Here is a 72,089-nt window from a genome sequence, read left to right as displayed (position 1 = left end):
GCACCAGGCGGAGATTCAAGCAAGGGGTTTAATGGATTTTAGAAGTCGTAATTATGCTTGGTTTATTAGACTATTAATACTCGCCTCCTGCTAATGAACACAACAATAGCTTTTAAAGAGCACCTCCCGTCATCGGGAGCTTCGTATTGTGACTTGTTAGAAACATCTCTTTCGCACTAACGCCTGTCTATTACTGCATTGTCTGATGGGCCGTGTCTACTACTGCAACATCTGATGGGCCATATATCTACTACTACACCTGATGGGCCATGTACTACTACTTCATCTGATGGTCCGTGTATCTACCACTAACAACAATATAACGAACAGCAAAAAAAAAAAAAACACCTCATCTGGGCACTTTAATGAGCACAACCACCATTAACACGGACACAGCCACTATTAATACGAGCACTGCCACCATTAACGAACAGAGCTGCCATTAGTGGGTTTAGGAGGCGATGGGTGTAATATTAGGCAGCAGGTGTGATGGGCTGCAGCACATGGTGTACCGGTGGTGTGAAGAGAGGTGCAGAGGCCTCAGTGCAACCTGTCCTCTTAAAAAGAACGTCGCTTTTGGCCGTTTGCCCGTATGGCCGAATTTGGACGTAATTTGAAATTGAAAAAAATATGAAAATAAATTTGGGATTTTTTTTTTCAACAACAGTAAGTTAAGGGTCCTCTGATAGGTTAGGTGGGCAGGAAATTCTCATAAAGTTTCAAAACGTTATGAAAAACGTTAATTTAAAGTGTCCTCTTATAACCTCTGCGCGTACTCCGGACGACTCAAATAGAAAACGGAACAGAACGTCACTTTTGTGAGTGGATTTCATTTCAAATTACGTCCAAATTTGGCCATAGTGCGCATACGAGCCAAAAGTGACGTTCTTTTTAAGAGGACGGGTTGCTCAGTGACCAGGTCATCCGGGGAGCCAGAGGTGGGCGGGTGTGGACCAATTTCCTCAGGATTCTCACTCTGCATCTGGACATTTTTATAACGTGACGGAACACATTTGATGCTTTCTACATATATATATATATGTATATATGTATATATATATATATATATATATATATATATATATATATATATATATATATATATATATATATATATATATATATATATATATATATATATATAGGGGTTACCACCTCTGGTTGCGTATGTAGAAACCCTCGGCCTCGAAGAAGACGATATGCAGCATCCGGGGGAGCCTTGTGGGGCCCCCGCGAACACTCACATGTTGTCTTCTACCACTCTCCTATATTTTAGTATTTTGTCATTTTATTTTATTTAAACTTTCGTTACACAAAAAGGGTTACAACATTGGTTACATGTAACGTACAATGCTGCTTGTCACAGGCTGTCGAGTTCCTTCAGCTCCCTATATAAATATCTATATAGAGAGAATGTCTGTTTGTCCGTCTGAGGCTGGAGGCCAGACGTTAGTAGCTTGTCTCACTCTACTTTTCAAGATGATACATCGGTGGTGTGGGAGTGCTAGTCAGGACCAGCCCAAGTGCCCCTATATAAGAAATATTGCTCCTATTTTTTCATGGTGTGAAATCTGGTATCTGTTTTTTGTAGAGTTTTTAGAAGGCTTTCACCTGTTCGCAATATATAATTTTCTGAGTGTTCGTGTGAGAGAGGAGAGGGGAGGCAGAAAGATGGAGAGGGGTGGGAGAGGATACGAGAGGAGATGGAGAAGTAGGGAAAGAGAGGAGAGGCGAAATGGGAGGGGGGAGGAGAGATTCAGAGAGAGGGAATGAGAGGGGGCGAGAGGGGGAATGTTGGAGGATAGGAAAAGATGAAAGGAGGAGAGGGGGTGATGGTGGGGAGAATGGGAGACGGGGGAAGGGGAAGGGACGGGAGATTGGGAGAGAGGGGAAGAGAGAAGGGAGAGAGGGAAGCGACCCGGGCAGAGCCGGGTACCCCACCTAGTATATAATATGTACAGGCATGTATTTGTGACGTACCCAATAACCGGTGTTGGCTAACAAGCCGAATTTTTCTTAAATATTATAATTTAAAAATCACTTTTGGAATGAGGACTTTTTTATTAAAATATTTTGGGATTTTGTTAAACTTTCAGTCAGAATAACTTAGATGCCTGACATAACTTATCTGTGCCAGTTATTTCCAATATTGCTTAACATAGATCAAACTAGGCCTATTTTTTTACTATTTGTTTATATTATTTGCGGTGAAGACAATTTCTAATATTTAAAAATTCGCAAAATCACTCTGGCTGTTAGGCAAAACAGACCTTGCTTACTAGGCCAAGTAATGCGTTTGAGCTGCGTCTTCTGTGCAGCGTTGGTAGTTGTGACATTTGCGGCACATAGGTGTAGCAGCCCACTACGCTAACACTGTTGCTCTCATTACTACCACACAATGTTATACCAATATATACCACCACTCAAATTATAAATTAAGTGTTTTTCAGTTTGTCTAAAAATATAAGTTTGATTTACACTCCTGTACACTTGTTCTGCCCAGCCAGTATGATAACGAGTTGTATATATATTGTTACTGATAACGCTTCTGTCTCTCTGCCTGTCTGTTTGCAGAGCTCTAGAAATGTAATTCAGAAGTATTATTGGTAGAACGGGCTCCAGCTACCACTGGGGGTTCTGGCTCAGGCTACCATTAACATTTATGGCAATGGTAGCTGGGCGGATCACCTCTCGCATGATGACGTCCTCCACATGTCCATCAGCATCTGTGGTGTTGACAAGCATGTGTCTCCGAGTGCCTCGTCATCCTCCTACAAGTGACCCTGTGGCAGGGAACATGGCTGACTTTGGCATCAACAAGCTTGGCTTACAGCGGTCACGGCGCTAATCACCCTGTTCACTCCCCTAATACGTCGCGTTATTTAACGGAAGCGGCCTCGATGGATTAAATGGGTTGCTTAGGTTGGCATGTTCTTGGTTTGGGAATATTGTTTTATTTTACTGGGTGTAATAGAGCGAGAGCGGCCTGCTCTGGTAACCTTTAGGGCACTTTCTTGCGTTAGTCTCCTGAATGGCGGCAGTAATGAAGGACTGGCGCCCAGCGCCCAGCACCCAGCGGAGGACTTCCTTGTGGGCGACTAATGGGGGCAATAATGAAGGACTGGGGTCCATTTTGCTAGGAGCGGCGCCGTCGTCGTGTCCGGCAGTATTGCAGATTCAATTAAGATATGGTCAGGCCGCGTGTGTGCTTCCGCTCTTTGTCAACCCGGATTTATGGCCCCCTCCCTCCCTCCCTCCCTCCCTCCCTCCAGCCCTCCTTCCCTCCCTCCCTCCCTCCCTCCTTCCCTACGTCCCTCAAGCCTTCCCTCCCTCCTTCCCTCCGTCCCTCAAGCCTTCCCTCCTTCCCTTCCCTACGTCCCTCAAGCCCTCCTTCCCTCCGTCCCTCCAGCCCTTCCTCCCTCCTTCACTCCGTCCCTCAAGCCCTCCCTCCCTCCTTCCCTCCGTCCCTCCAGCCCTCCCTCCCTCCTTACCTCCTTCCCTCCAGTATCCCAGTTCTCCTTCATCCAACCTTCCTCCCTGCAGCTTTCCCTCCCTCCCTGCCTACCTTTCGTTAAGATACGGGTTTGGGAGGGGTTAGGGAGGAGGGGGGGAGGAAAGAAGGAACAGAGGTTCACGGGAGAGTAATAGTTTGTGATCTTGAGGGAGGTGACCGATGGCACTGGGTACTGGAGGATGTGGGAGAGGGCTTAGTGGAATTTAGGAAGCGAAAGAAGATGTAAAATGGCGGGAAGCTGAGAGAGGAATGGAGGCAGCAGAAGCTTATGAAGAGAGGAGGTTATGGAGAGGGGAGGTTGGCCTGATGAAGGGATGAGATGGAGGTGAGGTTCAGGGAAAGATTAGATGTCTGAGGTTGTGAAGGTTGTTGTGGAGTGGAAGGAACCAATGTTAAGGGTTGAGGTTGACGGCCCTGGGGGGTAGAAGCCCTCAAATATAATAATCCCCAACACGTACATAAGTAGTGTGAATAACAAATTATCATTCACTGCATAACCTCTATACAGACTACATCACTACAAGTATAGGAGGCCACACAAGAGCAGCTCGTCCACATATCACTCTAAACTAATGTTATAATATGTAATTGCTGCCAGAGCTCACCAGAAGGTGAGCCGCCGCCACCACAGGATGCTGATGCCATATGTTAAGCGCTTCATAAACTATTACAACACTAACAATGACGCCATAAACACTGAAGAACCAGTAATTACGATGCAAGATTGATTATGACGCAATCTTACCTATGATGGTATGAGAGCACAACATAACAAATGTTATGTAGCTGACACTAACTAATTGATCGTCAGTTTGAGTTACTGCCTGTGATAGCTAGGTAGGTAGACAGGTGGAGAACTACAGAGACAGAGGAAGACAGTCTTACAGAAAGAGAACCAGCAGGAGAGACAGGCAGGGAGGCATCTTATACCTATCCTGATGGTTGTGGTAAGTGTAGGTGATCAACTTTTCAAGTCTGGCAGCTCCTGCTCCAGTCAAAGCCACTCCACACACAGCCACCAGCAAGTCTCAGTAATGCATTTGATATATATTGGTTGTATATCTTGTATATCTTATACTATCTTATAGTATTTTCAACTGTCGTCAGACCAGGGTGGGAAAGGAGTTAGGAGCGGACGCATTATAGTTCAGCAGCACCAGCTGAGTGAAGGTCTGTGTCACCCATGGCGTTTGATGTGCGTCAACTGGTTGGCTTCAAAAGATAACCCAGGATGAAAACAATTATAATTAGGAACTAATTTATTCGTTTTTTAATAGATTAATTTATTGATCTTAAATTTAGCACTTGATGAATTTAACCAGTTTTTATTGATGTTATATATATATATATATATATATATATATATATATATATATATATATGACAGTAAGAGGTAGGGGAGAAGAGTAAGGGAAGAGTAAGGGAAGACATGATAACCACCTACAAAACTTTCAGGGGAATTGACAGGGTGGACAAAGATAAACTCTTCAGTACGGGTGGTACACGCACAAGGGGACACAGGTGGAAACTTTGTACCCAAATGAGCCACAGAGACGTTAGAAAGATTTTTTTCAGTGTCAGAGTAGTTAACAAATGGAATGCATTAAATAATGATGTGGTGGAGGCTGACTCCATACAGTTTCAAAAGCAAATTTGATAGAGCCCAGTAGGCTCAGGAATCTGTACACCAGTTGATTGACGGTTGAGAGGCGGGACCAAAGTGCCAAAGCTCAATTTCCGTAAGTACAACTAGGTGAATACACAGTGGGGAGAGGGAGGATATGATAGGAACGTATAACATACTCGGGGAATTGACAAAGTGGAAATAGATGAAATATTCACGCGTAATATTAACAGAACGAGGGGACATGGGAGGAAGGTGGAAACTCAAATGAGTCACAGAGATGTTAGGGAGTTTTCTTTTAGCGTGAGAGTAGTGGGAAAATGGAATGCACTTAAGGAGCAGGTTGTGGCAGCAAACTCTCTTCATAATTTTAAAACTAGATATGATAGGGAAATGGGACAGGAGTCATTGCTGTAAACAACCGATGGCTAGAAAGGTGGGATCCAAGAGTCAATGCTCGATCCTGCAGCTACAAATAGGTGAGTACACAAACTCATTCAGGCTGTGCTGAATAAGCTATTAGTTTCCGGTACCCGGCCACAGACCTAACAACAATAACAATGTGGACAACTCCAAAACCTAGTAATAACAAAGCATTGCCAGTGTCATAGTGGTGGTGTGAAGCACACAGCTCTACCTGGGCACAATGGTAAGAACTTCGAGTAAACAATTCCTATAATTGGATATCTGATATCCTAAACTCCTATAATTTCTAAACATTTCATTAATATATTAGTTATTACAACAAGTATCTGAATGTTTTCCTTTCCCTGACTTGATGTTATATATTTCATATTAAACTCTGTTTTCACTGACATGATTATTAGATTGATTTACATGCAGTCATTAGTGCCTTTTTATTCTAACAGCATCTGGCTTATAATTGAAATTTTGAAAAAATGCTCCAAAAGGTTAAATTTATATACAGAAGAATATATATATATATATATATATATATATATATATATATATATATATATATATATATATATATATATATATATATATATATATATATATATTATATATTACATTTTATAATGTGTTGTGAGTATTCCTGAAATGGAGGACAGTATAAGTTTAGAATTGCCAAGAGGGAGGGTATTTTTTTTAAATAAATGACAATATGTGTCGTTTTGTCTTAATTGATGTTATAAAATTGTTATAGGAGCGGAGTGCGAGAGTGAACACAGCAAGTTCCGTCAGTATGCTTGGCACTGCTAAATGTGCACTATATTTGGCTTTTAAAGAGTAAATTACTTCATTTATCTGATTTATTTAATCACGCTCTTCAATCTGCCTTCATATTGAACGCACTTACATTTATTACGTAATTGTAACACCGTAAATTTTGTAGTGGTTTAGAGAATTCAAAACGCCGCAATATTGACGTTTCATAGAACTTATGAGTATCAGCTCTGGTACGGTAGGTGGGTTGGCTAGTGTTTGACGCCTCGGGTTAGGCTAAACCATTCCATGTTTTACAGTAGGGGGGGAGGGGGGTGATCAGTGACTGTCTACACAACGGTCAAAATGATTGTTGAGTAAACTGTTTTTTCATGTAGTGAGCAGCATATCACAGCTGTAATGTGAAGCATTTCAGCATATAATTATAATTATTACAGGTTATGCTGCTGCGATGACTTTTTGGTGCAAATGAATAATATACTTTTTTGTGTGAACCAAATCAATTATAAATTAGCAATCGTTTATGAATTAAGTTCATGATTTGAGGTGAAGCACCTTGAAGAAGACTGTGTCTGGCACTGTCACCCATCACAACACACTATTACCCTCACTCTTAACACATCACACCACTTCCCATCACACTATTGCTCTCATACTAGTGTTTAACTTATTTAACACTTTTACTAATAAGACTGTTGACAGCTTCAGTTATACTTATAAGGCTTTCTATTATGTTTGAACTTTTTTTTAATGAATTTAATACTTGTTTCTTTCTCTCTACACATAAGCACAGTCTCCAAAGGCTGAAAATGAGTCAACTTCGTTTCATCCCAATTTTCCTTTTAATACAAAAAGTCATGTAGATGTTGATCGAGTTAATAAAACTGCAAAATATATATATATATATATATATATATATATATATATATATATATATATATATATATATATATATATATATATATAACGGTAAGTATCTCGTGATTTACAATTCGGAAGCTTAAAACTGCAAAGATATAATTAAGGTGTAAATTAAATGGGCCGACATTGGCCTCCAGGCAGCCGCGCTATATTTCTATAATAGCAAAATAAACTGGAGTGAGATTACAGGGTATGAGATAGACAAGCAGTTGACGGGAAGTTGTAGTAATGAGCACCATCCCTCAAGCCGCCAGCCGAGGCCTGAGTGGCGGGCTCCGCGCCGCCCGCCTGCCTCCAGCCCTTTAAATTGTATGTAGATGTTGGCGCCTCGCTGCTCTCTCACGCCCCAACGCCCAAATTAAGAATGCAAATTGCTTCATCAAGCTAAAAACTTTTAATGGGGCGTTAGTTTATGGTAGCCAAGCCCCAATTTAAACTGAAAGTTGTTGTCCTTATATAAAATGAGTCGGGAAGCGCGCCAAGATAAATAATAATGATTTTTTTTGGAAGTTTCTCGCCCCACGCAGAGATCAGATGGGGAAATGGCGGGAAGGTGACGTCATGAGGTAAATATAAACAATTTGCCGCAAGTTTCATTCATTTAAGTTTTTTTTAGTTACATATTTCTAAATTCAATAGTTCTCAAGATAGGTTTTGGCATAAATTCTGGGAGGTGAAAAGAGAGGAGAGGAGAGGAAGGAAGAGAGGAGAGGAAGGAAGAGAAGAGAGGAAGAGGGGAGAGGAGTACCTAACAGAGCCTAGATACCAGTAACCACAATACCAATAACATTAGATTATTTTAATTCGAATAACGGTAGTAAAAATAACTTTATTAACAAGAGGAAGCAGAAGGCGCTCACTAACGTATCGATTCAAAAACAATAATGAAGATTAAGTAGATTTGAAAAATGATAAAAAAATTAATATTTTTCAATTGGTATTGTAAAATTGGTAAGTTGCAACGGGCTTATTGGTCCATAAGTGAGGTGCTTCACCATCACGTCATGCCCGGCTATACAAGCAGCAGCAAAAATCACCTTGTAACCATTCAAACTCTGCCTTTGATGATGTTAACAAGAGTTGGCGAAACGTATCTCTCAGCGTCAGGCCAAATAAAATTATAATATGAACTTTTGACAATTAATTTTCAACTTCTCAAGTGAAGAAAAACATGAGAAAAAAATATTGCAGATTCGTACTACATTCATTGATTTCATATATATGTATGTATGTATGTATAGTTATATATATATATATATATATATATATATATATATATATATATATATATATATATATATAAACATTCCCCCTTAATGCGTTATGCGTGGTTTCCTCCCAGGGTAAGGGTCCCTTCTTCCAGCCAGAGGTGGTACTCCCTTCCTTTTGTTATATTTATATATGCATATATATATATATATATATATATATATATATATATATATATACATATATATATATATATATATATATATATATATATATATATATATATATATATATATATATATATTGTTATATAAGTACATATCTGATCGGTTACAAAAAGTGGACATTCAGTGGAAATAAGGGGAAGTTTGTTTCCTAGAGGCTGTAGATTTCTTCGAACTCCTCCGACGCCAGGCAAGAACCCAGGATGCAGTGGACATTGCCCCTCTGAATCGCTACACTGAGGATCTGGAAGAGAAAAACTTGCCGCTCTTGGGTCTCTTGGAGTTTCAGTGATCCTGGCACCAAGATCCTTAAGATACCTCCTCGCACTCTCTCCCCATGGGCTAAGGGGTCTCAGAGTAGCAATTGGACTCGACGAGGAGGCCTTGTCGACGATCGGGCCGTGGGGACGCTAAGGTACGAAATCGTCGCAAGGTAACCTCAAAGTTGAAACGAAGCTGTACCGGTGATCTATTTCCCTGTACTTGGTTGACTTGTTTCTTTCTCCGTGTGTAGCCGCAGCTGCCGCTTTGCCGACAGAGAGGTTGATGTATGTGGCTGCCAGGGTGGAGGTGCAAGTATAGTCCCATGCCAATTGTCTGCCATTTTTCCAAGGGCGCTATGTGAATCCATCTGGTCGGTCAGCAAAGCTAACAGAGTTACGGGCCAATAGATTGCGAGGCACTCTCTCTGCTGGACACCTGGCAGAGGCAAGGCTCCCCTTAATGATGTCATTGACTTCGTCGTGTCATGAGTGCCAACCACGACACGACAATCTTTGTCCCTGAAAGAAGCAGTGCCACCCCCTTCACTTGTGCTGTGTTGTAGGTAGGTATTGGATAGTGTGGAAGCGCATGTGTAATCCAATACCACTTGCTTACCATCCTTCCAAGGAAGCAAGGTGACCCCGTCTGGGCGCTTCTGAGGTTCGTTGGGTCTGAATAGGTGTGGTTCTCCTTGTGCTGGGCAGCGGGCCGTGGCGAGACTCCTCTTGATGATGTCGTAGACTTCTTCATGTCTTGCAATCTTACCCTTGTTATTTACGACATACCAGACCATGAAGACCATATTGGTCTACCATCACGCTTCTGCAGCTGCACCTACATTCGGTGAGGATGGGGGCAGCAAGGTAACACCATCAGAGATAACACCATCAATGGGAGTCCCAGGAATGTGTAAGTACTTCATTCATAATGATGTATTGCCAGGAATCTTAGCGAAGTATCCAAAGTGTGCTTACTGTAGGTGCAGCCTGCACATGACTGTAAAGCTGCCGCCCAGTTGGGTGGGCGTGGAGCAAGACTAGTAACTGTGTGACTCACCATAAATGTAAAGTGCCTTGTATAGTGACTGTTGTGAGCCTCTTGTTGAATCACTTGTAATATAAACAGATTTTCGATGTGTATATGTATTTGTGTAAAAGATTGTATATATGTGTACATGTATATATATAACATTAACAATTGTGTAACTAGCTTCTAAAGATTGTCACTTGCTTAGCTAAATGTACTCTGGGGTTCAGTTCCTGAACCCATTATGTGCCTCTTAAACCCTATCCACCGCCGCCCACGGGATGGTTATAGGGTGCATAATAAAGAAAGAATCTGAAGAATCTAAACCCATCCTCAGCCCCACGGTTTTATTCCCTTCAACTTCACGTGTCTTCCGTCTCTCTCTCTCTTCAATACCCTCCTGTCCCAGTCCCCTCCCTCTCCTCTCTTCCTGTCCAACTCTCCTCCCCTCTCTTACCCCTTCCATTCCCCCCCTCCCCGCCCCCCCCCTCCTCAGCGTACCGTGGTTGGCTGGGTGTTGGGGGGGGGGGGGGGAGACGGGCCGGGTCATTGCATATTCAAATTAGTTCATTATGTTAAACTGTGAATTGCGTGCTGCTCGACTGTGTTTGTTAAGGCGCTTTGTTCCCGACACCTGCACGTGTGTGTGTGTGTGTGTGTGTGTGTGTGTGTGTGTGTAAACCTTTACATCAGCCACCCACCTTAGTCTCCATGTATATATTTGAAGGAAATTCTGATTTGTGAGATGAAAGCCTCGTGTATCGCCCGAGCCTTCTATCTGTGCTTCATCGTGTGTGTTCACGCCTAGCTGTGTCTGAGAGGTTGGACTGCAGCTCGTGGGCCCGAAATTTAACTTCGATCATCTATCGTGGTTGGGCTTAATTCATCACACCTTTAGAATCTATACACAAAGTCAGCCTCAATTCTCACTTTCCACACTTCATTTCACTTTCTTGTTTTCCTACCTTGGTCCCTCCCACGTGTCCTGGCCCCTCTTGTGTGTCCTGGTCCCTCTTGTGTGTCCTGGCCCCTCTTGTGTGTCCTGGCGCCTCTTGTGTGTCCTGGTCCCTCTTGTGTGTCCTGGTCCCTCTTGTGTGTCCTGGCGCCTCTTGTGTGTCCTGGTCCCTCTTGTGTGTCCTGGTCCCTCTTGTGTGTCCTGGTCCCTCTTGTGTGTCCTGGCCCCTCTTGTGTGTCCTGGCCCCTCTTGTGTGTCCTGGTCCCTCTTGTGTGTCCTGGTCCCTCTTGTGTGTCCTGGCCCCTCTTGTGTGTCCTGGTCCCTCTTGTGTGTTCTGGTCTCTCTTGTGTGTCCTGGCCCCTCTTGTGTGTCCTGGCCCCTCTTGTGTGTCCTGGTCCCTCTTGTGTGTCCTGGCCCCTCTTGTGTGTCCTGGTCCCTCTTGTGTGTCCTGGTCCCTCTTGTGTGTCCTGGCCCCTCGTGTGTGTCCTGGTCCCTCTTGTGTGTCCTGGCCCCTCTTGTGTGTCCTGGTCCCTCTTGTGTGTCCTGGCCCCTCTTGTGTGTCCTGGTCCCTCTTGTGTGTCCTGGTCCCACTTGTGTGTCCTGGCCCCTCTTGTGTGTCCTGGTCCCTCTTGTGTGTCCTGGTCCCTCTTGTGTGTCCTGGTCTCCTCTTGTGTGTCCTGGTCCCTCTTGTGTGTCCTGGTCCCTCTTGTGTGTCCTGGTCCCTCTTGTGTGTCCTGGTCCCTCTTGTGTGTCCTGGTCCCTCTAGTGTGTCTTGGTCTCTCTTGTGTGTCCTGGTCCCTCTTGTGTGTCCTGGTCCCTCTTGTATGTCCTGGTCCCTCTAGTGGGTCTTGGTCTCTCTTGTGTGTCCTGGTCCCTCTTGTGTGTCCTGGTCTCTCTTGTGTGTCCTGGTCCCTCTTGTGTGTCCTGGTCTCTCTTGTGTGTCCTGGTCCCTCTTGTGTGTCCTGGTCCCTCTTGTGTGTCCTGGTCTCCTCTTGTGTGTCCTGGTCCCTCTTGTGTGTCCTGGTCCCTCTTGTGTGTCCTGGTCCCTCTTGTGTGTCCTGGTCCCTCTTGTGTGTCCTGGTCCCTCTTGTGTGTCCTGGTCTCCTCTTGTGTGTCCTGGTCCCTTTTGTGTGTCCTGGTCCCTCTTGTGTGTCCTGGTCCCTCTTGTGTGTCCTGGTCCCTCTAGTGTGTCTTGGTCTCTCTTGTGTGTCCTGGTCACTCTTGTGTGTCCTGGTCCCTCTTGTATGTCCTGGTCCCTCTAGTGTGTCTTGGTCTCTCTTGTGTGTCCTGGTCCCTCTTATGTGTCCTGGTCCCTCTTGTGTGTCCTGGTCCCTCTTGTGTGTCCTGGTCTCCTCTTGTGTGTCCTGGTCCCTCTTGTGTGTCCTGGTCCCTCTTGTGTGTCCTGGTCCCTTTTGTATGTCCTGGTCCCCTCTTGTGTGTCCTGGTCCCTCTTGTGTGTCCTGGTCTCTCTTGTGTGTCCTGGTCCCTCTTGTGTGTCCTGGTCCCTCTTGTATGTCCTGGTCCCTCTAGTGTGTCTTGGTCTCTCTTGTGTGTCCTGGTCCCTCTTGTGTGTCCTGGTCCCTCTTGTGTGTCCTGGTCCCTCTTGTGTGTCCTGGTCCCTCTTGTGTGTCCTGGCCCCTCTTGTGTGTCCTGGTCCCTCTTGTGTGTCCTGGTCCCTCTTGTATGCCCTGGTCCCTCTAGTGTGTCTTGGTCTCTCTTGTGTGTCCTGGTCCCTCTTGTGTGTCCTGGTCCCTCTTGTGTGTCCTGGTCCCTCTTGTGTGTCCTGGTCCCTCTTGTGTGTCCTGGTCTCTCTTGTGTGTCCTGGTCCCTCTTGTGTGTCCTGGTCCCTCTTGTGTGTCCTGGTCCCTCTTGTGTGTCCTGGTCTCTCTTGTGTGTCCTGGTCCCTCTTGTGTGTCCTGGTCCCTCTTGTGTGTCCTGGTCCCTCTTGTGTGTCCTGGTCCCTCTTGTGTGTCCTGGTCTCTCTTGTGTGTCCTGGTCCCTCTTGTGTGTCCTGGTCCCTCTTGTGTGTCCTGGTCCCTCTAGTGTGTCTTGGTCTCTCTTGTGTGTCCTGGTCCCTCTTGTGTGTCCTGGTCCCTCTAGTGTGTCTTGGTCTCTCTTGTGTGTCCTGGTCCCTCTCGTAGCCTCTGTTGTAGTCCCTGGCGTGTCCCGTGGCCCTGGTCCTGCTCTACTGTGTGTCAGTCCTAACTGGTTCCCGTCTGGTCTCTCGGCTCCCAAGTCTTTCAGTATCACCCCAAAATTATCACCTGGTGCTCACCTAAACTAGATACGTTCAGCGGCATATACAAGACTGACAAATGTAAGAACAACCTTCGGGAATCCCATCCAAGTGTTCTTCATAGTTCTATACGCCATGAATGTGAGACGAGGTATGCAAAATGCATCACTAGCATTTAGAAGAAACTATAAGTATATAGGTTAAAAAAGCTCGATCTAGGCCTGGTGGAGGGAGGACTGGTAGTGGCCTGCAGAGGAGAAGACTGGTAGTGACAAGGGGAAACTAGAAAAGGTCCAAAAATATGCAACAGAGCTGGTTCCTGAGCTGATGGGATTGAACTATGAGGAAACATTGAAAGAACTGGGTTTTACCACACTGAAAGAAAGGAAAGATAAAGGTGACAGGTGATAAAGACAACATATAAGAGTCTAAGGAAAATTGACAAAGTAGACAAAGCATTATTGTGGAAAGTTAGTAACAGCAAAACGAGGCATTATAGATAGAAACTAGAGACACAAATGAGTCACAGAAATATCTGGGAAGAACCTTTTTCATTGTTAAGAGACGTCAATAACTGGAATAGGTTAGATGTAGAAGTTGTTGAAGCTAATTCGATTCAAAATTTAAAATGTAAATATAATACAATTTTGAGTCATTGAGAAACGAGTCATTGTATTAGTCTAAAAACGTCCGAAAAGTGGGGCTCGGAGCCTAGCTAGACCCTGCAAGCATATCCAGGTGAATACACACACACACACACGCACACACACGCGCACACACACACACACACACACACACACACACACACACACACACACACACACACACACACACACACACACACACACACATACACACACACAGACACACAACTAGGTGAGTACACAGAGGTACGCGAACAAGGGGACACAGGTGGAGACTGAGTACTCACATGAGCCACAGGGACGTTAGAAAGAACTTTTTCAGTGTCAGAGTAGTTAACAGGTGGAATGCATTAAGCAGTGATGTGGTGGAGGCTGACTCCATACACAGTTTGAAATGTAGATATGATAGAGCCCAGTAGGCTCAGGAATCTGTACACCAGTTGATTGACAGTTGAGAGGCGGGACCAAAGAGCCAGAGCTCAACCGCCGCAAGCACAACTAGATGAGTACACACACACTACACAACAATCACTGGTGTTCATAAATAAGAGAGGCACTTAAAAGAGGCTACAAACCAACCCAGAGAACAGATAATTATATACCGGTCGGTGTTCTACGAGGAACAATTTGGTACTGTGCTACAACTCTACACACCCGTTGTTCTCCGATGATGCTGTCTGTTGTGTTATAGGGCACAACATACTGGGTATGTAGCGTGGGGCTCCATGCTGTGTTATAGGGCACAACATACTGGGTATGTAGCGTGGGGCTCCATGCTGTGTTATAGGGCACAACATACTGGGTATGTAGCGTGGGGCTCCATGCTGTGTTATAGGGCACAACATACTGGGTATGTAGCGTGGGGCTCCATGCTGTGTTATAGGGCACAACATACTGGGTATGTAGCGTGGGGCTCCATGTTGTACTGTAGGACACAATATACACATCTAACAACGTTGTAATTCGTCTATACCCTCAACCTTTTAAGCTTTGGCCGCCACCTCCGTGTTGTGTGCTCTCTGTGGTCTAGGGTAGAGCGTCGGCTTGCTAACCTACAGGTTCCATTGCCTCCGTGAATCCGTGAGGATGAAGCGTTCTCACGATAAAAGGTTTACAGTCAATATGTACACGTGTAATGGTGTCGTGACGTTTTATTGCTGTGTTGTTTTATTGATATATCTGTGACGCCCCCCCCACCCCCCCTTCACTCTTACACAACCCAGGATCCCGGGTTCATTTCCCACGGCAGGACAGTAGGGTTTGGTAACGCGTCTTTTCACCTGATGCCTCTATACACCTAGTAGTTGGCTGTGTGAGTTGCATCTTGGGGACAATCAATAGGTTTCCTGTTTGATATGATGGAGAAGATTGGTCGGGAGTCTTTACACTAGGTAACGGAGGGTCAGGAAGGCCAGGTACAAGAGCTAGCAGCTTGATCCTGCAGGCACAAACAGGCTGGTGTATCAGGAGGAGTATTAAAGTGGGTGAAAGAGTAACTTTCAGAAAGAAGGCAAAGAGTCATAGTAAGTGGAAAACTAACGGAATGGAGAGAGGAACAGGACCATTGTGTTCCTCAATGGTCTTGTTCCTAATATATGTAAACGATCTATCAGCTAATTTTTATCCATGTTTGCTGATGATGCTAAGCCAATTAGGCGAATGAGAACTGAGGAGGACTACAATACATTTCAAGATGAACTAGACTATTTCCAGAGATGGTTTGAGAAATGGCTATAAGACCTTAACCCCGATAAATGCAAGATTATGAGAATAGGTGATAGAGCAAGAAGCCCTCAAATACAGTACAGGATGAAGAGAAGGCAAATTCCTACTTCTGAAAAAGGCAGACTTAGCAGTGGACATATTGACTGTAGATCTAAGACCAGAGGCACACATCAACACAATAACAAGGGCAGCATATGCCATACTGGCAAACGTCTGGTTATCCTTAAAGAACTTGGACAAAGATCCTTTCCAAGCCCTGTATATATCCTTTGTGAGACCTGTTATTGAGTATGCTGCCCCGGCATGGAACCTCCATCTAAACAAAATACGAAATAAAACCGAAAGATCCCAAAATGTGCTGCAAGGTTCGTTCCTGAACAAGCGGGACTGAGCTGTAAGAAAGACTGAGGGAATCTAACCTCTTTACACTGGGGGGGGGGGGGAGGGGAGGAACAGAGTAGACATGATAACGACTTACAAGCTTGTTCAGTCTAAGAGTCGTAAATAAATTGAGCGGACTAGATGAGGAAGTTGTCGAAGCCAATTCAATACACAGCTTTAAGTGTAAATATGATAAGGAAAACGAGTGTAAAGAGTCACTGCACTGAACTAATGATGGTCCAAAGGCGGGGCTTAAGAGCCTATGCCCGGCCGTGGAAGCACAACTAGGTGTGTGTGTGTGAGTCACTCGCAACACTCACTCTCTCATCCATACAAATTATATATTTGTTTCTGAGGCAGTAACCACACCGGGAGAGGGTTTGTGGTAATAACACGCTGGTGTGAATTATTGCCTGGTATTTACATAACATATTTTTGTGTTATTCACGGCTGTAGTTCAGCGGCGTCTTGCGGGGGTGAAGGGTGGGGTTGGGCAGAGAGCCACGGAGGTGGAACACCGAGATAATATATGGAGGGGTAAGAGGCAGAGTAGAAGGGAGGAATAAGGTAAAAGGGAAGAGGAGGAGAGGGGAAAGAATGAGGAAAGGGGAACATGGTGAAAGAAGAAAGGAGGAGGAACAGGGAGTGAAGAAGAGAGAGAATATATGTACTCATCTATATGTGGATGTACGTACAAGCTTCAGTTTCAGCTCCTGGGACCCAGAATTTAAGTCTTCGGTCCCGTGACCCTCTTCTTAGCACACCTACTCTTTACACTATGTATGGAATTAGTCTCGTATCACCTTCCCGTTCAGCTAAATTAATTTGTCTTGCCAACTTCTCGTACACAGAATCAATATTTTCTTACATCTCAGTGTTCTATCTACGTTCCTAGTTACCGCCCATGTCTCCTCTTGCTACATATTTACATTTCTTCACTTTTTCAATCAATTCAAGATTCTTAACTTTACGAATCTTATATATCGTAATCATGTCGACTTCTCCCGACATGGTTACGATATCGCATGCTCCCGAGGCATAGAACCTTACTTGGGTCCTCTTAAGTTCTCTAATTTTGTTTTGTGTATTTTCCAGATGGGAGATACAGGTGAGTACTGAGTGTAAAGTGACCATCATTTGAACACTAAGTGAGGACTGGATGAATACCATGCAAGAACCAGGTGAGTACCAGTAAGATAATACTAAGAAGTAGGTAAGCAGGGCATGTTTTATGGCGTCAGCTGGCGTCGGGACAGGCACCAACTGCGCCAGGTGAGGCATGTCTCCGGCCACCTGCAACGTATTCATTCTTCAACGCATCTTAGACGTTCCTACGCCTAAATGTTCACGCCCGTGGTCACCTCCACGCCAGGGTCCACGGCTGCACCCACGCCCATAAGTCACGTGCCTGCCGTGCCAGTGTCAACAGTAATGCCATGGAAAAGTTTTAGAGTCACGGGGGTTTGCTGGCGGGTATGGGAGCGGTCCAGCGGTGGAGAGTGGAGTCCCTCTATAAGGGCGCTAGAACTATTCTAGAAATATGTAACTAACTTGGCAATTCAATGAAGTAATCATAGAGGCATGGGAATGGGTTATAGAGGCTCGATAGTTGATCTAGAGACAGGTGAGAGGCAGTCGCAGCAGAGGTGAGGGAGTCTAGAGGCGTGCGAGTGGACTTTGCCGTTATAGATGTTGGTCTAGAAGCACGGATGTGTGGAACTAGAGGCATAGAAGTGAATGTAAGAGGCATGGGTATGGCTCTAGAGGCATAGGAATAGGTCTAAATGCATGGATATTGGTCATAGATGTAATATAGTAGATTTAGAGGTGTGGAAATAACTATGTACACCCAAGGCCCACTTTCAAACCTTAAAACATTATATTATAGTTATAAATTATAGATGGACTTAATTCTCTAGCATCTGTGTTCAGTTCAGTCGTCGTCCACGCAACACCCTCACCCTGGGAGCTACTGAGTGTTGAACCACCTAATAAATCTGAAGCCAAAAATATATAAACAGAGATTAAACAGAAAAAATGCTAAATATTATACGCAGTGTTACCAACTTGGAAAAACCATGATAGTTGCCGTCTCCCGCGCGATTAATTAATGTTTCAACATTCTTTGCTTCTTTTACGTGTAACTTTAAATTTTTTATGCAACTTCCTTAAACGTCGCTTCATATTCCCATATGAAGATCCCCATTAGCCCCTCAAGTTATCCTCCCACAACACACGAAAAAACTGGCACGGACTTAAATAAAAAAAAGTCACTGGCAACTCTTAGCTAAACACATGACATCTTGCGCCAACTTTTTCTCACTTGTGCTTATATTTATTTTCTCATGCTCCGTTTGCTCTCCTCCGTCTCTCTCTCTCTCTCTCTCTCTCTCTCTCTCTCTCTCTCTCTCTCTCTCTCTCTCTCTCTCTCTCTCTCTCTCTCTCTCTCTCTCTCTCTCTCTCTCTCTCTCTTTCTTTGAACTCTTACTTTCTATAACCTTATTACAATAATTATTTTATATCTTTGTAGCTTGACATTTAAGCTAAATTTGTGATTTTTTTTTTACATGACCATTTATATCCCACAGTAAACATTACTAATTCCGGGTCATTCAAACACTTAAGCTGCGTGAAATCGCTTTTGTGCTCAGTGTTGAGGCTTATTGATTTTCCTGCTTGTCCAAACACAAACACGGCATTAATACACGTCGGTGGTAATGACATCCAGACACGCACATACATGTGAGCACGTACACGGACGCACACAACGTACACGGACGCACACAACGTACACGGACGCACACAACGTACACGGACGCACACAACGTACACGGACGCACACAACGTACACGGACGCACACAACGTACACGGACGCACACAACACCCACACAACCGCGCGGATGTACACACTAACATATAAGTCAGTAGTAGTGTTTAGCAGCCTCTGCTGACTAGCACAAGACCCAGACATCAGTGAGAATGTAAGCAGGTCTTGTGTGGAAATAATCCAACAGGCAGATAGGATGGCCCACTGAAAAAATAAACTAATCTTATCATGGGGGATTTCAACCGAAGTGGAATAAACTGGGATGCAGGAGGACGATATGAGACCTGGTGATGTAAGCTGTTGGGAGCAATAGACAGAAACTTCTGTCTATTGTAAAAAATTATTGTATTGTATTGTATTGTAAAACAATAGACAGAGAGAATATGTCGGGATGGACACAAGGAGGGAAGGAGAGAACGAAAGATTTGGTAACAGACTAAAAGTGACAGTTATAGAATAACACAGCCGGTAGATTAGTTAGAAAAGCAGGGTGTTAGAGCTAATAGCTCGATTCTGCAGGCACAAATAGTAAATAAAAGTAGTAAATACACACACACACACACACACACACACACACACACACACACACACACACACACACACACACACACACACACACACACACACACACAAGCGTATGATAAAAGCCATTTAATCCCATGAAAACCATTACGATATGTCAACAGAAAATAAAGGGGAAGAATTTGACCATATTCCTCCCACCCCCTGACTCCTTCCTAACCCTCTACCCCATTCCTTCCCCTCACTCCCTCTCTCCCATGGTCCCTTCCTTCCTTCCTTCTCCTCACTCCATCCCTTCCCTGGCTCCTTCCTTCCCTTCTCCACCTTCCCTCACGTCACTCCCTCCATCCCATCACCCCTCCCTCTTTCCTGATTCCTTCCCCTTTCCCTTCCCATCACTCTTATCGAACACTTCCCCTTCCCTCTCTTCTTCCTCATTCTCTTTTTCCCTTTCTTCTCTCCCTACCCTCACACGCTCCCTCTCATCGGTCATTTTTTCACTCCCTCCATTCGCTTTCCTTTATTCTCTAACACTCACACATCTCTCTTCACCTCGTTTTAATTCTTACTTCTCTCTTCCCTTTACTTTTCTCTCCCTCCCTCTCTTCCCTGTCTCTCGCACCCCCTCTCTTCCGTCTCACACCCCCCACCTCTTCCGCTCTCCCCTTCCCCCTCCATTGTTTACATAAATCAGCTGATGCAGTATAAACAGATTTATTGATCATTTATGAGGTGATATCCATCTTAAGGGCGCTAAACCCGCATATTTATCTTTAACGAGCAACATTTGATGTGGGTGAGTGTTAAACAAGTTGAAATAGCTCTAAAAGGTTTATTGACTGATTTCCATCATTAAGTAATTTAGTTTTGAACGAACGTAAACAAGTATTAGGGAACCAAATTGGTTTCTGTGAATTGTATATGTGCAGTATGCGTGTATTAATTTACATTTATTTACATTGCGTATGTGTGTATATATATATATATATATATATATATATATATATATATATATATATATATATATATATATATATATATATATATATATATATATATATATATATATATATATTAGTATAGTTTGGTAGCAGTCTTTCTTGTAAACATATGTTGTTAAATATGACCGAAAAAGTATGATTAATAATTCTAACACGAATTTTCTCCATATTTCTTACGTTTCTTTTTACTGTCGATGGTAAGTGAAAAATCAATTCTCCAAAATTCATTTATATTTCTAGTCTGACGCGATGCCTCGACGCGTTTCGTAATTACCTATTACATTTTCAAAGACTTTAGTTTACACACACAACTGTAACCTGTAAACACGCCATTTGCTTCCATATTTATACTGGCAATTGGGTGAGGTAATATGGTACAACAATTTTGGATGAGGTGAACAAACTTGTGACAAACACAAGACAGAACACGGAACAGTGGGTATTAATTGGATATATGAGAGCATAAGAATAGAAGTAACTGCAAAGGGCCTATTGGCCCATACTTCCTCTTGATGCTTCTATATTGGCACGGAGTCTTGAAGTGGGTAGAATATAGTTGTGCATTAATTGGCTGTTGATTGATGGTGTTAACTTTTTGATGTGTAGTGCCTCGCAGATGTCGAGCCGCCTGCTATTGCTGTATCTATCGATGATTTCTATGTTGTTTGTTAAGACTTCTCTGTCTTAAGTCTTAAGAGAGAAGTCTTAACAAACAATATAAGTGAATATAAGTCTTTGCAACAGCATAATAAATTTGTTTTTGAAAATGTAAGTAGTGTCCTGCGAAATGCATCCCTTGGCGTCAAACCATAAAAACTTGTGGAAATGAACTTTGGAGAGGTAATTTTTCAACTTCACTCGACAGTGAAGAAAAACTAAAACGCGATTCTAAGACGAAAAAAATTCGTGTTAGAATCATTAATCTTACACTTTCGGTCATATTCAACAATATATGTTTACACGAAAGACTGCTACCAAAATATACTAATATTTAGACTGCTATGAATATATGCCAATTAATATATATATATATATATATATATATATATATATATATATATATATATATATATATATATATATATATATATATATATATAAATTATATATAATTTCCTCCGTGGTTTCCTCCGAGGCTATGGGTCCCCCTTCTTCCAGCCAGAGGTGGTACTCCCTATATATATATATATATATATATATATATATATATATATATATATATATATATATATATATATATATATATATATATATATATATTTATATAATAGATAGTGTGGGTGTGTATATTCATAACGTTAAAGAGACTGGATCACCACGTATAAATGTGATATATATGCATTTTTAAAATTCCAAGATCAACAACAAATTAAAGAAAAAATTGCAGAAAAACTTACGAAAATTGCCTTTTCCATACAAAGTGGAGACGGATGGCAAACACGAGAGGGAAGTGTTTTCCCTCTCGTGTTTTCGAAACTATCACAAGCTTCAAAACTTGGACATTCTTAAGATTATAGAGAAGACACCACGAACGTCGCTCTCAACCTATAACTTGGGTAATTATAGAGGGCTGTCTCCGCATAATTGTCTTACCCTCCCCAGTTCTTAGTCTGTCTCATATCCTTCCCGTGTTCTATACAGTGCTACTGCTGGCTTAGCCCTTACCCTACATTACCTCACCAAGATGAAGGTGGCACCAGAAAGTAAACAAGTAAAGAAGCTGGAAGTAAAGCCAGGGTCCCAGACAAGATCTGGCCAAGGTGGCGAGGAGAGGCGGCCGTAGCCAGCAACCAATCTCTTCCAAATATACGCCAACGACTGACACAGGAAATTGGCTCCTTCATATCATTGTTTCCCCGATGATGCAAAGTTAACGAGAAGAACCATAACAGAGGCTGACAGTGATACATTGGTTACTGGACATTAATACAGACATAGCAAAGTTATGATTCTCCCTGTTCGGGGCCCAGGAAGCTTGTTAGGGTTATCCAGGATCCCCTCCCCCCCCCCCCCCTGCAGCGCACAACAGCTGCCTACCTCCCGGGACGCTGATTATTGCTAGGTGAAGAGAGGTATGAGGTAAAAGGATTGTTGTGAAGTTTGAGAGGACCCGGGCAGCAGAGCAGTGAGTAGAGACCCGCCCATCACTGTAGCCACCTAGAGCAACATGTGCACTGTCAGCTGTGATGCACACACACATGTGCACTGTCAGCTGTGATGCACACACATGTGCACTGTCAGCTGTGATACACAAACACACACACAAGTGTATGTGTGTGTGTGTGTGTGTGTGTGTGTGTGTGTGTGTGTGTGTGTGTGTGTGTGTGTCGCTGGAAGACAGAATAGTTGGGGGGGAAATGATCACCACATTCAAGATTCTCAAGGGAATTGATAGGGTAGACAGAGACGCTATTTAACACAAGGGGCACACGCACAAGGGGACACAGGTGGAAACTGAGTGCCCAAATGAGCCATAGAAATATTAGAAAGAACTTTTTTCGTGTCAGAGTGGTTGACAAATGGAATACGTTAGGAAGTGATGTGGTGGAGGCTGACTCCATGCACAGTTTTAAATGTAGATATGGCAGAGCCCAGTAGGCTCAGGAATCTGTACACCAGTTGATTGGCGGTTGAGAGGCGGGACTAAAGAGTCAGAGCTCAACTCCCGCAAGCACAATTAGGTGAGTACACACACAGGGAGCCGGTGGCTGAGCGGACAGAACACTGGACTCGTGATCCTGTGGTCCCGGGTTCGATCCCGGATGCCGGCGAAAAACAATGGGTAGAGTTTCTTTCACCCTAATGCCTCTGTTACCTAGCAGTAAATAGGTACCTGGGAGTTAGCCAGTTGTCACCGGGGCTGCTTCCTGGTGTGTGTGTGGGGGGGGGGGGGGAAATAGTAGTTAATAACAGTTGATTGACAGTTGAGAGGCGGGCCGAAAGAGCAGAACTCAACCCCCACAAGCACAACTAGGTCAACACACACACACACACACACACACACACACACACACACACACACACACACACACACACACACACACACACACACACACACTCACACACACATACACTGTGTGGATACTGCACCCACACACGTGCGCGCGCGAGCCTCCACTACTCATAACGATATAATTCATGTAAATCCCTCCCGTAAATCCCTCTGTGATAAGTTGAATCCCCGCGTAAATACGTAAATACGCGGACTGGTCCGTGTGGGAGAGGAGCGCCAGCCTGCCAGGGGTACAGTGTAAACAGTTTACAGTGATTTATTCTATTTTCTTTTTTGAGATCTACTGGCTTATAACGTCCCCTGGTGGAGCTAGAGGGGTCAGCCGGAGACGACTCCAGAGAGAGGCACAGTTGTCGCCTTGTTTGGGTGCCTGGGTGTAGGTGTGTCCAGCTGGGTGTTGTTTGTGTCTTAGGATGTGGTGAGGAGAGCTATGTCTTGATGGTGTACTGGTCTGGGTGTAGTGTACTAGTGCACCATGATGGTGTAGTGGTCTGGGTGTAGTGTACCAGTGCACCATGATGGTGTAGTGGTCTGGGTGTAGTGTACCAGTGCACAAGATGGTGTACTGGTCAGCTGGTGTACCTGAAGATGTGAGTTTAAATACCTTCTGGTGACAGTATTTTAGTTTACAAATGTTTCTGTAATTAGTATATCAAACTGTTAATTACTGAGTGGTTGGGGTGGTTGGGTGGTGATGGTGGGAGTGGTTGCATAATGATGGCAGGGGTGGTGGGAGGGGACATACCACGTATGTCAGACCATTCCTGAAGTATGCGGCTCCAGCGTGGAGTCTATATCTAGTCAAGCACAAAACGAAGTTCGAGAGAGCCCAAGGTACGCCAGTATATTACTTCCAGAACTACAAAGAAAAGCTACGTGAATTAAACCTCACGACACTGGAAGATGAGTTAGCGGAGACACGATTGCCATATGAAAAATCTTAGGGAAATTGATAGTGTAGATAAAGACAGACGGTTTAACACGGGTGGAAAACACACACAAGGAGACACAGGTGGAAACTGAGGACCCAAATGAGCCATAGAGACATTAGAATGATTTTTTCAGTGTCAGAGTAGTTAAGCAAAGGAGTGCATTAGGCAGTGATGTGGTGGAGGCTGACTCCATGCACAATTTTAAATGTAGATATGATAGAGCCCAGTAGGCTCAGGAATCTGTACACCAGTTGGTTGACAGTTGAGGGGCGGGACCAAAGGGCCAGAGCTCAACCCCCGCAAGCACAATTAGGTGAGTACACACACACACACACACACACACACACACACACACACACACACACACACACACACACACACACACACACACACACACACACACACACACACGGGGAATCGACCGGGTAAACAAGGATGAACTTTTCAACACTGGTGGGACGCGAACAAGGGGACACAGGTGGAAGCTGAGTACCCAAATGAGCCACAGAGACGTTAGAAAGAACTTTTTCAGTGTCAGAGTAGTTAGCAAATGGAATGCATTAGGAAGTGATGTGGTGGAGGCTGACTCCATTCACAGTTTCAAATGTAGATATGATAGAGCCCAATAGGCTCAGGAATCTGTACACCAGTTGATTGACGGTTGAGAGGCGGGACCAAAGAGCCAGAGCTCAACCCCCGCAAGCACAATTAGGTGAGTACAATTAGGTGAGTACACACACACACAACACACGCGGCACTTTCGCACGCCGATTATGCTAGTGATCCCCAACCAGATTGTTAGCGTAATCAATTACCACCTCCCGAATCACTGCCTGTAGGGAGGCAAGGGGGGGTGGGGTGAGTCTTGGGGAGGTAGGATGGGGGAGGAGGAGGGAGCGGGGCGAGGGGGTGGATAGGGGCTGGAGGGGAGACGGGAGGTATGGTGATAGGAGTGGGGAGAAAGGATGGAACGAGAGAAATGAATGAGTTATGAGATAATAAATGAGTAAAGGGATAAAGAGGGGAGTGAAAGCGATAATATTAGTGGTCATGAATCTGCGTCCAAAGGGGAGGGTAAGGTTGAGGGGAAGGGGGTGAGGGGCGGTAGAAAAGAGGTAAGGGAGAGCGTTGGGGGAAGGAGAGGGTAGGAAGAGTAGGGGAGAGGGGAGAGGGTAGGAAGACTTAAGGAGTGGTACCAAAATACAACAAATGGGATAGGAAGGATTATCTTAAGGAAAGAGAAGTGTTCCCTAACAAGTACCTAACAGACAGGAGCTATAGGGACAGTAAGGGGGAGAGTGACAGTAAGGGGGGGAGTGACAGTAAGGGGGAGAGTAACAGTAAGGGGGAGAGTAACAGTAGTGATAGTAAGGGGGGAAGAGGGACAGTAAGGGGGCGAGAGGGACAGTAAGGGGAGAGAGCTCGGACTGGCCTGGGTATCTTAAGTATCGGTGATGGAACCAATACTATTTCTCATTTATTTTAATAAGTTCATTGCAGGAGTTGTGTCCAACATGTTGATGCATGCAGACCATGCAAAATTAATGAGAAGAGTTGTAACAGATAAAGATTAGAAGATTCTCAAAGATTCCTTCGGCAAACAACAATGTTGGTCCGAGAAATGACTATTGGATTACAACACCAGGAAGTGTAAGGTGATGAAGATGAGAACAGGTGACAGTAGACCGTAGACAGTAGACCAGTCCACGGTGAAAGGTAACTGCCTCCCTGTGTAGTACAGAGAAACAGACTTAAGAGAGGATATAACGCCAAACCCAACTCCGTAGGTATATATAAATAGGATAACATCAGCAGCATATTCTTTAATAGCAACACTCTGAATATCATTCAGGAACCTTAAAATAAGGAGGCATTCACCTCATTGTATGCCGTATGTGAGACCAGTTCCAGAGCATGCCGCCCCCATCCTCACTCCCATATCTCAAAAAACGCAGAATAATAAGTGAAAAATTGCGACCTGTCGTCGCTAGTAAAGACGAGAGAGAAAGAGAGAAAGAGAGAAAGAGAGAAAGAGAGAGAGAGAGAGAGAGAGAGAGAGAGAGAGAGAGAGAGAGAGAGAGAGAGAGAGAGAGAGAGAGAGAGAGAGAGAGAGAGAGAGAGAGAGAGAGAGAGATAATACTAAGTTGGATTGACAGAGTGAAAAAAGATATTCTTACAATGAATACCACTAAACAAGAAAGCATGGATGAAAGATTGAGACGGATGAGCCAGAGAGATAGCAGAAAGTTTTAGTATAGCGTACGAGTACATTAGCGGGTAAATGAACTATATGAGAAGATTGTAGACACAAACACCATTCGCGATTTCAAAAGATGAAGTAATAGAAAAATAGGTCGGGAGTCATTGCATTAGACAACCGGTGGCTGGAATGACGGGGTGTAAGAGCTGAAGTTCGAGCCTGCATATAGGGAGTTTGCAACATTAGTCACGGCTTGTGTAACGTTTTTCACACTCACATGATGCACGCTGCCAGATCTGTGTGATGCTACACAGCAGTGATGCTACACAGCAGTGATGCTACACAGCAGTGATGCTACACAGCAGCTCAACCGTCATGAACTTTAACCACAAGAACAGTCACAATGATTTTAGTAATAATATTAACTATAACACACTAACTCCCATGTACACAGTCATTTCCCGAATACACACACTCACCCCTCACACACACTCACCCCCACACAACACCAACTTCCTCACACACACTCACCCCTCACACACACCCACACAACACTAACTTCACACACACTCACCCCTACACAACACTAACCTCACACACACTCACCCCTCACACACTCACCACCAAACAACACCAACCTACTCACACACACTCACCCCTCACACACACACTCACACACACACTCACCCCTCACACACTCACCCCCACACAACACCAACCTCCTCACACACACTCACCCCTCACACACACACTCACACACACACTCACCCCTCACACACTCACCCCCACACTAACCTCACACAACACACACACCAACACACTCCCCCAACAGCCGCTCACCCCTCACACGCGTCTGTTCTGATCCTCTAAACGGTAAAGTCAAACAGCCATCACCTCCATCCCTAGGGAACAAGCATAATCCACTGAGGCTGTTATCTACCCTGGGGAGTGCTGAATGGTGGGGAGAACTGAGGGGAGGTGGGAGAAAGGGACGAGGGGAGAGAAGGGAGAGAGACTTGGATGGAAGAGGAACATGGGCCACGAGAGTAAGAGAGAGAGAGCGGAGAGGGAACATGAGAGAGACGGAGAGGAGTGGGAGATGAGAGAGGGGGGGGGGAGCGTAGATCACATTCCAGCTGAGTATCATTCTTATCACCAAGTGTTCCTCTGGGAATGGGAAACCCTGTTTATAACTGCCTTGTTTACCCCCGTCCCGCCCTCAGCCTCATCTCTCTCTCTCTCTCTCTCTCTCTCTCTCTCTCTCTCTCTCTCTCTCTCTCTCTCTGTCTCTCTCTCTCTCTCTCTCTCTCTCTCTCTCTCTCTCTCTCTCTCTCTCTCTCTCTCTCTCTCTCTCTCTCTCTCTCTCTCTCTCTCTCTCTCTCTCTCTCTCATCTCTCATCTCTCTCCTTATTTTTAAAACTAAGACTTACGTTCATTATAAATGTTGTTGATGTCTTAACGGATTCTTTTATATATTGTTAAGTTGTAGTCATGTTAAGTGACCCCAGTTTCATGGTGCACCTGTGGGTCAGGTCCTCCATGTGCTCAGCTGACTTTACTACACCATTATTAACATGTTGAACAAACAAATGCGAATTAGTGTGGAAAATAAATTATCGCTTATTGAACGACACACTAAGCATGAGGCTATTAATGGCTGATCGCCTTGTGTTATGGCTGCCGGCTTCTAAATGTCCAGGAAGGTGGGTCGGGTAGTGAACCTTGTCCATACACACAACATTGTCCGCAAGTGTCTCCTCCTTATCTCCCTTCTTCCCCTTTTACTGAACCCTCATAACCTTCCTACATCTCCATCTTCGTTTTCTTTCTCTTCCTTCCGCCCCCCCTCTATCCACCATTCTCTCCTCGTCTCCTTTGTTGTTATATTTATCTCCAGCACGCTGGACTTGTGATCCTGTGGTCCTGGGTTCGATCCCAGGTGCCGGCGAGAAACAATGGGCAGAGTTTCTTTCACCCTATGCTCCTGTTACCTAGCAGTAAATAGGTACCTGGGTGTTTGTCAGCTGTCACGGGCTGCTTTCTGGGGGTGGAGGCCTGGTCGAGGACCGGGCCGCGGGGACACTAAAGCCCCGAAATCATCTCAAGATAACCTCAAGATCCCTCACTGCTTCTTTCCTCCCTCTACTTTCAGTAGCCTGACCTACCTCCCTTCCCTTATCTAACCCGCACTTACCACTCTCTCTCCCGCCTCCTTCCACTCTCTCCTTCATTTACCCCTTCACACATTCCCTCCATATCTCTCCTCCACCATTTCCTCCCTTTCCCACCTCCTTTCCTCCTTCACCACTCCCTAGCACTTCGCTCCTTCCTCCACCACTTTCATCCCCCACCACTCCATATCTCTTACCTCCGTCTCTCTCCCTCACCTCTTCCCTACCTTCCCTTACCCACCACACTTTCCATCCTACCTCAATCTTCCTTACCTCCTTCCCCCCTTCTTCCTTCTTAACATCTTGTTTCATCCCTTCAGTCCCTTCCTTCCTTCCTTACACCTTTATGTCCCCTCCTTTCTCCCTCCATCCTTCACCTCTTCCCTCCGTCTCTCCCTCTCCCTCCCTCTGCCCTAGGAGTGACGGGGCAACATTTCCGACTTGAGGTTCATTTCCTCTGGTGTAGGTTTTTACAGTATTGCCCTTGTATAATATTACCCGCGATGCCATCTCGCTCACTCGCTTTTTACATTCGGATTCAAGTTAGATTTTTCCTCTTTCTCTCTTATTGAAAGCTTTCTGGCGACGCGTTCTGTCCTGCGTTGTGTGCGTGTGTGTGTGTGTGTGTGTGTGTGTGTGTGTGTGTGTGTGTGTGTGTGTGTGTGTGCGTGCGTGCGTGTGTGCGTGCGTGTGTACTCACCTAATTGTACTCACCTAATTGTGCTTGCGGGGGTTGAGCTCTGGCTCTTTGGTCCCGCCTCTCAACCGTCAATCAACTGGTGTACAGATTCCTGAGCCTATTGGGCTCTATCATATCTACATTTGAAACTGTGAATGGAGTCAGCCTCCACCACATCACTTCCTAATGCATTCCATTTGCTAACTACTCTGACACTGAAAAAGTTCTTTCTAACGTCTCTGTGGCTCATTTGGGTACTCAGCTTCCACCTGTGTCCCCTTGTTCGCGTCCCACCAGTGTTGAAAAGTTCGTCCTTGTTTACCCGGTCGATTCCCCTGAGGATTTTGTAGGTTGTGATCATGTCTCCCCTTACTCTTCTGTCTTCCAGTGTCGTGAGGTGCATTTCCCGCAGCCTTTCCTCATAACTCATGCCTCTTAGTTCTGGGACTAGTCTAGTAGCATACCTTTGGACTTTTTCCAGCTTCGTCTTGTGCTTGACAAGGTACGGGCTCCATGCTGGGGCCGCATACTCCAGGATTGGTCTTACATATGTGGTGTACAAGATTCTGAATGATTCCTTACACAGGTTCCTGAACGCCGTTCTGATGTTAGCCAGCCTCGCATATGCCGCAGACGTTATTCTCTTTATGTGGGCTTCAGGAGACAGGTTTGGTGTGATATCAACTCCTAGATCTTTCTCTCTGTCTGTTTCATTAAGTACTTCATCTCCTATTCTGTATCCTGTGCCTGGCCTCCTGTTTCCACTGCCTAGTTTCATTACTTTGCATTTACTCGGGTTGAACTTCAACAGCCATTTGTTGGACCATTCACTCAGTCTATCCAGGTCATCTTGTAGCCTCCTACTATCATCCTCTGTTTCAATCCTCCTCATAATTTTTGCATCGTCGGCAAACATTGAGAGGAACGAATCTATACCCTCTGGGAGATCATTTACATATACCAGAAACAGTATAGGTCCGAGGACTGACCCCTGCGGGACTCCACTTGTGACGTCTCGCCAATCTGAGACTTCACCCCTCACACAGACTCGTTGTCTCCTGTTGCTTAGGTATTCCTCTATCCACCGGAGTACCTTCCCTCTCACTCCAGCCTGCATCTCCAACTTTCGCACTAGCCTCTTGTGTGGCACTGTATCAAAGGCTTTCTGACAATCCAAAAATATGCAGTCTGCCCACCCTTCTCTTTCTTGCCTTATTTTTGTTGCCTGGTCGTAGAATTCAAGTAACCCTGTGAGGCAGGACCTGCCATCCCTGAACCCATGTTGATGCTGTGTTACAAAGTTCCTTCGCTCCAGATGCTCCACTAGTTTTTTTCGCACAATCTTCTCCATCAGCTTGCATGGTATGCAGGTTAGGGACACTGGCCTGTAGTTCAGTGCCTCCTGTCTATCCCCTTTCTTGTATATCGGGACTACGTTAGCTGCTTTCCAAATATCTGGCAGTTCCCCTGTTGCCAGTGATTTGTTATACACTATGGAGAGTGGTAGGCTCAGTTCTCTTGCTCCTTCCTTTAGAACCCAAGGGGAGATTCCATCTGGGCCTATAGCCTTCGTCACGTCCAACTCTAGTAAACACTTCCTTACTTCCCCACTGGTAATCTCAAACTCTTCCAGTGGTTCCTGGTTAGCTATTCCCTCACTTACCTCTGGAATTTCTCCTTGTTCTAAGGTGAAGACCTCCTGGAATTTCTTATTCAATTCCTCACACACTTCCTTGTCATTTGTAGTGAATCCTTCCGCCCCTATCCTTAATCTCATAACCTGTTCCTTTACTGTTGTTTTTCTCCTAATGTGGCTATGCAACAATTTAGGCTGAGTCTTTGCCTTGCTTGCGATGTCATTTTCGTATTGTCTTTCTGCCTCTCTTCTCATCCTGACATATTCATTCCTGGCATTCTGGTATCTTTCTCTGCTCTCCAGTGTCCTCCAGTGTGTGTGTGTGTGTGTGTGTGTGTGTGTGTGTGTGTGTGTGTGTGTGTGTCTGTGTGTGTGTGTGTGTGTTTCACCTGTTCCAAAGGCGAGTCTTGCATAGTATATATAATGTGTAACTGACTAATATGTTTTACGGGCTCACCATAGCCCGTGCTTCATGGACATTTCGTTCTGAGTAGCTAAATCTAAAACAACAACAACGACAACTAATTTGTACCTCTCACAGCCCCGCTCCTGTGCCACGTAAGTCCACAACGGGCTCACCATAGCCCGTGCTACTTGGGACTTTTTGTTCCAAGTAGCGAATCTTAAACAACAACAACAAATAAAATGTCATCTCAGATCAGTCTACTACCTCGAAGAACTTCACCTGCTTGAGCAAGCCCGTGAGCTCCTGCCTGTAGAGAGGTTACCTCCCTGGGAGGATGACTCATGCAGGATCATCAATGAAATGACAATATAAAAATCCAACATGATATCACAAGCAATGAGGCACAAGTATCTCGCGGACATTTATAAAGAAGCCGGAGATGAGCTAGATCAAATGTACACTGATGGGTCATCTAATCCTGTCAATGGCAGGGCTGGTACAGCATTCACTGTATTTAGGAATAATGCCTTTCAACGCGGAAATGAAGAGAAAGCACGTATTGAGAACTATGCCTCCTCAACGCAAGCGGAGCTAGCTGCCATTGTTATGGCGTTAAGATTCCTCGAACGAAACACTAATGGCGCAGTGATCTACACTGACTCAAAAGCAGCGCTACAAAGCCTAAGTAAAAATCTGGCCGAGAATCTTGCGATAGTCGCAGAAATTAAGAGAGCTGTGAGGGTACTAACCAACCAGGGAAGAGTCGTCAAGTTTCTGTAGATCCCCTCCCATGTTGGAATGTGTGGGAATGAACAAACGGATGTGCTGGCTGCTGAAGGAGACCATATTGAATACTTCATTCCCAAGACTTTGCTACAAATTAGAGGTATTGTCAGGCAACATCACCGTGACAAGGTAACTGAGGAAAGGAGGATAGAAGCACAAACCAGTGAATCTGTACGATGGTACAAAATGGTTGCAGCTGGCAATCCCAATCATTATGGACGATGAGGAGGTGGCCGCGGGAGAGAATCAGTAATAGCGAGAATCCGTCTTGGATACAAATATCCATGGAGATTCGGAATGGAAACAACAGCTGAGCAGCGGAGCTGCAGAATCTGTGGTGAGAGTGACAGACACCGCCTTGACCACTACCTGAAAGAATGTGAACACCTGAGAGACATTAGAAATATGTGTAGAATAATAAACCCCACATTGTTTGAGTTAGGAATGCATTATTTGCCAAATATTGATACTGTTCTTAAAAAGATTCTCCCATTTTGCACCCGCAACATAACGTACGATTTTAAAGGTTGACAGATGTTAATCTTCTTGTTTGAGGAGCTGTTCACTTGAGACAATTAAGCAAGTCCCAGCTGTGTCTGGGTACAAGTGACAGGATGAACAACCCAGCGGGTATTCTTCCTATTGGGGAGTGTTGTACATGCTGCTATGGCGGTATGTCCATTCACAGGATGAGTGGTGCTATCCAATAAACTCGCCCCTCGGGGCAAAATTTAAAAAATTTAACAACTAATTAATCACGTTTCCTCTTCTTTCTCTAAATAAATAATGTGTATACTATTGTGACATATATTAGTGAGGAGGAATCATTGCATTAGACAACCAACGGCTAGAAACCTTGTTCACCATACCATAGTAGCCCGGGCTCTCCATAGCCCGTGCTACTTGCAACTTTAGGTTCCCAGTAGCTGAATCAACAACAACATCGACTAGAAAGACGGGGTCCAAGAGCTAACAGCTGGTTCCTGCAGGCACAAATATTAATAAACCATGTGTGTATTTACTATGTGTATATAAAATGTTTGATTACAAATTTCACAAATTGTTTACCGACGGTGCTGGTGGAGGCTGTAGACCTGTGCTGGTACTGTTGTATAGTTGTGTCTTATTGTCTTCTCTACCTGTCCTCGCAACCCGTCCTCGCAACCTGTCCTCTCAACCTGTCCTCGCAACCCGTCCTCGCAACCCGTTCTCTCAACCTGTCCTCCCAACCCGTCCCCTCAACCCGTCCTCTCAACCCGTTCTCTCAACTAATACGTTTCAATTTATACGTTCTGGTCCCCAACGTACAAATTACAGGGTACTATGAAACGTAGTGGCTCACAAATATCCGTTTTCTATGTTCGTTATGTTCCGTTCTTTATTCGTGGGTTCTCGGGTAGGTTTGGTTCGGGCAATTTAGTACAACAGTTTAGTGACGTTGAGAACGCTCGGGAGGACGGCCTGGTGTGGCATGGGTTCCTGCGAGTCTGGTTAGCTTAGCACTTGTATTCACCTACTTGTTCTTGTAGGACTGAGCTCCGGCTCTTGAATCCCGCCTCTCGACCATCAGTCAACTGGTACACAGGTTCCTGAGCCTATTGGACTCTTATTATATTTATATTTGAATCTGTGTATGGAGTCTGCCTCCACCACGTCACTTTCTAATGGTTTCCATTTCTTAACTTCTCTTAACACTGACAAAATATTTCTAACATTTCTGTGGCTCATTTGTGTACTAAGTTTCCACCTGTGTTTGTGTTCCATCCGTGCTAGATTGTAGGTCTTTATCTGGCCCTGTTAATTCCTCTGAAAATTGTGTAGGTGTTCTTTGTACGATGTGCAAACTAAGAGAACGGGCTGGTGTCCTGGGGTAGGAGACCTGGGGAGGGGGGGTGTTCTTCCTCACCTCTCATTCATTCACTCATTTTTTTGTAAGGTAGAATTATCTCTAGGCATGTGAAGTTTGTTCTCACCTGTATATCGCCATTGGTAATTTATAATATTATGAATAGCATTTTACCGTATTGTTTATTTATTCCCAAATTTTTAGTGACTGTGTTTCAGTCGCCAGCCTCTTGCAAAATCGAAAACAATATTTCGAACGTTTTTAGGATATACGCTTCGAGATTCCTCTGTTGATGGAATCTCTGATAGTCACACGTGACACCTTTATTTGATAACTTACTCTTGAAGAAGGAAACTTTATCAGGCCAAGTTGGGTATGCTTTTTTGGGAATTTGTAAAATGTTTTCAGAGAAGCCTATCTCTTGTGTGTTGGAGGTCTGGGCGTGTGTGTTGGAGGTCTGGGCGTGTGTGTTGGAGGTCTGGACGGGTGATGGAGACTTTGAGGGTGACAAGAGTGAGTTCCTCTCCACCTGTTATAATTATAAGCTAATATTAGTATAATCCATATTATTATCAATTATAATTAACTTGGATATTATTCAAATTGTAATTGTTTTAAATCACTATTTTAATATATAAAGGAAAAAAATTGTTTTCACTTGTTTTACGCATAGCAAATAAAAAAATTCAAGCATGTATATTTTAGAAATTTAGGTAGTTGTGTTGCCATATAATTTGTTTTAATAAAATGTAGTAGAGTATTAACGTACACACAATGTTTTTTAAATTATTGGAAAAATATTATTTTAAATACTGACAAATTATTGTTTGAAATACTGAACAATTATTTGATTGCTTTATACATTTTGTTACCAAATGTAATCGTAAACAATAATACCTTCCATAAGTGCATTTAGCTTTTAAAGTCATAAAAGGCAAGAGGAACACTCAGTATTGCTGGTAAAGTCTTACAAGCCCTGTGGGAGTCTATTGTTGGTACAGTCTTACAAGCTCTGGGAACCTCCATTATTACTGGTAACGTCTTACCAGCCCTGAGGGACTCTCAATATTGCTGGTAAAGTATTACAAGCCCCGAGGGATTCTCAGTATTGGTGGTAAAGTATTACAAGCCATGAGGGACTCTTCAGTATTGCTGGAAAAGTCATGCAAGTCCTGATTTTTTTGTAATATGGGATTTAATTATGCCTTGCTGTTTAGAGGAAAATGTTTACAAATGATAATAATATTAGATAGCTGTATTTGTAATATTTTAGCCATTAATAATAATTTAAATAATAATAATTATTATTAATATTATTATATCCAAAAGCAAGAATAATAATGATAATGATAATAATAATAATAATTAATGGTAATGTCTTCTCACAGACATAATTCTCATTATTATTATTTTGGCTAAAAAGTCACACTTGTGTATTTGTGAAATTTATGTAACGAATTTACCCCAAGTCTTTCACACTCTCCTGAGTGCTTTGTCGAGGTCTGAGTGTGTGGTGAGAACGAGACTTATATCTCAACCTCTAATCTATGATTTCACAAATAAACAAGTCTGAGTTTTTAGCCAAAATAATAATAATAATAATAATAATAATAATAATAATAATATTATTATTATTATTATTATCGTTATTGTTATTATTACTATGATGATAATGATTATTTTTTCATTGATATATCACGTTGCTGTGATTTCTCTGTATAATAATAATAATAATAATCCACGGTAGGTGGGGCGGGCCACCATGGTGGTCTCTAGGGCGTCGGGTTGAGGCACCTCAGAAGCCTCACGCAGAAATATTACAAATACAGTATAGCATAACACTTAAAGAAATATATAATGTTTGTATTCGACAATTTGATCTGTAAATATTGTAATAATACATCTAATTATAGGGGTTATTATATGTTTGAAAATACTATATAAAGTAGTATAGTTATGATTCCATTGAGCTTCAGACTAGAACGGTGGCAAAACTGATAATTGTTTTAGTATAATCACAGTCCACTACGGGCTCACCATAGGCCGTGCTACTTAAAACGTTTTGTTCCAGGTAGCGAGTCTTTAACAACAACAACATGATAATTGTCCTGACGTACTGGAATACCGATTGTCTCGTATTCATACATACCACCTCTCACTTCATATTGCTATTTTAACTATTATTAACTAAAGTGAATTATTGCTATTATTATCATCCTTATTGTAAGAAACAACCTTGGCAGGGTATATTAGGCCGATGGAGCTGACGTCATTTGTAACACTAAGCGCCTAAATTGGTCTCCCTCTACCATCAGGGCGGGAAGAGTCACATTATAAACACAGACCCCCAGGACACCAGCAGAGATCCCAGGACACCAGCAGACAACTAAGGACACTAACAGACAACCCTGTACACCAACAGTAACCCAGGACACCAGAAGACAACCAGGACACCAGAAGACAATCCAAGACACCAGCAGACCCCCAAGACAACCTAGACACTTGCAGACAACCTAGGACATTAGCAGACAACCCAGGACATTAGCTGACAACCCTATACAACAACAGATAACCCAGGACACCATCAGACAACCCAGGACACCATCAGACAACCCAGGACACCATCAGACAACCCAGGCCACCAGAAGACAACCCAGGACTCCAGCAGACACCTGCAGACATCCATCACACCAGAAGACCCCACAGGACACCAGCAGTCTCCCAGGATACCAACCGATGGGATGGGACCCCCATCCCATCCTTGTGAAGATGTATTATTAAATACGAAAGTACCTAAGGAAATTCCTGTTTTAATCCTTCCTTCGTGGTCTGACACTCACTTTGTTCATCGTGTTAATTAATTCGTGATTTACACACACACACATAATATATATATATATATATATATATATATATATATATATATATACAATACTGTAAAATATTTTAAGCAATTTTTTAGCCATCGTGAGTTACTTTTGTTGTTTATTAATTTTTTGTTATTTTACATTTAGTGTGCATTTTATTTTCCATGTTCAGATAAATGAAAACTGGAGACCTTTAATGGTACATAATATTTTTTTTAATTACTTGTACAATTGGGCCAGGGAGGACAAGGCACCTCCCAGCTGGGTTAAATACTGCGGCATTAAACTGTCTGCCTATTACAGCAGTGTGCGTCTTAGCGCATTCCACACGGAAAGTTACACAACAACCCACCAGAATTATTCGTCAGGGAAAATGCAAAAATTCTATTACGCGGCGGATTTTCGAGTGCGAGTCATCCACTCGAGCCAGGAGTGGCGGCACATCGCGGCGGGCGGCACTCCGCTATGCTAATGTCGGCGGTATATCAAAATAGCGACTTACTGCACCAGAACTCGGGCCACGAGAAGTTTTCCCTCCCAAATTCCCGTACTCCGTGCTAAAATATGAAATCTAATAAATCAACATGTTTATTTTACGGTACTTGGTGGCGGCGCAAGTGGCGCTGATGGCGGGAGGCGGCGGCTGGCGAATGAGCCGCCCTCTGGTGTTTACTTAGGACGGAGGGGGCGGAGCCTGGCTCCTCGCCCGCGATGGATGGGCCACGCTGCCATCGCCGCTTTCTGCTATTATTAAGAATTGTATTAATATGATTTTATTTTACGTCTCTATAAGTGATGTTATATTTAAAGTATGTAAGTATGTCTTGGTGTGTTATGAGAATATAACGAATATGAGCCAAGTGTTTGAGAAATAATTTTGTTAGCATTGTTGGAATCCGCCATAATGTGAGGGAGTGACGTGCTACCTGATTGGTGTTTCCCTCGACTCCTCCCTGAGCATGTTGGCCCCGCCTCTTGCGCCTCCATCATCATATAAATGCCAACCTTCATAACGGCGCGCTAGATTTCACATTACCTTCGTGCTGTGGAGACCACGCCGCTGTGACCTGCTACCTCTTGCCAAGATGGAGAAACCTTCGCCCGTGACGGAGCAAAAACCTGCCCAGAAGCCCAAGTTGTCCTTCAGTATAGACTCCATCCTAGGGCATCGTGACACCGCCGTCAGCCCTCCGACGTCATCACCCGAGCCAGACTGTCGCCCTGCCTCGTCGTGCAGTGCTTCTAGCGACGTGTCCTTCGTCAGCCAGGACTCTGAGCGTTCCCAGAGCCCCGCAGTGCCACTTGTGCGGCCCTTCCACCATATGGGTCCTTCACAGTGGATCCCCGCTCACCCCTACTTCCAGTTCACCGCTTCAGTTCATGGTGAGTACCATCACAGCAAAGGTATTTCCTGTTCTGCAGAGTTGTGTGTGAGAAAAACAATGATTGTAGATATCAGACAACACCCACTAGACTTGTGTAACAAGGTTGTGGCTCTCCCCAGGTGGCCCGCCTCTCCCCAAGCTGCCTAGCTCCGTGGTCCTTCGTAAACACAAGCCCAACAGGAAGCCCCGCACCCCTTTCACCTCAGATCAGCTTCTCTCTCTGGAGAAGAAATACCGGGAGAAGCAGTACCTGAGCATCGCCGAGAGGGCCGAGTTCTCCGCCTCCCTCAGCCTGACGGAGACGCAGGTCAAGATCTGGTTCCAGAACCGACGCGCCAAGGACAAGCGGCTCAAGGAGGCCGAGATTGAACGTCTGACTAGGCCTCTGTACCCGGCCTACGGCGGCCTCCTGCCCCTGGGAGGCCACCTTCCTGCCCTATCCCTGCAGCGGCCCTTGGTGCCCCTCCTAGGGTAGTGGAGAGATGCTCCCGTGATGTACCTGCAGCAGCCCCGGCTGCCTCGCCGCCCGCCCCTCCCAGGTCTCCGTCCAGCCTCTAGTCACCCCAACACTGGTGAGTGTCGCCGCGGAATTATTCAAATGTTTGCTTGTAAAGGGCACGTTTATGGACCTTTATTTGACGCCCGAAGAGAACTGTAATTGTTTGTTAGATTCGTCTGTTTTTTAAGGCTTAGTCAGCCATATACAGTATTTACAAGTAGTTTAATATATACAATATCTTAATATTTACATGAAGGTTAATATTTACAAATATCTTAATATTTATAAATATCTTAATATTTACATGTAGTTTAATATTTACAAATATCTTAATATTTTCAAGTAGCTTAATATTTACAAGTACAGTACCTTAATAATTACAAGTATCCTAAGTACAGTACCTTAATAATTACAAGTATCCTAAGTACAGTACTTTAATAATTACAAGTATCCTAAGTACAGTACCTTAATAATTACAAGTATCTTAATACAGTATTTACAAACATATTATTAACACGTATCTTATTATTTGCATATTAATATTAAGATTATTTTAATATTTACAATTATTTTAATATCTACAATTATTTTAATATTTAAAAGTATTTTAATATTTACAAGTATTTTAATATTTATAATTATTTTAATGTTTAAAAGTATTTTAATATTTACAATTATTTTAATATTAAAGTTTAAATCAAGAATATATATAGTAAATATAATTTTTATTTGTTTAAAATTGAAGTCATTTGTCACTAAATTTTGCCGAAATCGTTTCTTCTTTGTCTTGGCGCGACGAAAATATTTAACATTCCCTCATATATATATATATATATATATATATATATATATATATATATATATATATATATATATATATATATATAGTATTTATTTTATGGCCGCAAATGTTTACCGTGTAATCTGTTTCCCCCTCAGGTTCTTCACTTTCATAGTGACGCCCCCACCATCCACGCCCATGCCAACCACGCCCCTGCCACCTTCGCCCCTGCCACCCACGCCCCCAGCATACAACGTCAGCAGTAGTACCCTCGTGTTGATGATAGCACGGGGTGAAGCGTGTTCACTTCCGTACCCTAAACCGCACCCCCTTCCTACTACGCCCTGGATGCCTACCTATTTCCACGCCACCTGTGTCCAGTACACACATATTCCGCGGACGCCCATGCCAACTTACGCTCACACCACCCACACACACTTCCGCCCACCTGCACTCACACTGCCCCCCTACACTCACACCGCCCACCTACCCTCATACCGCCCACCTACCCTCACCCCGCCCACCTACCCTCACCCCGCCCACCTACCCCTCACACCGCCCACGCCTGGTGTCCCTATAGTTGGAAGACGGAGATATTGACTGTGATAATCTTGTGCAATATAGATGTAAATAATTACTATTTTATAAGTTGAGAATGTTAATTTTTTTAATAAACTTACAACTATGTTTAATTTTCTTTTTTAATACCCATCATCTAAATAAAGAAGGCGCGGATATAATAAAGAAAATATAAACTGTACATAAGTATTACTTGTATTAGAAAAGTGTGTTGAAGTGTTGGTAATGGGCGAGTGGTGGTAACTGTTCGGCCTCCAGTCTTCTCATCTCACCACAAGTTACTGTGGTGAGATGAATGATTTCACGATTACTTATAACTGAGAATTATAAACGCTAACAGCGCCTCTATCGCTCTTTAACTGTTGACTGGTCTGTTAAGCAACTCCTCTACCCCACTTAACTGTTGACTGGTCTGTTAAGCAACTCCTCTACCCCACTTAACTGTTGACTGGTCTGTTAAGCAACTCCTCTACCCCACTTAACTGTTGACTGGTCTGTTAAGCAACTCCTCTACCCCACTTAACTGTTGACTGGTCTGTTAAGGAGGAAGACGTTAATAATAGAAAGCATGTAATCGGTCATTGTAATAGTCTTTATATTACTATATTATGACTAAGGAGATAAATGTAAGTTTTATATATATATATATATATATATATATATATATATATATATATATATATATATGTCGTACCTAATAGCCAGAACGCACTTCTCAGCCTACTATTCAAGGCCCGATTTGCCTAATAAGCCAAGTTTTCATGAAGTAATGTTTTTTCGTCTACCTAACCTACCTAACCTAACCTAACCTAGCTTTTTTTGGCTACCTAACCTAACCTTACCTATAAATATAGGTTAGGTTAGGTTAGGTAGGGTTGGTTAGGTTCGGTCATATATCTACGCTAATTTTAACTCCAATAAAAAAAAATTGACTTCATACATAGAGAAAAGGGTTGCTTTATCATTTCATAAGAAAAAAATTATAGTAAATATATTAATTCAGGAAAACTTGGCTTATTAGGCAAATCGGGCCTTGAATAGTAGGCTGAGAAGTGAGTTCTGGCTACTAGGTACGACATATATATATATATATATATATATATATATAATGTACCTAGTAGCCAGAATGCACTTCTTGGTCTACTATGCAAGGCCCGATTTGCCTAATAGGCCAAGTGATTTTCTTTTTTTCAACAAATTGTTTATAATTGGTTTATTTGAATTATTATTATTATATTAGGAACATAAATTATTGACTTTGTTATGTTAGTTTAGGTTAGGTTATGCTAGGTTAGGTTAGGCAGGGTAGGTTAAGTTCGGTCATATATCTACGTTAGTTTTGACTCAAATTTAAAAAATTAACTCATACATAGTGAAATGGATAGCTTTATCATTTCATATGAAAAACTTTAGAAAAATATGTAAATTTAGAAAAACTTCGCTTATTAGGCAAATCGGGCCTTGCACAGTAGACCGAGAAGTGCGTTCTGGCTACTGGTACGACATATATATATATATATATATATATATATATATATATATATATATATATATATATATATATATATACATATATATATATATATATATATATATATATATATATATATATATATATATATATACATATATATATATATATATATATATATATATATATATATATATATATATATACATATATATATATATATATATATATATATATATATATATATATATATATATATATATATATATATTTTATCAAGTTTGGCCGTCCTTTTGACCTTGTGTAGGCTGGGGTTAATATTTACAACCCCCCCCCCTCCCGTCCAATATTGTCACTGTTGCAGCTCACACCACATTCACTGTTGTTATTTTGTGACTGGTGAGGCCGCCTGCCTCCCTCACCAGTGACTGGTGAGGCCGCCTGCCTCCCTCACCACAGTGACTGGTGAGGCCGCCTTCCTCCCTCACTACAGTGACTGGTGAGGCCGCCTGCCTTCCTCACTACAGTGACTGGTGAGGTCGCCTGCCTCCCTCACCACAGTGACTGGTGAGGCCGCCTTCCTCCCTCACTACAGTGACTGGTGAGGCCGCCTGCCTCCCTCACCACAGTGACTGGTGAGGCCGCCTGCCTTCCTCACTACAGTGACTGGTGAGGTCGCCTGCCTCCCTCACCACAGTGACTGGTGAGGCCGCCTTCCTCCCTCACCACAGTGACTGGTGGGGCCGCCTGCCTCCCTCACCACAGTGACTGGTGGGGTCGCCTGCCTCCCTCACCACAGTGACTGGTGAGGCCGCCTTCCTCCCTCACTACAGTGACTGGTGGGGCCGCCTGCCTCCCTCACCACAGTGACTGGGTGTCTGGGGTGAGGTGCGCCCCGGGCACACAAACATCCTGTCAGCTCGTCAGCTTAACAATGGGATCATAATCACTGCACTATTCCACAGTCCTCAATTGAGGTGAACGAAATTTTGTGAAAAAAACTGCATTTTTTTTCCCCGTTCCGAAGTTACCCCAAAAATAATTGTGTCGGCGTATAACTGCGTATGTCAGACGTCTGTGGCGGTTATAGGACACCATTATGACTTAAACATCGACTGTTTATGTTGTTAATGTGAGACTTGTCTGTGACTCCCCGCTACACCACGACCACCACCACCACCACTACCGCCACCACCACCACCACTACCGCCACCACCACCACCGCCTCCACCACCACCACCACCACCACCACCACCACCACCACCACCACCACCGCTGCACCACCACCACTACCGCCACCACCACCACCGCCTCCACCACCACCACTACCACCACTACAACCACCACCACCATCACCACCACCACCACCACCATCACCACCACCACCACCATCACCACCACCACCACCACTGCCTCCACCACCACGACCACCACCACCACCACTGCCTCCACCACCACGACCACCACCACCACCACCATCACCACCATCACCACCACCATCACCACCACCACCACCACCACCACTGCCTCCACCACCACGACCACCACCACCACCACACTATTGTCTGCTGTAAGTAAAGCGGCTCAACTCAGCAGAGCTTTGTCTGGCGTGTTTTCTCAGTGTTGAGGGATACCCCAGCCCCTGAGATTAACCAGATTAACCCAAGTTAACCCAGATTAACCTGTTTGTGAGACGGGATAGGAGACTCAAAGTCAGGTTCCCTGTGAGTATTGACGGGGGAGTGGAGCTGAGCTTGACGGGGGAGTAGAGCTGTGCTTGACGGGGTAGTAAAGCTGAGCTTGACGGGGTAGTGGAGCTGTGTTTGACGGGGTAGTGGAGCTGAGCTTGACGGGGGAGTGTAGTTGTGCTTGACGGGGTAGTGGAGCTGAGCTTGACGGGGGAGTGGAGCTGTGCTTGACGAGGGGAGTGGAGCTGTGCTTGACGGGGTAGTGGAGCTGTGCTTGACGAGGGGAGTGGAGCTGAGCTTGACGGGGTAGTGGAGCTGTGCTTGACGGGGTATTGGAGCTGTGCTTGACGGGGGAGTGGAGCTGTGCTTGACGAGGGGAGTGGAGCTGAGCTTGACGGGGTAGTGGAGCTGTGCTTGACGAGGGGAGTGGAGCTGAGCTTGACGGGGTAGTGGAGCTGTGCTTGACGAGGGGAGTGGCGCTGAGCTTGACGGGGTAGTGGAGCTATGCTTGACGAGGGGAGTGGAGCTGAGCTTGACGGGGTAGTGGAACTGTCCTTGACGAGGGGAGTGGAGCTGAGCTTGACGGGGTAGTGGAGCTATGCTTGACGAGGGGAGTGGCGCTGTGCTTGACGGGGTAGTGGAGCTGAGCTTGACGGGGTAGTGGAGCTGAGCTTGACGAGGGGAGTGGCGCTGTGCTTGACGGGGTAGTGGAGCTGAGCTTGACGGGGTAGTGGAGCTGAGCTTGACGAGGGGAGTGGCGCTGAGCTTGACGGGGTAGTGGAGCTGAGCTTGACGGGGTAGTGGAGCTGAGCTTGACGGGGTAGTGGAGCTGAGCTTGACGGGGGAGTGGAGCTGAGCTTGACGGGGTAGTGGAGCTGTGCTTGACGAGGGGAGTGGCGCTGAGCTTGACGGGGTAGTGGAGCTGAGCTTGACTGGGTAGTGGAGCTGTGCTTGACGAGGGGAGTGGAGCTGAGCTTGACGGGGTAGTGGAGCTGAGCTTGACGGGGTAGTGGAGCTGTGCTTGACGAGGGGAGTGGCGCTGAGCTTGACGGGGTAGTGGAGCTGAGCTTGACGGGGTAGTGGAGCTGAGCTTGACGGGGGAGTGGAGCTGTGCTTGACGAGGGGAGTGGAGCTGTGCTTGACGGGGTAGTGGAGCTGTGCTTGACGAGGGGAGTGAAGCTGTGCTTGACGAAGGTAGTGGAGCTGTGCTTGACGAAGGTAGTGGAGCTGTGCTTGACGAAGGTAGTGGAGCTGTGCTTGACGAAGGTAGTAGAGCTGTGCTTGACGGGGTAGTAGAGCTGTGCTTGACGAAGGTAGTGGAGCTGTGCTTGACGAGGGGAGTGGAGCTGTGCTTGGTGAAGGTAGTAGAGCTGTGCTTGACGGGGTAGTAGAGCTGTGCTTGACGAAGGTAGTGGAGCTGTGCTTGACGAGGGGAGTGGAGCTGTGCTTGGTGAAGGTAGTAGAGCTGAGCTTGACGGGGTAGTGGAGCTGTGCTTGACGGGGTAGTGGAGCTGTGCTTGACGAGGGGAGTGGAGCTGTGCTTGGTGAAGGTAGTAGAGCTGTGCTTGACGGGGTAGTAGAGCTGTGCTTGATGAAGGTAGTAGAGCTGTGCTTGACGAAGGTAGTGGAGCTGTGCTTGACGAAGGTAGTGGAGCTGTGCTTGACGAAGGTAGTAGAGCTGTGCTTGACGGGATAGTGGAGCTGTGCTTGATGAAGGTAGTAGAGCTGTGCTTGACGGGGTAGTAGAGCTGTGCTTGATGAAGGTAGTAGAGCTGTGCTTGATGAAGGTAGTAGAGCTGTGCTTGACGGGGTAGTAGAGCTGTGCTTGATGAAGGTAGTAGAGCTGTGCTTGATGAAGGTAGTAGAGCTGTGCTTGACGGGATAGTGGAGCTGTGCTTGACGGGGTAGTGGAGCTGTGCTTGATGAAGGTAGTAGAGCTGTGCTTGACGGGATAGTGGAGCTGTGCTTGACGGGGTAGTAGAGCTGTGCTTGACGGGGTAGTGGAGCTGTGCTTGATGAAGGTAGTAGAGCTGTGCTTGACGGGATAGTGGAGCTGTGCTTGACGGGGTAGTAGAGCTGTGCTTGACGGGGTAGTAGAGCTGTGCTTGACGGGGTAGTAGAGCTGTGCTTGACGGGGTAGTGGAGCTGTGCTTGATGAAGGTAGTGGAGCTGTGCTTGACGGGGTAGTAGAGCTGTGCTTGACGGGATAGTAGAGCTGTGCTTGACGGGGTAGTAGAGCTGTGCTTGACGGGGTAGTGGAGCTGTGCTTGACGGGGAAATGGAACCTGAGATCCTAACAGCCCATTAACCCTCCGATGATCTCATACTTGCCCCAGATGGCATCACAATATACCCCGGGAAGAGGGGCAGACAGCTGGTGTGGGACTACACATGTGTATACACCCTAGCTGACACCTATATACACCTGACAGCTGATCAGGCAGATGGTGCGACTAACGACAGGGGAACAACACAATCAAACAAGTGCAAGCAACTGGAAATCAGTACACGCGAGTCCCCATATAGCATCTGAGACACTCAGCCCTTCGGGTAGGAGCACCTTGAGGTTTTTCAGGGAATTGGGTTCCATGCTCGATGACGCCACCAGAGACCCAAGAGCTGCCAGCTACATGTTTCAACGCCTCAGTGTGGCTATCCAGAGGGGAAATGCCTGCTGTGTCCTCAGTTCCTGTCCGGAAGCTGAGGAACTCCAGAAGATCCACAATTTTTAACTTTCCATTATTATAACCAATGAATAACTTGTAAGCTTTATATATATATATATATATATATATATATATATATATATATATATATATATATATATATATATATATATATATATATATATATATATATATATGCAATTGACGATCACTAAACACTGATCATTTGTATGCGGAAAAACCACAAAGAAATGGGAAGAGAAATGAACGTTTCGGCCTGTTAAAGCCGTTGTCAACAACAGACTCAAACTGTCTGACTCAGACTGTCTGGTGTTGACAACGGCTTTAACAGGCCGAAACGTTCATCTCTCTTCCCATTTCTTTGTGTTTTTTTCCGCATATATATATATATATATATATATATATATATATATATATATATATATATATATATATATATATATATATAAATATAAAATCATCAAGAGAAGCCTCGTCTCAGCTCAGTGCCCAGCGGAGAGAGAACCTCGTATCCTAGGGGTCCAAAACCCGGATTTCCCCGCACTTCGCCCTGATGGCATCACCATATACTCCTGGAAGGAGGGTAGACAGTTGGTGTGGGACTACACATGTGTATCGACCCTGGCTGACACCTATGTACACCTCGGAGCTGATCAAGCAGGTGGGGCGGCCAACCACAGGGAAATAGCAAATTCAGCCAAATACAGGCGATTGGAAGGTCAATACACCTTTGTTCCCCATAGCGTCTGAGACGCATGGCCCCTAAGGAAAGAGTGCCTTGGGATTTCTCAAGGAATTGGGCTCCAAGCTCATTGACGTCACCAGAGACCCAAGAGCTGCCAGTTTTTTGTTTCAGCGCCTCAGTGTGGCAATCCAGAGGGGAAGCGCCTGCTGCATTCTCGGTTCCTGTCCAGAAGCGGAGGAGCTTCAAGAGATCCATAACATTTATGCACTCTTTATATCAACCAATGTATATCATGTAACCTTTAAATACATAATAAGGCAAAAAAAATCAAAAGGAAGGTGGTGGTAGGAGAAAAGCACACAGAAACAGTATTGGAGGGGACCTAAACATTCCCTCTAATGCGCTATGTGTGGTTTCCTCCGAGGCTATGGGTCCCATTCTTCCAGCCAGAGGTGGTACTCCCTATAAAATATTATATATATATATATATATATATATATATATATATATATATATATATATATATATATATATATATATATATATATAATATACTCTTAACTTTCATATACAGAAGACTTCCATCCCCGGTGTAGACAAGATGAGGCCAGATCGGATATACTACATAACTAAAGTGACACAGGGTGTAGACCCACAAAAGAGGTAAATCTCTCTCCCTCCCTCCCTCTCTCTCTCTCTCTCTCTCTCTCTCTCTCTCTCTCTCTCTCTCTCTCTCTCTCTCTCTCTCTCTCTCTCTCTCTCTCTCTCTCTCTCTCTCTCTCTCTCTCGCTGTCTCTCTCTCTCTCTCTCTCTCTCTCTCTCTCTCTCTCTCTCTCTCTCTCTCTCTCTCTCTCAACAGTGAAACTCCTGCCTGTACCCATTAACTAGGAAGCTAATAATAATTATTCTCTGACAAGCAGAGATGCCTTGGTAGATAACCTATCCCATCTCTCTTCGTGTGGATGGATGGATGGATGGAATGGAGGGTTGATTGTTGGTTAATTGTTGGAAGGAAGACTGGTTGATTGATGGGTAGCTAGGCGGAGGTATTGGTGAATGGTTGGTAGGATATAGGCTTTGGGTGACTATTTGGTTGATAGATGGATGGATGGGTGACTAGTTGCATGAATGGATAGTTGGACTGATTAAATGTTGGCAGGTTGGTAAGCTGACCAATTTGTCAATCTGGCTATGTTGTTTGACTGAATGTCCCACATGGCTGACTGATAAGCCGCTTGGCTGACTAGCTGGATAACCGGTTGACAGTCTGAGTAGATTATTGGTTAGGTGGTTGTTTGGTCGAAACGATTTTAGGCTGGATAGATTGCTAACTGGCTGACTGACAGGCTGTTTACCTACCTGCCAGTCTGTCTATCAACCTGTCTTCGTGGTTGCTCCTCTTCCGTTGACAGCGGGGTAGGGCGGGGCAGACGTCACGTGACTGCTTGTCAATGACAGGCAGTCGTCTGTCAGGGCGACGGCATATATAGACAGTATCTCTGAGCCTTTCTTGGTAATATCTCCTTAACTGACCCTCTCTCTCTCTCTCTCTCTCTCTCTCTCTCTCTCTCTCTCTCTCTCTCTCTCTCTCTCTCTCTCTCTCTCTCTCTCTCTCTCTCTCTCTCTCTCTCGCTCTCTCTCTCTCTCTCTCTCTCTCTTTTTCTCTTCCTCACTTGAAATACAGTTCAGCGAGAAAATGTTATTATTCGAGTCCGTGCCAGCAGTGTCCCCTCTTCTCCCTCTTTATAACTGACCTCTTATTTGTCTCATCAAGTAGCCATTTAGGTGTCAGTTCGTCAGTTAATGATGGGCCCGTCACGCTGACTGGCAGAGTGACACAGGTGACAGGACAGGCAGCTGAAAGAAGGAATGTATCGTAATTATTGATTTGTAAGAGATATTTCAACTTGCAAGACGGAGTTGTAGTGAGTTCAGAGGTTATTTTATCTCGTTACTAGCTGAAATAAAGTAGATAAGTGGATCTACCAAAACAACGGAAAAATAACGTGAATGGATAATGTTTCATCAATAATTTTCCGTGTTCCTGTATTTTGATTTGTCGTGTATTCTTGTGTGTGTGGCGAGGCTCGGCCGGAATGGGCCCGGGTTCCGGCCTCGTGTGCTCATATACAAGTTTTAGTAATATGATTCAACGCATTAATCGACAAGTTTAACTCTGCAAAATCCGACGGCGTCTGGAGTCAGTCCCTCAGTACCGGTAGTTAGTTAGTTCCGAGCTGAGGACGACGTAATCCAAGGAGGCAGATGATGACGCGCCACAGTGTAAGGAGTCCAGCAACAACAGAGCATCAACTACAAGGTCTCAGCCTGTCAAGATGGTGGTGACAAATGGTCGACGTTGACCTCAGGGCTGTAAAGTCACAATCTATTAAAGTAGACAAAGAGGTTAATTAATAATGAGAGAATGTTGATCATTTTAGGTAAGAGACAACAGTGAAAATAATAGCTGACTGCATATAGAGAGAAATTCAGCACTAAATCATGTGGGTGCGCTAGGCCTGTGTCTGAGGTCTGAGGTCTGAGGTCTGAAGTCTGAGGTCTGAGGTGTGTGGTGTGAGGGGTGGAGGTGCGGAGCCTGGGGGTCACATCACCTGTATTGGGAAGCACAAGAGTGAAGCCACTCTAACTTATTTTTACAACGCTAATACCAAGACTTGATCCAAAACAAAAGAGCTCTCACTGGACTTAGGCTTAACGTATCTAACATTGTCCACACAGGACGGAAGAAAATGTTTATATACCTGCTAGCGCTATGTAAATAAATGGCCACATCTGTGGAAGAAAATACAGTAAATATACCAACATAATCTGCCAGTATCTCCCGCTTGTTAAAAAAGGCTTATTTGATATTTATAAGTTCATTCTTGTTATGAATATCGTAGGATAAGCTGTCAGTATCCTGTCTTATGTGAGTGTCGACTGTCAACCACCTCGTTACAGTTACAGTTAAAGCCATTATTAATTTTGCTCCGACTTCAAAGTGTGTAAGTCTGATATGAATGTTTGGGATGTATTATTGCAGTACTGTGCACGTTATTGTTTGTTTGTTTGTGTGTACTCATTTAGTTGTGTTTGCAGGGGTTGAGTTTGGGCTCTTTGGTCCCGCCTCTCAACCGTCAATCTACTGGAGTACAGATTCATGAGCTTCTCGAGCTTTATCATATCCACATTTGAAACTGTGTATGGAGTCTGCCTCCACCACATCAGTGTGTGTGTGTGTGTGTGTGTGTGTGTGTGTGTGTGTGTGTGTGTGTGTGTGTGTGTGTGTGTGTGTGTGTGTGTGTGTGTGTGAGGGGTCATACCGGGAGTATGACCCCCTCTCAGTTTTCCTCCTGACAGTCACAGAAGGCGCCACAGTAACAAGTTAATTCCCTCACCTCATAATCCCCCGCGGCCACCAGCTGATAAAGTGACCAGCGGATCACGTCGGCTGGGATCCCACCCGCAGGAATCCCAACCTGCGGTAAGCGGATTAATTCGTCAGTGTTGTGACCTATGACAATCTCTGGTCCCAACTCCATCCTTTTCCTCCCCTCTCACTCTCTCCCCTCCCCTCTCTCTCTCTCCCCTCCCCCTCCCCTCTCACTCTCTCCCATCCCTCTCCCCTCTCATCCCTTCCCACGTTTTCTCCCCCGAGTTAACTTGCCATTATCTCCCCCCAAGGGTCAATAAACCGTGGGCCTTGCCTCCAATATTCAAATTATAGCTTGTATTGATGAAACAGCCCAACCACCAATTAGGATGGTAGCAGATGTTTAATTATCGATACCCACGGACTACCCTCCCCCCCCCCCTTCCTGCCGGTAAACGCCCAACAATGGGACCCAGAACCTCCCAAACTTTTCCACAGAGGTAGGAACAGGATCATTAAACTATGAACTTAAGTGACGCTAGAAAACAAAACTGTAATTTGGGCAAAAACTTTGCAATGATTGGTATGAGTACAAGTGATTGGTATGAGTGCACGTGATTGGTAAGAGTGCAAGTGATTGGTATGAGTGCAAATGACTGGTATCGGGGGAAAGCGCCAAGCCATTACGACTATATAGCCCTTGGAAGGGGTCTGGATAAGGATTTGGGATGGGACGAGGAGGGAAAGGAATGATGTCCAACCACTTGGACGGTCGGGGATTGAACGCCGACCTGCATGAAGCGAGACCGTCGCTCTACCGTCCAGGCCAAGTGGTTGGACTTGATTGGTATGAGGGCAGGTGAGTGGAATGATTGATATGAGTGGGAGGTCATGTCCCGGACATCATTAATTAGGAATATTAGAAGGTGGTTGTTATTAAGGATGTCAGTAGAGGAGAGGTGAAGCTGGTGCTGCATCTCCCTCATCTCCTCTGATGGTGGTGTCTCATTACCACGGTCACGCTCATTACCCATTAATGGTGACCTTTGTGTGGTGGTGACCTTACCTCACCTTAGGGGAGCCGGTCGGCCGAGCGGACAGCACGCGGGACTTGTGATCCTGTGGTCCTGGGTTCGATCCCAGGCGCCGGCGAGAAACAATGGGCAGAGTTTCTTTCACCCTATGCCCCTGTTACCTAGTAGTAAAATAGGTACCTGTGTTAGTCAGCTGTCACGGGCTACTTCCTAGGGGTGGAGGCCTGGTCGAGGACTGGGCCGCAGAGACATTAAAAAGCCCCGAAATCATCTCAAGATAACCTCAAGAGATACCTTGAGGTTACCTTGAGGTGCTTCCGGGGCTTAGCGTCCCCACGGCCCGGTCGTCGACCAGGCCTCCTGGTTGCTGGACTGATCAACCAGGCTGTTGGACGCGGCTGCTCGCAGCCTGACGTATGAGTCACAGCCTGGTTTGTTGTGGTGGTGACCTTTATGTGGTGGTGACCTTTGTGTGGTGATGACCTTTGTGTGGTGGTGACCTTTGTGTGGTGATGACCTTTGTGTAGTGGTGACCTTTGTGTGGTGGTGACCTTTGTGTGGTGGTGACCTTTGTGTGGTGGTGACCTTTGTGTAGTGGTGACCTTTGTGTGGTGGTGACCTTTGTGTGGTGGTGACCTTTGTGTGGTGGTGACCTTCGTGTGGTGGTGACCTTTGTGTGGTGGTGACCTTTGTGTGGTGGTGACCTTTGTGTGGTGGTGACCTTTGTGTGGTGGTGATCTTTGTGCTGGTGGTTGTTGTTGTGGTATTTGGTGCAGTAGCCTTATGATGGTAGTGGTGGTCGGAGTGGTTATTATTCCATTGGTGGCAGGTATGGTATTGGTGGTGGTTGACAACGTACTGGAGATGGTAGTAATACTAGTGGGTGGGATAGTGGTGATGGTGGTAGGTGTTAATTATTATTATTATTATTATTATTATTATTATTATTATTATTGTCATAAATGTTGTTATCAATATTATTATTGTTAATATTCCTTTCATTAATCACCTGTTACCTGTCCCTTATTATATATAAATTAAGGTCACCAAACGTAGCTCTAATAGTCAATATTTGTAGCACTAAATTTAAAATATAAATTGTTGGTTTAGATTCAGCTACTTGGAACAGAAAGTTCCAAGTAGCACGGGCTATGGTGAGCCCGTAGTGGACTTTATATTATAATTAAGATATAATCAACAGTGAGTTTAACAGCGGCAAATGAGTGTTAAAAATATCAGCATTTAGAAGCGTAATGTCTCGACCAGTGGAGATCAAGTCAGGCTTTAACAGTAAGTCTGAACGGAATATTTTTCAAGAGTTATAGTAAGTGAAGGATCTATAGTTCCAGGAGGACTGTGATGGCGTTGTTATGTCACAACACGGGACTGTAGCCCGCGCTCAAGGTTGTGGAATGTGATACAATACTGAGGTGAATGGCGAGGTGAGCCTTGTTGTTAGTGGCTCCCGAGTCCCCCCTAAGTACCAGCCAGGGTCCCTGTCTCAGTGGTCACACTCACAGGGGACGGTCCAGTGTCCACCTATACTCTCTCTCTCTCTCTCTCTCTCTCTCTCTCTCTCTCTCTCTCTCTCTCTCTCTCTCTCTCTCTCTCTCTCTCTCTCTCTCTCTCTCTCTCTCTCTCTCTCTCCCTCTCTCTCTCTCTCTCTCTCTCTCTCTCTCTCTCTCTCTTTCTCTCTCTCACACATATCATTCATTTCTACACGCTCAGTAATTTCCTCCCGCCGTACTGTTAAGCCAGAACATTCTCAATGAGAGAGAGAGAGAGAGAGAGAGAGAGAGAGAGAGAGAGAGAGAGAGAGAGAGAGAGAGAGAGAGAGAGAGAGAGACTCCATTACCTCCGAGAGAGAGAGAGAGAGAGAGAGAGACTCCATTACCTCCGAGAGAGAGAGAGAGAGAGAGAGAGAGAGAGACTCCATTACCTCCGAGAGAGAGAGAGAGAGAGAGAGAGAGAGAGAGAGAGAGAGAGAGAGAGAGAGAGAGAGAGAGAGAGAGAGAGAGAGAGAGAGAGACTCCATTACCTCCAACATGACTGATGATGTTGACACAAAAGCAACACTCTGGAGAGGACAGGTGAGACGGTCTGTGTCCACGCCTCCTCCTCCTCCTCCTCTTCCTCCTCCTCCTCCTCCTCCTCCTCCTCCTCCTCCTCCTCCTCCTGCCTCTTACCTTCCCCTATCACATCTTTGGATGTCTAAGTAAATAATTGAAGATGGAAGGGGAGTGAGAATGAGGGAGCGAGTTACCTAGATGGAGGAAGTAGAGGAAACTGAATTGAAGAAAGAGAGAAAATGCGGAGAGTGAGGGAGTGAGGGAGGCTGGCGATGGCTTTACCATAATAGGCCCAGATGGTGTGCCTACCTGGAAGCTACCTGTCTCCGGTTCGAGGGGCCGCCAGTACTCGTATGTCAAATGGCGTCAGCGGCGGTAAGTGGTTTGTTTATGGTCTAAATTGCTGCCTCCATCACTGAATTATGAGGAGGACGCGCCACAGTCTCCTGGAAATTGTTCGCCTTGACTCTGTGGGTGCCTGCTAGACCTGTGAGGTGACATGTCTGGTGCCTGCTAGAACTGTGAGGTGACATGTCTGATGCCTGCTAGACCTGTAAGGTGACATGTCTGGTGCCTGCTAGAACTGTGAGGTGACATGTCTGATGCCTGCTAGACCTGTGAGGTGACATGTCTGATGCCTGCTAGACCTGTGAGGTGACATGTCTGATGCCTGCTAGACCTGTGAGGTGACATGTCTGATGCCTGCTAGACCTGTGAGGTGACATGTCTGATGCCTGCTAGACCTGTGAGGTGACATGTCTGATGCCTGCTAGAACTGTGAGGTGACATGTCTGATGCCTGCTAGAACTGTGAGGTGACATGTCTGGTGCCTGCTAGACCTGTGAGGTGACATGTCTGGTGCCTGCTAGAACTGTGAGGTGACATGTCTGATGCCTGCTAGACCTGTGAGGTGACATGTCTGGTGCCTGCTAGATCTGTGAGGTGACATGTCTGATGCCTGCTAGACCTGTGAGGTGACATGTCTGATGCCTGCTAGAACTGTGAGGTGACATGTCTGATGCCTGCTAGAACTGTGAGGTGACATGTCTGGTGCCTGCTAGACCTGTGAGGTGACATGTCTGGTGCCTGCTAGAACTGTGAGGTGACATGTCTGATGCCTGCTAGACCTGTGAGGTGACATGTCTGGTGCCTGCTAGACCTGTGAGGTGACATGTCTGATGCCTGCTAGACCTGTGAGGTGACATGTCTGGTGCCTGCTAGACCTGTGAGGTGACATGTCTGATGCCTGCTAGACCTGTGAGGTGACATGTCTGGTGCCTGCTAGAACTGTGAGGTGACATGTCTGGTGCCCGCTAGAACTGTGAGGTGACATGTCTGGTGCCTGCTAGAACTGTGAGGTGACATGTCTGATGCCTGCTAGAACTGTGAGGTGACATGTCTGATGCCTGCTAGAACTGTGAGGTGACATGTCTGATGCCTGCTAGAACTGTGAGGTGACATGTCTGATGCCTGCTAGAACTGTGAGGTGACATGTCTGATGCCTGCTAGAACTGTGAGGTGACATGTCTAGTGCCTGCTAGACCTGTGAGGTGACATGTCTGATGCCTGCTAGAACTGTGAGGTGACATGTCTGGTGCCCGCTAGAACTGTGAGGTGACATGTCTGGTGCCTGCTAGAACTGTGAGGTGACATGTCTGATGCCTGCTAGAACTGTGAGGTGACATGTCTGATGCCTGCTAGAACTGTGAGGTGACATGTCTGATGCCTGCTAGAACTGTGAGGTGACAAGTCTAGTGCCTGCTAGAACTGTGAGGTGACATGTCTGATGCCTGCTAGAACTGTGAGGTGACAAGTCTAGCGCCTGCTAGAATTGTGAGGTGACATGTCTGATGCCTGCTAGAACTGTGAGGTGACATGTCTGGTGTCTGCTAGAACTGTGAGGTGACATGTCTGGTCACCTCTCTCTCTCTCTCTCTCTCTCTCTCTCTCTCTCTCTCTCTCTCTCTCTCTCTCTCTCTCTCTCTCTCTCTCTCTCTCTCTCTCTCTCTCTCTCTATCGCTATTTGATCAATCATTATCACTCTCATGTATGATAACTTTTACCGTCACTTTCATTGTAACTCTTGCTCAATTAACTATCAATTAACGTCACTATCAGTATCTGTGATAATGTTACGGGCGGCGGCACGTTGACTGGGTGATTAATGGTGTCATTATAAATAACACTCGTAATTTTCACTGTTACTATTACTATCTCTGGTATTATCATTCACTGCTATTACTTCTCTCCATCTAGACCTCATCTCTCACTGTCATTGTCACTATCGCTAACATTCTCACCATTATCATATTGTTTATCTTTTATATCATTATCAATTCTTTCATTATTACTATCAGTTTCATTGACATTTTCACTATCACTCATCTCTATAATTGTCAGTGACAGCGATCATGACTCCCACCCGTCACTGTCCTCACTATACCCTTCATCACCACTATGTAAAGCATAACTTTACCACTGTCCTTACAGCACCATCACAGACAACAATTTCCTCCAAGAGTTTCCCACAGAATTAATTTAATTAGCTCGTTAATGTTCATGGGAAGAATTTCAGGTAAGTTGTGTGCTACATTTCTTTACAAACCGCCGGACAAAGTATCTTTCTGAATATTCTTATCAACTACTTCGTACAAAGTGTACGTGGCTTTCCTATATCTGCTGTCATACAATGTTCACTCAAAATTAGCGACCGTATCTCCGAGGCGAAAATGTCATTAGTGGTTAAACAGAGTCGTCGAGGGAGACAGGTCACTCGCTGCCACTTACAATGGCCACAAGTCACCCTAATTTGGGGTCAATCTGAGCATGACACCATTAGCAGCTAATTGCCTCGTTAAAACCACGTCTATACTGCCGTTTGACACGAGTTTCAATGACTAATATTGGGTACCTGTGACCGTGAGTGTCGGTGGAACGAGGGGGTAGTTTGACCATTACCAGGGCGGTAATGTTGGTTGTGGGGGCGGGGGGGTGGGGAGAGGATATTGATGGTGTAGGAGAGGAACAAGAAAGGACAAGGAAGGAGGAGAAAACGGACAGACATACTCACAGGTATACTAATTGGATGGCATTCCTGCCGTGATATATAGCTCACAGCTAGTCACAGAAATGGTGATCTTCATCCATATAATGTTCAGAACGATGTTACTCAATTTACCAACAATAAGGTGCTCACTTTCCGTGACACATTAACTAGTGAAGAACTGGCTCTTAGCACTTATTTATTTAATTAGAAATTGGTTTTGTAAATTTGATTAAGATATATTAATTGCTAGGCGCGTTGGGGAGTATATTACAAGTGTTATGGAGGAGAGAGAGGCAGAGAGCACACGCTCGCGGTGCTCCACCAAAATTTTGCTTGACATTGAACAACTTAATCTTCGAACCCTCTTGGTCCCCTTAAGCCTAATATAGCGCATATATGTTTTATATTAGGCCTAATATAGCGTATATTAGACCTAGGATTGCTTGGATAGGAAACGTTAGGTTACGTTCTTTTGTTAATTTTTAAATTAACAAAAAAGACCATTGTGGGTAATTCAGTAATATAATAAGTGACCTTTTTTGAGGGTCCAACAGTCAGTTTATGTACGTTTGTCCAAGTAGTTGATGCAAGTACTTATATAGGTAGATACTTATGTGGGTTAAACAATATTTATGTCTGGTGTATGGTAGCTCCTTACCCAGTCATGTTGGATGTATGGTAGCTCCTTACCCAGTCATGCTGGATGTATGGTAGCTCCTTACCCAGTCATGCTAGATGTATGGTAGCTCCTTACCCAGTCATGTTGGATGTATGGTAGCTCCTTACCCAGTTATGTCTGGTATATGGTAGCTCCTTACCCAGTCATGTTGGATGTATGGTAGCTCCTTACCCAGTCATGCTGGATGTATGGTAGCTCCTTACCCAGTCATGCTAGATGTATGGTAGCTCCTTACCCAGTCATGCTGGATGTATGGTAGCTCCTTACCCAGTCATGCTGGGTGTATGGTACCTCCTTACCCAGTCATGCTGGGTGTATGGTAGCTCCTTACCCAGTCATGCTGGATGTATGGTAGCTCCTTACCCAGTCATGCTGGGTGTATGGTAGCTCCTTACCCAGTCATGCTGGATGTATGGTAGCTCCTTACCCAGTCATGCTGGGTGTATGGTACCTCCTTACCCAGTCATGCTGGGTGTATGGTAGCTCCTTACCCAGTCATGCTGGATGTATGGTAGCTCCTTACCCAGTCATGCTGGGTGTATGGTAGCTCCTTACCCAGTCATGCTGGATGTATGGTAGCTCCTTACCCAGTCATGCTGGGTGTATGGTACCTCCTTACCCAGTCATGTTGGGTGTATGGTAGCTCCTTACCCAGTCATGTTGGGTGTATGGTAGCTCCTTACCCAGTCATGCTGGGTGTATGGTAGCTCCTTACCCAGTCATGCTGGGTGTATGGTACCTCCTTACCCAGTCATACAGCGTGCCAGTTAGAACGAAAGCCAGTCATACTCTGCATAAGTTAGGTGCTAACTCTGCCACACATCACCACTAGTTGGTAACCGAGCTACGTGGGATGTGCTGTGAGCTCATACACAAGCACATCTGAGCATCAAGCACATCTCTACACAAAGAACACGAAACACAGTGATCCAATTCATCTCTGACAGCCTCCACCATCAATGTCAAAATTATAATGTTAACCTGTATTAATTGTCTCTCTCGTGGGACATCCAGATTCTCCATTAACTTCCTAATGACCTCTAATGGGGGGTCATCCCTGTGGGAGGTCATCAGAGGTCACATGGTGTGGCTCGGGGACGCTGTTATGACCTGGGGAGAACAGGGGAGCACCGTCCAGTATTCTACTGATGCTGATAATTGTCAACTACATCATAATATCAAGCTGTTGTTTTGCTATTTATATTTAAGATTTGTGAAGTTGGTAAGTTATTGTAATGTGTGAGTGGGAGGTGGGAGAGTGGGACTACAAGTGGCCAGCCATGAGACGTGTGAGTGGGAGGTGGGAGAGTGGGACTACAAGTGGCCAGCCATGAGACGGGAGGCTTGGGGTGGGAGAGTGGGACTACAAGTGGCCAGCCATGAGACGGGAGGCTTGGGGTGGGAGAGTGGGACTACAAGTGGCCAGCCATGAGACGGGAGGCTTGGGGGTGGGAGAGTGGGACTACAAGTGGCCAGCCATGAGACGGGAGGCTTGGGGTGGGAGAGTGGGACTACAAGTGGCCAGCCATGAGACGGGAGGCTTGGGGTGGGAGAGTGGGACTACAAGTGGCCAGCCATGAGACGGGAGGCTTGGGGGTGGGAGAGTGGGACTACAAGTGGCCAGCCATGAGACGGGAGGCTTGGGGTGGGAGAGTGGGACTACAAGTGGCCAGCCATGAGACGGGAGGCTTGGGGTGGGAGAGTGGGACTACAAGTGGCCAGCCATGAGACGGGAGGCTTGGGGTGGGAGAGTGGGACTACAAGTGGCCAGCCATGAGACGGGAGGCTTGGGGTGGGAGAGTGGGACTACAAGTGGCCAGCCATGAGACGGGAGGCTTGGGGGTGGGAGAGTGGGACTACAAGTGGCCAGCCATGAGACGGGAGGCTTGGGGTGGGAGAGTGGGACTACAAGTGGCCAGCCATGAGACGGGAGGCTTGGGGTGGGAGAGTGGGACTACAAGTGGCCAGCCATGAGACGGGAGGCTTGGGGTGGGAGAGTGGGACTACAAGTGGCCAGCCATGAGACGGGAGGCTTGGGGGTGGGAGAGTGGGACTACAAGTGGCCAGCCATGAGACGGGAGGCTTGGGGTGGGAGAGTGGGACTACAAGTGGCCAGCCATGAGACGGGAGGCTTGGGGTGGGAGAGTGGGACTACAAGTGGCCAGCCATGAGACGGGAGGCTTGGGGGTGGGAGAGTGGGACTACAAGTGGCCAGCCATGAGACGGGAGGCTTGGGGTGGGAGAGTGGGACTACAAGTGGCCAGCCATGAGACGGGAGGCTTGGGGTGGGAGAGTGGGACTACAAGTGGCCAGCCATGAGACGGGAGGCTTGGGGTGGGAGAGTGGGACTACAAGTGGCCAGCCATGAGACGGGAGGCTTGGGGTGGGAGAGTGGGACTACAAGTGGCCAGCCATGAGACGGGAGGCTTGGGGGTGGGAGAGTGGGACTACAAGTGGCCAGCCATGAGACGGGAGGCTTGGGGTGGGAGAGTGGGACTACAAGTGGCCAGCCATGAGACGGGAGGCTTGGGGTGGGAGAGTGGGACTACAAGTGGCCAGCCATGAGACGGGAGGCTTGGGGGTGGGAGAGTGGGACTACAAGTGGCCAGCCATGAGACGGGAGGCTTGGGGTGGGAGAGTGGGACTACAAGTGGCCAGCCATGAGACGGGAGGCTTGGGGGTGGGAGAGTGGGACTACAAGTGGCCAGCCATGAGACGGGAGGCTTGGGGTGGGAGAGTGGGACTACAAGTGGCCAGCCATGAGACGGGAGGCTTGGGGGTGGGAGAGTGGGACTACAAGTGGCCAGCCATGAGACGGGAGGCTTGGGGTGGGAGAGTGGGACTACAAGTGGCCAGCCATGAGACGGGAGGCTTGGGGGTGGGAGAGTGGGACTACAAGTGGCCAGCCATGAGACGGGAGGCTTGGGGGTGGGAGAGTGGGACTACAAGTGGCCAGCCATGAGACGGGAGGCTTGGGGGTGGGAGAGTGGGACTACAAGTGGCCAGCCATGAGACGGGAGGCTTGGGGGTGGGAGAGTGGGACTACAAGTGGCCAGCCATGAGACGGGAGGCTTGGGGTGGGAGAGTGGGACTACAAGTGGCCAGCCATGAGACGGGAGGCTTGGGGTGGGAGAGTGGGACTACAAGTGGCCAGCCATGAAACGGGAGGCTTGGGGTGGGAGAGTGGGACTACAAGTGGCCAGCCATGAGACGGGAGGCTTGGGGTGGGAGAGTGGGACTACAAGTGGCCAGCCATGAGACGGGAGGCTTGGGGGCGCTCGATCCCGGCCAGGAGGACCTTGAGAGGAAGTGATTTACCTTAATTTTCCTTCCTGCTCCTCCTTCTTCTTCATCCCCTCCGCCTCCACCTTCCTCGCCCCCTCCAACTTCTCCTCCCCCTTCCCTCCCTCCTCCTTCTTTTCCTTTACCGTCTCGTCCCTCTCCTTCTTTCCTTCTCCACCCCCCTCCTTCTCCTTCACCTCCTCTCCCCCCCCCCCATCCTCCACGTTTTCCCACATTAGTAGTCTAAATGAGATGATTTACGAGAGTGAACATGTCATGAGGAAATAATGGTATTCGTCCGACAGCTGATGGTAAGTGTGTGTAACTCACTTGTTTCTGCCTGCAGGATCGACCTCTAGCTCTTGGACCCCGCTCTTCTAGCCGTTGGTTGTCTAATGCAATGACTCTTCACCTGTTTCCCTATCATACTTGCTTTTAAAGTTATGAATGGAGTTAGCCTTTACAATCTGTTCCTTTAGATCATTACATTTACTCACTACCCTCACGCTAAAGGAAAACTTTCAAACATCTCTATGAAACATCTGCATCTCAAGCTTCCATCCGTGCCCCCTTGTTCCATTGATATTCATTGTAAACATTTCCTGTTTCCATTTTGTCAATCTCTCTTAAGTATTTTATACGTCTGTATCATGTCCCTCCTCTCCCTCCTCCTTTCTAACGAGGTCAGGTCTAGTTCCTTCAGTTTGCCTTCGTACCTCATCCCTCGCAGCTCTAGGACGAGTCTCGTTGCAACCTTCTGCACCTTTTCGAGCTTCCTTATGCGTTTTTTTATATGGGGGTTCCAGGATGGGGCGGCATACTCTAAGACTAGCCTCACATAGGTGGTGTACAGTGATCCAAAAGCCTCCTTATTCAAATTTCTGAAGGATGTTCTGACTTTTGCCAGAGTAGAGTATGCGGCTGACGTTATTCTAGTTATATGAGCCTCTGGAGTTAGGTTTGGTGTTATGTCCACTCACAGATCTTTTTCTCTAGACGTTAAAGAGAGGTAGTTTCCCTTCATCGTGTATTGGCCTATCGGTTTCCTGGCTCCTGTCCTCATTTCCATCACCTTGCACTTGTTAGTGTTGAACTCTAGCAACCACTTCTCGGACCAGCACTGCAACCTGCTCAATTCAGCCTGGAGAATCTTGCAATCCTCATCTATCTCAACCCTCCTCATTAGTTTTACATCATCTGCAAACATCGACATAAAAAACTCAACTTCTTGCAGTCAAGTCATTTACATAAATGAGGTATAGAATGGGTTCCAGCACCGATCCTTGAGGGACCCCGCTTGTTACTCTACGCCAGTCCGACTCCTCGCCCCTCACCGTCACCTTCTGACACCTGTCTTCTAGGTAATTCCTTACCCATGATAGTGCATTTCCGACTACACCTGCCTGCCTCTCTAGTTTGTATAGTAACCTATGTGGTACTGTATCAAAGGCTTTTTGGCAGTCCAGAAATATGTAATTATTTCTGTGTGTGTGTGTGTGTGTGTGTGTGTGTGTGTGTGTGTGTGTGTGTGTGTGTGTGTGTGTGTGTTGACTATTTGTATTCGCTATTTGTGTCTGCAAAATCGAGCTATTAACTCTTGGACTACGCCTTTCTAACCAATCTACTTTTCCTCTATTATATCTACTAAATATGTTTCTATCCAGCACACACACACACACACACACACACACACACACACACACACACACACACACACACACACACACACACACACACACACACACACCAAAAAAGCTAAACAAAGTAACATTCAAAATGTCAACTGCTGATAAACACCGGAGATAGTCTTATCGCCTGACTCATTGAACACTAAATCCAAATTTGATTCTTAAAGACGATAGTCGTCTGAGAGCTTCACTTACATGGCGCTCTTGAGAGCCTTGACCTCATGGCGGTCTTGAGAGCCTCGACCACATGGTGCTCTTGAGAGCCTTGACCACATAGCTCTCTTGAGAGCCTTGACCACATGGCGCTCAGAGAGCCTTGACCGCATAACTATCAAGATCACAATGTCGAAAATGGCTCATCAGATGGTTCAAGGCAGACTTGAGTGTTCTTCAGTGAAGTCAAGCAGGTGATCTGTCAAGCAAATTAGGTAGTCGGTCAAGCCAACAAGATGGACGATCAAGCCATCAGCCAGGTGGACGGGCAAGCCATCAGCCAGGTGGACGGGCAAGCCATCATCCAGGTGGACGGGCAAGCCATCAGCCAGGTGCACGGGCAAGCCATCAGCCAGGTGGACGGGCAAGCCATCAGCCAGGTGGACGGGCAAGCCATCATCCAAGTGGACGGGCAAGCCATCATCCAAGTGGACGGGCAAGCCATCATCCAAGTGGACGGGCAAGCCATCATCCAAGTGGACGGGCAAGCCATCATCCAAGTGGACGGGCAAGCCATCATCCAAGTGGACGGGCAAGCCATCATCCAAGTGGACGGGCAAGCCATCATCCAAGTGGACGGGCAAGCCATCATCCAAGTGGACGGGCAAGCCATCAGCCAGGTGGACGGGCAAGCCATCAGCCAGGTGGACGGGCAAGCCATCATCCAAGTGGACAGGCAAGCCATCATCCAAGTGGACGGGCAAGCCATCATCCAAGTGGACGGGCAAGCCATCATCCAAGTGGACGGGCAAGCCATCATCCAAGTGGACGGGCAAGCCATCAGCCAGGTGGACGGGCAAGCCATCATCCAAGTGGACGGGCAAGCCATCATCCAAGTGGACGGGCAAGCCATCAGCCAGGTGGACGGGCAAGCCATCATCCAAGTGGACGGGCAAGCCATCATCCAAGTGGACGGGCAAGCCATCAGCCAGGTGGACGGGCAAGCCATCATCCAAGTGGACGGGCAAGCCTTCATCCAAGTGGACAGGCAAGCCATCATCCAAGTGGACGGGCAAGCCATCATCCAAGTGGACGGGCAAGCCATCATCCAAGTGGACGGGCAAGCCATCAGCCAGGTGGACGGGCAAGCCATCAGCCAGGTGGACGGGCAAGCCATCATCCAAGTGGACGGGCAAGCCATCATCCAAGTGGACGGGCAAGCCATCATCCAAGTGGACGGGCAAGCCATCATCCAGGTGGACGGGCAAGCCATCAGCCAGGTGGACGGGCAAGCCATCAGCCAGGTGGACGGGCAAGCCATCATCCAAGTGGACGGGCAAGCCATCATCCAAGTGGACGGGCAAGCCATCATCCAAGTGGACGGGCAAGCCATCATCCAGGTGGACGGGCAAGCCAGCCTGGCAGGGAGCTACCTCGATGAATGTGTCGTATCCATCTCTGCAGCGCCAACATTATATGAGCCTATGATGCTCCTGACTCTTCGGAACTCCCGCCTGTTGTGGCTCCGTAAGGCTCAGGAGCCTCCTCCGTCTGCACTGGAGGTCCACCTCCACTCACACGGTCGTTCCTTAGCCCTGTCTCCCCCTCCCCACTCCACCTCCACCTCCACCCCAAGTTCAGATTCTCTTGAAGATGGCTTTAAGGGAGCGTAAGTGCCTTAAGTTAGAAGTGATTAAGGGTCGTATTTCAGTGGTGTGGGCGTTCCGCAAGGCGTTGAGTTAATCCCCTCTTCAATAGTGTGTAAGGAAGGCTCGGGGATGACGTACGCTGCTTGGCCAGTGTGGTCGCTCAATGGCTGCTAATTGTCCCAAATGGATGGCCGAGTTTTTATTCGCTTGCCTCCGCCTTCCCCCCTTGCTTTTTAGTCTTGGCTTGTTTTTATTTTTATTTGCTTATCTGTGTGTGTGTGTGTGTGTGTGTGTGTGTGTGTGTGTGTGTGTGTGTGTGTGTGTGTGTGTGTGTGTGTGTGTCTACCCTTCTGACTCTCTCTATCGCTATCTGTTTGTCTGTATCTGTTTTGATCATTATTCAGTTGATCGTTCTTGTCTTCCCCCTCATCTCTTCCCTCTTCCTCATTCTAATCTTACCCTGCCTCTCTCCCTTCATTTCTTCATTTCTTTATTCTCTTTCCCCTCTGTCTCTCCCATCCTCTCCTCCCTCTGTCTCTCTCCCATCCTCTCCCTCTGCCTCTCTCTGTCTGTCTGTCTGTCTCTCTCTCTCTCTCTCTCTCTCTCTCTCTCTCTCTCTCTCTCTCTCTCTCTCTCTCTCTCTCTCTCTCTCTCTCTCTCTCTCTCTCTCTCTCTCTCCTCTTCTTCCCTCCTTCTACCCTTTTCCCTTGCTTCCTCTCTCTCTCTCCCTAAACTCTCCCTCTTCCCCTACTTTCAGTTACTACACATAATTTGTCGAGGAATTTGCAGTCATTCCTTTTCCCTTTGCCTTATTCCTCTGCTCTTTCCCTGTGTTTTATATCATACTTCCTCCCCTCCTCCTCCATCTCCCCCTCCCCCCCCCTCCCCCCTCCGTCCCCCCCCCCTCCCCGTATCCTGACCAGAACAAACTGGGCGGTGATAACTCACAGCCGTTAATAATCGATTACTTTAACTTTACCTTGAAGACCTTACCTGGCCGGTGATAGCCCACAGTAAAGGGGGGTCTGGAAATAAGCAACCTATACATTGGAGAGTTGTTTGCTTGTCAGCCATGGTTGTGTTGTTTGTGCTGGTAATGAAAGATGCTTCGACTGCACATTATAATGGAGGGAAGCTTGTGTCTGTGGAGGCGTGGATATGTTGAGCTGACGAATGTTGCATAATATTGCAACAGGTTGGTAATAATTCTCACGCTAGCGAGCATTCCGTTTGTAAACTGTATGGACATAAATTTGGATACATTCTTCAAAACTCTATTTGTGAATGACTTGCTATCAGTGAATTTAGAACAAAAGGCATGAGAGATTTTGTGTTTTGGAACCATTCATTCACTCACGGATATTGAAAGACATTTTAATGATCTATTAAACGTATGCTAGTACAGACTAGTAGACCAGATTCACATCTCATGGTTTTGCCTGATTCCATGTATGACAAACCTTCCCGTAAGATACCTGATCAACCAGGCTGTGATTCATACGTCAGGCTGCGAGCAGCCACTCCAACAGCCTGGTTGACCAAACCATCAACCGGGAGGCCTGGTCGGAGGCCGGGCCGCGATCTCCGACCAGGCCTCAACGCAAGGTAACCACAAGGTACGATGGACATTAGATGAATTTGTAGTTAACTCTTGGTCTATACTGTGTAATTCTTCCTATAGAAGGTAGGAAGGTAGCAACACTGGTGTGTACCTAAGCTGGTTAATAAACCATCGTGTCAGTACATTATATTAACTTGGCAAGGCAGAGCGTGTCGTGTCTGGCCCGACCTGCTCCCCGGGGCACATCATGCCTTCACAGTGTTCTTCCTTGCTTTCCTTCATATGTCTCTCTCTTCACCATGCTGGGTGTATTCTATAGTTTATGGAGAGATTCCTACCTACCTACCTTTGGTAGGTAGGTAGGTAGGTAGGTACATAGCTATTGGTAGCTATTAGGTAGCTATTCCTGCCAAAGGAATCTCTCCATTTGTCTCCTTGCGCTGGACGGTAGAGCGACGATCTTGCTTCATGCAGGTCAGCATTCAATCCCAGACCGTCCAAGTGGTTAAGTACTATTCCTTTCCCTCGTTCAATCCAAAATCCTTATCCTGATCCCTTCCCAGTGCTATATAGTCGTTATGGCTTGGCGTTTTCCCCTGATAGTTCCATTCCCTTCCGATAATTCCGTTCCGTTCCTCAGTTTTTCCTTCTCTTTTTCTTCCTAATCCCCCGTTAACCCACTTCTCCAGTTGGGTGTTTTCTTTTGTCAGCGTCTGCGTGGTTCACGGCTTTGTAATGAATCTTATTACTTCTGTTTTATTGTTTTCCCTATTTTTTATAGCTGTCTTTCCTGGGACTGGCAGCTGGGTCTTCCCCCATTCTTTTCTCCCATACCTGTTGGTTTGTATTTTAGTACGTTTGTTTACCTGTTTGTTTCAGTCTGTATCTCTTGTTTGTCTTGTCTTTCCCTGCTTGTCCGATTACTTACTTGCCTTGCTAATTGTCTGCTTGCCCGAGAGCCTGTTTGCCTTTCTGATTTCCTGCCTGCCTGCCTATCTACCTTCTTGCCTGCCTGCTTTCTTGTCTGCCTGACTGACTGCCTGCCTGCTTGTCTGCCTGCCTGCCTGCCTGCCTGCCTGCCTTCTTTTGTGCCTGCTTGCCTGTCTCCTTCCTTCCTTCCCTCTCCTCCTCTTCCCTTCCCTACCGGTAGCAGCCTTGTCTACGGTCAGTGGAGTCAGCAGACCACCCAGCTCCTTGGAGGCAGAACCGGTCAAGGGCCGGTATCGCTGCTGGTCTTGTCCGACAGATTAGCAAGAGGGTAGTGGGTCCGCCGCTTGCTTTACGGCCCTGCGTTATCACCGTCTCCCCGCCACTGTCCTACACCACTCTACGTCCGCACCTCTCTTACGGCTCTCTCCCTACTATATGTGGTGCTTACAGGGTCGCGCTCGGCTCCTAGCCCCGCCTGCCCAACCTTCCTAGATAAATGCATTGACATTTCTTTCGCTTTTATTACTGTATTTTACATTTGCAATTTTGAATGGAATTAGCTTCAACGACTTCTATGTCTTACCTGTTTCACTTATTGACAGCTCTAGAACTGAACAAAATTCTTTCTGACGTCTCTGCGATTCATTTTTGTCACTAGATTAGTTCTTTGACCTATCGTTCTGCTGTTGCTAGCTTTGAACAACGCTGCTTTATCTTCCTTGTCAAGGTCTCTTAGAATCTTATATGTTGTTATCATGCCTCCCTGTCTCTCCTTTCCTCTATGGTGGTAAAGTACAGTTCTCTCAGTCTATCCTCGTAACTTAATCCCTTCGGCTCAAGAAAGAGTTTCGTTGCATATCTCTGGACCTTTTCTGCTTTCTGTTTGTTGTTTTTCAGGTAAGGGCTCCATGCTGGAGATGCATATTCACTCACGTGTGGGTCTCACCTCTTTGTATATCGGGCCCCGGTAACCCCTTTGTCCACGTTTCTGAAGGATACCTGAACGTTGGCCGTGTATGCCATATGCCGCTGTTGTTATTGTGCTAATGTGGACTTCTGGCGTCAGATTTGGAGTTATGTCCACTTCCAGGCCTTTATTCTTTTCTGATTGAAGAATTTGTCTTCCTTTTATCCTCTACTGCTGTACTGGTCTTCGCACTCCTGTTCCAATCCTCATGACTTTGCATTTGGCTTGATTAAACTCAAGCGGCCATTTTACTGATCAATTCTGAAGTATGTCCAAATCCGTTTGCAGTGCTTCACGACAGCACATCCTCGTGTTTAGGGAGAACTTATAGTAACGATGAGGACCCCTCATACATATATTGACTTAAAAGGCAATTAGAAAGTAGAAATCGGTACTACTGAAATTGGACACATGGGAAAAGATTTTGTACTAATGTTGCAAAGAAACTTAACGTAACGTAACGTAACGTAACCTAACCGTCCTAGACCTAATACACGCTCTCTGAGGCCTAATATAGTACATGTGGGCTATACTATAGGCCTAGCAATATTTAAGCTTGGTTTTTAGCATTTTTTTCGGACTCTATAAAATGTGGACCAAATTATACTATTTAATTGTCCTTTATATATGTGTATGTACGATGGTCCATATAGTTACAAAAAGTATTATGTAAACAGGAGGATGGACTGCTCACAATCTGTCTCTGGCCTGACTCTTCTCATCAGTCTTCCCATCTCATCAGTTTTGCATCATCTGCAAACATTAATATGAATGAGCCAACTTCCTCTGCCAGATCATTGTCATACATTAGAGACAATATGGGCCCCAGAACTGACCCTTGTGGTACTCCACTCGGTACCTCTCTACACTCTGGTGTCTCTGTTCTCACCGTAACCCTTTGCTTCCTTCCTGAGAGACATTCTCCCCGATACACCAGCCTGCTTCTCTAGTTTGAGTAGGAGTCTTTCGTGCGGGACCGTATCATATGCTTTCCGACAGTCAAGGAATATGGTCAGCCATCCTTCTCTTGTTTGAATTCTTTCATCTTGTTATAAAACTCCAGCAAATTTGTTAGTCAAGATTTTTCTTCACTAAAACCATGCTGGCGCCTCGAGACAAAATGGATCTGTCCTACATGTTGCACCAGCCTACTTCGGGTCAATCTCTCAAGCATCTTGCAGGGGATACTTGTTAGTGATGCGGGTCTGTAGTTTAACGGTTGCTGTCTTGCCCCTTTCTTGTAGATTGGCACTACATTAGTCATTTTCCAGCAATCAGGAAGTTCTCCCATTTCTTAAGAGGAATTAAATATTATGGCAAGTGGGCTGGACATGGCGCCAGCTGCCTGGCGTCAGCTGCCTTTAAGACTGGTCTCCTTGATTGTGTACTGTCCCTTTGGTCTCCTATCTCCTAGTCCCATTTCCATAGCTTTACATTTGCTCGTGTGAACTCCAGTAGCCATTTCTATGACCATCTCTGCAACCTGTTTAAGTCCACTTGGAGGATTCTACAATCCTCATCTGTCACAACTCGTCATTAATTTTGTGTTATCCGCGAACATCGACATGTAGGATTCTACAATTCTACATGTCATGTGCGAATATGTGCGTGTGTGTATGTGTGTAGGTGGTGTTCTCACCTAAATATACTTACAGGATCGAACAATTTTGGGGGGGAATTCCGCTTAATGATCTGCGGTTGTCTAGAGCGAGGCCTCGCGACCTGCCTGTTTCTTTGGGCGTCTGTGGGAACAGTGGCGTGCCCCCCCCCCCCCAACCCACCCCAACCCCTCCCGTCCACCCGCTGCCCCACACACTCAAGTAATCCCCACTGGCACGTTGACCAGTCGTATACACGTCACGGTACCACCCGCCCTGCACTGTACCACCCGCCCTGCACGGTACCACCCGTCCTGCACGGTACCACCCGTCCTGCACAGTACCACCCGCCCTGCACGGTACACGGGACGTACTGTAATGTGAGGACGTCATTGTGTTTGATCAACACTGGCTTGAAGGTCACTCTTATTACATTCACGTCTGCTATTTCTAATCAAGCACCATACAGGTGAAGGGCCGTCTATAATCAAGCACCATACAGGTGAAGGGTCGTCTATAATCATGCACCATACAGGTGTAGGGCCGTCTATAATCCAGTGTATTCCTCAGCCTGTAGACAGTAATATAGTGTAGTGGTGGCTGACAGTGGGGGACCTCCCTCACTCACTCCCCTTATGTGGCGACGGAAATTCTCTGGAAGTGTTAACTACACTGATAGTGAATATCTGTCTCCCAGGGCCCACACACAGCTGTGTCTCGGGGCCCACACACAGCTGTGTCTTAGGGCCCACACACAGCTGTGTCTTAGGGCCCACACACAGCTGTGTTTCGGGGCCCACACACAGCTGTGTTTCGGGGCCCACACACAGCTGCTGGGCCCACACACAGCTGTCTCAGCTCTCAGGGCGGTCAGGCAGCCTGGTCACTGCCACAGGCCGGTCTGTGGGCATAACTACTCGCTGCTGAGTGGTAGCTGAGAGGACAGCGCGCAGGACTCGTAATTCTGTGACCCGGGTTCGATTCCCGCACGAGGCAGAAACAAATGGGCAGAGTTTCTTTCACCTTGGTGCTTCTGTTCATCTAACAGTAAATAAGTACCTTGGAGTTAGATAGCTGCTACGGGCTGCATCCTGGGGATGTGTGTGTGTTAGATAAATATATGTAGTAGATATAATAGAGAAAAATAGATTGGTTAGAAAGGCGGGGTTCAAGAGCTAATAGCTCGATTCTGTAGCCACAAATAGTAAACACACACACACACACTTAACACCAGTGTGGGGCCACTAACAAATGGTCTTTCATCTTTCATATAAAAACAAAAAGCAAGAACCAAATAATTATGGATGAAGATTTTTATTTGATTTGATTATGTGGAAGATAATTCTTGTGATGGATGACGAGGTAAAACAAGTTCAGTAATAGATGAGTGCGAGGTGTGGTGCACATCCTCACTCAGATCCACCAAACTGCTGAAGAAAGATTCATCCCAACTATAAGTGAGGAAGGAGTAAAACAGGACAACACCAATGTCTTACAAACAGTGCTTCGAAGAAGAAGAAAATCAGTAATAATGTGGAAAAGTGCTCAGAACGTCATAATCAGAAGGTAAACAGAAAAATATTATTAGAATTACAGAAATATTAGAAGATCCAATTTCTGCACAGCCATATCGTGAGGGAGACGGCTGTGAATGATCAGGTAGTCGCGCTACACAGGACAGATGAAGGCCTTGCAGAAAAGGAAATTTACGAGGACACTAGCTTAAGATTAGCTCATTTATTATGCACCTCATACCCATCCTGTGAGTGGTAGTCGGAAAGTGTTACAGAGACACATATCGGGCTCGGGGACTCAACCTCAACATTCATTTAGGTAGGCAAGTTACTGTCTTGATAAGCTAGATACACAGTTTAATATATATATATATATATATATATATATATATATATATATATATATATATATATATATATATATATATATATATATATATAGCGAGTTCAAGGAGAATCAAAGAGAGGTTTCAGAAAATATACAATAAACTCAGGTATGTAGCTGAGACAAAAGCAGTACGACGAGACAAAATTTTACCATTGGTGCTATAAGAAGAAGCTAAGATCTTGAGCAAGCCACCGGCGATAATTTACAACAACTGACATAGAAGGGAAAGCTGCCTGGCAGCTGAAAGACAGCCTGTGTCGTACCCATATTCAGGAAAGGAGATAAGCAGGCGGCGTTTACATGCATACCCAAGAAGTTACTGGAGGGAGAATACTCAGGAGGTAACTAAAGGAGCACCTAGACTGGAGGAACGTCGTCTTCAAGCATCAACACTAATTTAGTGAAGGGAAGGCTGCTCTGACAATATGCTAGAATTTCACGATTGTCAAAACACCTTTAATAGTGTACCAAACTTAAATATTATTTGCAATCTTAAAAGTCAGGCAGCATAAGAGGAAGAACGCTGGAGTAGTATAACGGGAGACCTGTCTGACAGGAGACAGAGTGTCACGACAGAGGTGAAGAAGTCGGAGTACAGGGAAGCTAGTGTGGGTCTGCCACAGGGATCAGTGCTGGGACTCTCATAGATCATCATAAATGTGAAATGTGAATGGAAGAAGGGAAATCAGAAATCTCGACTTTCAAAATGTGGGCAAAATTGAGATTTTGGATGAAACCTAACACCAAGGCTCATACAAGGTGTTATAATGAGATATGCAGTACTGATTAACACCCGAAGATAACAATGCTCGTCAGCTTGTAGTCCCCCAAACAAACACAAACAAACATTCTTTGAGAAATACATATTTTGAAATTATGAATTGGATTCGCTCGTACAACCTAATTGTTTAGTTTGTTCAACTTTCCTACTAGTCTTACGCTAAACACGAAGATTCCTGATATCTATGATTCATGTATTTGTCAAGACTGTCCATGCCCTCTTGTTCTGTTGGTGTTCATTGTGAACATTTTTCTCTTTTTCAACCTTGTCAATCCACTTAAGTATTTGATATGTCTTTGATTGTCTCTCACATATCTTTTCTAATGACGCTACGTTCAGTGTCTTCTGTCCTTTATGAGACGTATGGTCTACAATGGCTGCATACTCCAAAACTGGTCTCACGTAGGTGGTGTGCAGTGATCTAAATGCTTCCATATTTACTGCCTTGAATTTTGTTTTGAATTTCACAATTGTTGAGTATGCTAGTGATGTTATATGTGTCTCTGGAGTTAGACTTGGCGTTATATCTACTCCCAGGTACTTTTCTCTAGTCGTTACAGAGAGCTTTCCTTTGTTGTGTGTACAGTCCTGCTGCTCTCCTCTCACTTTTTTTCCATTTTCATCACTTTACATTTGCTGGTCTTAAAGTCCAGTAGCCATTTCTCAGACCTCTCGGACATGTAGTGAATACACACACACACACACACACACACACACACACACACACAAGGGGGGAGAGGGGGGGCCGGGAGGTGTGGGGGTCGGAGCTCCACCTTCCTCAGCCAAGATAGTTCACGTGGCAGG

At 45.7% G+C, this 72,089-nt stretch overlaps 3 protein-coding genes across 3 annotated transcripts; 2 read left to right on the top strand and 1 right to left on the bottom strand.

Moving 5' to 3' along the window:
* The first annotated feature begins 37,019 nt into the window (after positions 1-37,019).
* On the top strand, positions 37,020-40,150 carry LOC123761879 (homeobox protein MSH-C). Its single transcript, XM_045748099.2, has 3 exons — positions 37,020-38,181; positions 38,303-38,755; positions 39,622-40,150. The coding sequence occupies exons 1-2, from the start codon at positions 37,884-37,886 to the stop codon at positions 38,656-38,658; spliced, it is 654 nt and encodes a 217-aa protein (XP_045604055.1). The 5' UTR covers positions 37,020-37,883; the 3' UTR covers positions 38,659-38,755; positions 39,622-40,150.
* A 3,030-nt stretch (positions 40,151-43,180) lies between these two features.
* On the bottom strand, positions 43,181-55,434 carry LOC138367948 (uncharacterized). Its single transcript, XM_069330230.1, has 4 exons — positions 55,320-55,434; positions 53,026-53,172; positions 48,328-48,430; positions 43,181-45,467 (listed from the first exon to the last, which is right to left on the bottom strand). The coding sequence occupies exons 1-4, from the start codon at positions 55,432-55,434 to the stop codon at positions 43,181-43,183; spliced, it is 2,652 nt and encodes an 883-aa protein (XP_069186331.1).
* A 4,909-nt stretch (positions 55,435-60,343) lies between these two features.
* Positions 60,344-63,385, top strand: LOC123761815 (transcriptional regulatory protein AlgP-like). Its single transcript, XM_045748035.2, has 2 exons — positions 60,344-60,367; positions 62,177-63,385. Exons 1-2 carry the CDS (start codon positions 60,344-60,346, stop codon positions 63,383-63,385), a joined length of 1,233 nt encoding a protein of 410 aa, XP_045603991.2.
* Positions 63,386-72,089: the final 8,704 nt, after the last annotated feature.

Source organism: Procambarus clarkii, chromosome 24 (genome assembly GCF_040958095.1).
Source record: "Procambarus clarkii isolate CNS0578487 chromosome 24, FALCON_Pclarkii_2.0, whole genome shotgun sequence".
In the NCBI taxonomy this organism is placed as follows: domain Eukaryota; kingdom Metazoa; phylum Arthropoda; class Malacostraca; order Decapoda; family Cambaridae; genus Procambarus; species Procambarus clarkii.
Note: the sequence above shows the minus strand (reverse complement) of the source record. Positions and strands in the feature narration are given on the sequence as shown.

Excerpts from the sequence above, each read along its gene's own strand:
- LOC123761815 (XM_045748035.2), top strand. The coding sequence starts at position 60,344 with ATGGTATTCGTCCGACAGCTGATG. Across the intron at positions 60,368-62,176 it reads TATTCGTCCGACAGCTGATG|TCGGTCAAGCCAACAAGATG; the intron begins GTAAGTGTGTGT and ends CAAATTAGGTAG.
- LOC138367948 (XM_069330230.1), bottom strand. The coding sequence starts at position 55,434 with ATGAGTGATAGTGAAAATGTCAATGAAACTGATAGTAATAATGAAAGA. Across the intron at positions 53,173-55,319 it reads TAGCGATAGTGACAATGACA|GGGAAGGTAAGAGGCAGGAG; the intron begins GTGAGAGATGAG and ends AAGATGTGATAG. Across the intron at positions 48,431-53,025 it reads GTGTCAACATCATCAGTCAT|CTGCCTGTCCTGTCACCTGT; the intron begins GTTGGAGGTAAT and ends TCCTTCTTTCAG.
- LOC123761879 (XM_045748099.2), top strand. The coding sequence starts at position 37,884 with ATGGAGAAACCTTCGCCCGTGACGGAGCAAAAACCTGCCCAGAAGCCC. Across the intron at positions 38,182-38,302 it reads GTTCACCGCTTCAGTTCATG|GTGGCCCGCCTCTCCCCAAG; the intron begins GTGAGTACCATC and ends GGCTCTCCCCAG.